The sequence below is a fragment of the Engystomops pustulosus genome, chromosome 2, assembly GCF_040894005.1.
Source record: "Engystomops pustulosus chromosome 2, aEngPut4.maternal, whole genome shotgun sequence".
Taxonomy (NCBI): Eukaryota; Metazoa; Chordata; class Amphibia; order Anura; family Leptodactylidae; genus Engystomops; species Engystomops pustulosus.
In genome coordinates, this window is record NC_092412.1 from 151,936,214 (window position 1) to 152,008,302 (window position 72,089).

Sequence of the window (72,089 nt, forward strand, 5' to 3'; positions counted from 1 at the left end):
CTTTACTTTTCTTAGAACAAAATAAGAAAATTTATTTGAAAACAGGAACTGAAAACTGCAATTTGAGTCAATAACAGGGTTCCAAGTAGCATGAGATATCTTGAAAAAATAATAATCATTAATTTTACAAGCATGTCTTTCCAATTAGTTAAGCTCTCGTTCATATTTCACTTTTGAGACTGTATTCGGAGCTCTGCTGCACATCGAAAGTATCACAGTGGCTTAGACTACTTAATAAATCTGATTTATGAAGTGTTAATGACCAGGGGTGGATCATAGGGGGGCGCCCTAGGCGCGCACCCAGGAGTCCCCACCACTTTGCCCTTAAAGGGCCCCCCACCATATGTGGGCGATTCGGTTGGTTGCATGACAGCCCGAATCGCCAACAGTGTATTTGGCTACGGGCTCCCCAGGCCGAATCCCGCCGATGTGCCTGACTTTAGTCTAGGAAGGAACAATAAGTTCCCTGCTATGCCATAGATGAGCGGATGAGAGTGTGATATGGCAGTGTGCGACATCACGGCAACGCCATGTTTGTTTACATCCGATATCCATCTTGACACCGCGAGGGAAGATGAGGGCGAAGCGGACAATTTCCGTATTTTATCAAGGAATGTATAATTATTATATGGGGATTGTACATATTTGTTATGGGGGTGTATATAGCAATAATAGGAGTCTGCATATAGTTATTTACTATAGGGAGGCTCTATATAGTTGTTATAGGGGGGGCTGTGTGAAGCTATTATAGGGGGCACTGTATACAGTTATTATAGGAGTTGCATATAGTTGCATATAGTATTATAATGGGGCTGTATATAGTTATTATGGGGTGGCTGTATATAGTTATTATACGGGCGCTGTATATAGTTATAGAGAGCCTGTATATAGTTATAGGGGAGCTGTATATAGTTATAGGGAGGCTGTGTATAGTTATTATAGGGAGGCTGTATATAGTTATTATAGGGGGCTGTATATAGTTATTATAGAGGGTTGAGTAGATAAACCACTAATTGCACCAGACTCTGCTTGTGCTCCAATGTCCTCCTCCTCCTCCAGTTCAGCCCCCACTGGACTCATGTGGCCATGAGATGTAGTTGCCACTTCTCCAGTGCCCTGACCAGCCAGATTTTGCAGCATCAGTACCAGTACATGAAGCAGTGGAATGACGTTATTCATACCGTAGTCCTGGCGACTGACTAATAACGTAACCTCTTCAAAGGGCCTAAGCAAACGACAGGTGTCATGAATGAATGTTAGTGGCTGACATCAGGGGAGTACTCCTGTCCACTTGCATCAACAAAAAATGATTAATGGCTTTTCTCTGTTCATACAGGCAGTCTAACATATGGAGGCTGGAATTCCAACAGGTGGAAACATTGCATATTAGCCTATGTTGGGGGAGACCGTTCTGCCGCTGCAACTCGAGGAGGGTGTGCTTGGCTTTGTAAGAATTGATGAAGTGCATGCACAGTTTCCTGACTATTTTAGAATGTCTTGCAGATGGGTGGAAGACTTCAGGAACCTTTGACAACCAGATTGCACACATGCGCCATGCAGGGCGCATGGGCCATCCCTCCTTGGTGCAGCGTGGACACCATGTTCCTCCCATCGTCTGTCACCATGGTTCCGATTTGCAGTTGTCGCAGAGAAAGCTACACATTGATTTCTTCTTGCATGACGTGGAGCAGTTGCTCCCCTATGTGACTTTGTTCACCCAGGCAAACCAGGTATAGAACTGCGTGACACCGCTGTGCCCTACACATGTGGTATGATGGAGCAGCACTTAGACTTGTGGAGGCTGAGGTAGTAGTGGAGTTTCACAATGTGGAGGAGAAAGCAGCGTCTCCTGTTCAAGTTGTTTCTGTGGCTGGGCGGGAAGCACATTCACCCAGTGGGCCGTAAAGTACATGTACTGGCCCGGACCGTAGTAACAGCTCCACACGTCCACGCTGCCGTGCACCTTGGAAGAGTCCGATAAGCTCAAGGACTGGCCCACCTTCTGTTCAACATATTTGTGAAGGGCTGGTACTGCCTTTTTGGAAAAGAAATTTTGTCTTGGAACTCTCTACCTCGGTTTGGCACAAGCCATTAGTTCTCTGAAGGGTGCAGAGTCCACGACTTGGAGTACCAACAACTTGGACAGGAGCATGGTCAGCTTCTGCACCTTAGGATGGCTGGACGCATACAGTTGTCTCTTTTAATCGCCTTGCATGGACCCTTATATTATAATGTCACCTGGGCTCTTAAATAATATATACCCCTCACAACACAACTGACTGGACTGCCTCAACATATAAAATATACCCTGTCTGGCCCTCAGATTGTATAATCATAACTACCTGCACAGTTATATTATATACAGCCCCCTGTACAATTATTAATTATACAGCTCATCTGCACGGTTAAATTGCATACAACCTACATTTTTTTTAAATAATGGGAAAAACCAAAAAAATATTTGTAGGGCTTTCAGACTTGTGGAAAGTTCCCAAATAGTCCGGCAATAGCTGGTGGGCGGGGTCGGGCGCCGGCACTAGCAGGTGGGAGTGAGGCCGGTCGAAAACTAAAAAACAATGTACTCACCTTTCTGACGCTCCCTCAAAGCTCCGCTGATGCAGTCCGGATGGCAATGACACCTCCATTCACCGCCGGCGTCGCACAGACTATGACCTGCGAAGCGGGGTTTGTACCTCGTGGCCGTTTGGCTCCTGTCCTTGCACTGCTGCCACCCTGCTGCCTCACAGCCACAGTAGCAACGTGCCGCCTGACGCACAAGCTGACACCCTCTTCTCCCAACGATGATGATGAAGCCCATCATCGATTTGTGCTTTGCTGTCACTTCTATTCTCCTCAACAGTCTCAGTATGCACAGCCTAAATACTTGCAAGTGCAACATAACCTCTCGTGCCACTCTCCACATCTCTTCTTTCCCACCTACTGCACGAAGTAGCGGATGTCTGCCCCCCCTCTTCACTGCCATGCAGCTGCTGACTGTCCTCAAAGAATTCATCCTCGCTGTATAGTGGCGCTGAGCCTAGACCACCTAGCAGATCTCTGACTGAGGGAAATGAACAGGACAGAGGCTGTTTGAGGACAGGTGAGGTCCGCTGACCTGCTCCTGGGCCATGCCAACTAAGGGTTGTATCTGATGAACCCGCAGACTCTTGGGTGGGGTTGTCAAATGTAATTTGGGTGGAAGTGGATGACCTAGTCAACCAATCGAGAAGCTTTGGGTTGTTAATGAACACACTGCCGCTAGATGACACCGGCAGTTATTGCCTCACAGAGTCACCTCTGCCACGACCTCCCCTTACTGGGTTAATCAACTATGTTGATTTGACACTGATTTCTTGATATCTACTTTATCAACAAAAAAGCAATTGAAATGGGGGGGGGGGGTATACAGAACCATAAGAACTGACACCCTGGATGTTGAGAAAAAAATCACTCCAAGCATTTGACACGGATTTCTTGATATCTACTTTATCAACAAAAAAGCACTTGAAATGGGGGGTATACAGAACCACAAGAACTGACACCCTGGACAAACGCTACACGCCTCATGTCCGGCCACGCCACAGTAGCCTCCACGCCACAGTAGCCTCTTTAGAAAATGTACATATTAGGGCAATAAAGATTTTAAAAAGATAGCGGGGACATGAGTATTAGCTTTAAAAATTGCTATCCTCACATCCAATACATGCACCTATCACCCGTTCTAACTTTATAGGTAGATTCATGGTGGTAGGTTCCCTTTAAAGTGGATTTTTCACACATTGAAGGATGTAGTTTCTAAAATGGCATAATTTATGGGGGTTTACTGCTATTAAGGCCTCTCCAAGTCACTTGATCCTGAGCAGGTGCCTCTAAATAAGGGCTTGGGCGATTTTTATTAAATGAGAAAAATTACACCCAAAATTCTGAACCTCCTAACAACCTAGAAAAGAAGAGACTCGAATCACTACAATTGTAACTCACAAGGAAATATAAGGGGCACTGTTATAAGTTCTGTTTTACTATGTATTCCTATACTGTATAATGTAATATGCATTACTAAATCTACAAATGTATAAGTGTGGTAATGCATATATGCTTGTTACTTTCACAATAAAAAGAAAGATAAAAAAAAATTTCCCTGGAAATTTTAAAGCGTTACAAAAGTATAATATAGGTATAAAAAATCAGGCCTGGTCCTAAATCTTTAAAATGTCTTAGATCAGAAGGGGTTAATGCCGTATGGCACACTCCATATACCGTATTGCACAAGTAAGCCGTTAATTGAAAATGTGCATCCTTTCATCCAAACCACGCTGAGGAAATGGCCGCAACACATGACGGGAAAGTCCAAAGCCTTCATCAGCAATGATAACAAATGGTACAGGAGGTCCAATAGTTCCAGGTAGACATCTAGGCTCTGGGAGGGTAAGCTGGTTGATGCGAAGCCGATTCTGGAAGACCTGAAGACTGCTGCATCCGCAGAACTTCCATAGGCCCCAATATCAGCCAACGCCAACAAGACCACAGAAAAATATTGTTTATAATTGAAGAATTGGGACCCTGAGTGAGCCAGCTTCTTCACACAAATGTGTTTCCCATAAATGCAATTTGGAACCTGTGCTGAGTACAGGAAACCATCATATATGCGAATCCAGTCTACAACAGTCGGCTCAGGCATCAGCATAGGTCTCACTCGCTCCCATATCACTTCGCAGGTCGCTCTCACAATTGACAAAATGGTGGAAACACCCAGCACAAACTCATAATGCAGTTATGCAAACAAATTCCCTGTGGCAAGAAACCTAGATCACAGGTCCGCCAAAAGTCAAAAGAACTAACAGACATCCGAACGTAGTTGTGAAACTTGTCCAGATGCCGCCACAAGTCCTCATACAAGTTCCTAAAGTGATCTTTCCTAGGCCGCTCGGTGACAATGACATGAACCCAAAGTCGCCTAGTCGTCTTCGGTTCTTCCTCCAGCATTGCAAAACACCTTTGGTGAAACAGCAGAATGACCCAGTCCAGGAGCAAATCATCTGTAGGATTATACCCTATCACAAGAGCCTATAAACACCAAAAAACACCAATGGAGCATAACTTTGCTCTCAGAAAAGACAAAATGGAGTCATGGCCGGTCAGGTGACCAAATTTGGGGATGTGTTAGGCTTCTATCATTATATACAAATATGGTGACATACGGTGCCATACGTGCACATACAGACATACAGGCTCCCACCGAAAATAGGATGCCTAATTGTTTTGACCCCGGCCACAGATCGCCCCGGGGTGTGTGGATTTGTATGGTGCAGTGTTTATATATGTGTCATGCATATGTAGTGTATGTGTGCTTATGTCTGTGCAAAGTATATATGGCATTTGTGTATTCAGAAGAATAAAAAGAAGAAATAAAATAAAATCAGCAATCTGTGTTAAAATACATTTACACCTTAAGATGTATTGAGAAAAATCCCACAGATAATGTCCTCCGTATTGTAAAATGATAGAGGAGTCACTTCCAACATATGCTATATGGTGAAAGTTACTATGCAATAAAAGTATTTATATGGGATGGAGTAATCATTAGAAAATACTTGTAAATACAACTTCTGGATGTGGGTAAACTATGCACAAACTTCCTTCTGCTATGGTGTCTTCACAGCATTGTTTGGTCTCGAGAGTGCATGTGCGTGATGTGCTTGCAATATGAAAGTGTTTAATTCTTTTTTAGATAACCACTTTAATGCGCACCTGATGGATGCAAAAAATATGGATATGGATATTACACAGCTTGAATAATCCTTGAATGTAAAAGTCCTATCCAAAGCAAAGCAGCATGTAAATGGCACTAAGGTAAATTAAATTTTCTGCCAGCAGGTGTTGGGACAAAGGTTTTACCTATGTGGTTCTTTATTTCTTCTAGTAATAAACTGGGTGTCGATCACCAGAGATCACCAGCGTTCGATATGACACAGAAAATTTGTATTTTTTATAAAGACCAATGAGTTCCTCTCTTGAAGTTTCATTCTTATTAGCTATAGGATATGATGTGGACAGGAAACTCTCTGACTATCTTGGGCTTGAGTCACCACACGTTTGTTGCTGCAGTCAGAAAACAATTCATGTTATTACCAAGACAATTTCATTGATTTCTACATATATCATGGAAAATCTGGAAAATGCTGTACCCCTGAACGACTATATTACATCAATACCTGTTTACTCGTTGCCAAGGATTTTAAAGATCTCATCCGGAGTCTATTTACAGAGTAAGTAAGACAAATCAGGTGTGAGAGACTAAGTGACTGACAGTTGGCTGATATCTCTTTAGGTTTTACTGTTTATGACTTCTATTGTGAAACTATGAACTGCCTTTAGAAGGTTGAATGTCATTTAAAGGGACATTTTCGGGCTTCAGAAACAAGCCCAATTGCATTGGGACATTATAAGTGGTTACAAAATTTTAATGTATCTGAGGTATTTTTAGCTTGTTTTCTTGTCACACATTGTACTTCAAATAAGTTAAAAAAATTTGGATGATATCTTTTGTTTTAAAATTTCAAACAATTCTCCATTTTCAAATTTGTAAACTCTGCTTTTAAGGCAGATAGACTTCACACCCAAATAACTTTATAACTAACATTTCCCAAATTTCTGCTTTATATTGGCATGGATTTTTACACATACTGTAATTTTTCTATGTTGTTAGGAGGTTTAGAATTTTGGGTGCAATTTTTCACACTTTTATTTAAAAAAAGCCAAAAAAACAATATTTATAGGGACCTTTAAGTGACTTTGAAAGGCGTAAATAATACCAAAACCCCATAAATTACCCCATTATAGAAACTATACCCCTCAACGTATGAAAAACCAACTTGAAGAAGTTTGTTAACCCTCCAGGTGTTTCACGGGGGCTAAAACAAAATGGAGGTACAATTAACAAACTGTAACTTTTTAGACATTTTTCTTTTACATTAGTTTTGTCCAAAAAAATTCACAAAGGATTAAAGGACAAATGACGAAAAGCTCCACAAAGTTTGATTGTTTGGCTTGTTACAGATGTGGTGATACCCAATGTGTAGTGTTTTTGTGTTGATTTTTACATAAGTTTTATTTAATTTTTTTAATACTTTAACTGTTTTATTTTGTCCCAATGTGGGACATGAACAAGTGATCATTTGATCACTGCATAGTTTGACAGGCACACTGTGTTGGATCGTGCTGAATACACAATACTGAATGCCTTTATCAGCATTCTGAATCATTTCAGTAGTTTATAAAAGTTTAATTCATATTACCTGCTTCCTGCCAGCATGGGTCAGTCTCCAGCCTGTGTGCATGGGTCCTCTCCCCCACACTCATCTAGCTCCAAATAATAGGTGTGAGCATAAAAACAAAAAAATAGACCAATTCCTTGAGTTTAAAGTGATTGTGTGGGTTCTCTCTCCGTCCAGGGCTGGTCCTGGTCATCCGGTACTTAAAGGACATCTACCACCAAGATCAATGATTGTACACCATGCACACTGAGGCACTGGTGTGTGCCCCCTCCGGTCTGGAGCCCCTTAGGCTCAGTTGCATCATTTTGAAATCCTTTTTCCGTAAAAACCAAGGGAATAAGAAACTAAAAGAAGTACAGATCCTGAGGTTGCACACACCTGTGTGCTTGGTTTACAATCCTTCATCCTGGTGATAGATATCCTTTAAGTCACCCTATATAAATATAGAGTCTCTATATTCCAAATATTGCTCTCGCCCTACAAGAGTGGTCCCACAACAATGTGCCCAAATTATATCCCTACGTGTTTTATCCTTGATAAGTAGGACTCCTCAGGGGATTGAGATAGCTGGCTACACGCTAAATGTGATGCACCACCACCCCTTGATCCCAAAAATCGTGGTGGGGGCTTAAGCTAACATCAGTGGTCAGAGTTACTAGAAATGCCAGGTATGCATTTACTCATGTAGGGTATGCCCAAGTGCATGGGCCATTAAATACTAACAGCTAGTGAGGTGCTGCTTTAGAACTTACTGCTAGCCAGAAGCATCATCATCAGGGAATGTGCATCTCAGATAGAAAACCACATTATGGGAGGTATGTACCTCATAACATCAGCTGTTAGTTAACATAAGCTTTTAAAAGGTAAGTGATACCACCACTGTGTGTCTCCATGGTATCCGAAGGCAGGGTTGGCTCCAGGTTTCAGTAGACCCTTTTGCCCATTTGCAGAAAACGCTCATGGCAGCATTAAAAATTCAGAAACTAAAACAGTCTCCTGTTCCCTAAAATATTCCCTAGTTTATTATATCAAACAGCCCTCTCATGGTTATAAAGTCCCCCTCACCGCCAACTGATTAATTAGATATAACCCCACTCACCCCCGTGGGTTCCATATGTACCGCCTTATGTGGGCCACCCAGCAGCTCTGGGCCCCGACACTTGCCTGGGTATGCCCAGTGCTGATAAAAGATTTGATAACATTTGAAATAAACCTTTAACCTGTTTTAGTGTACGAATAGGCTGTGCAGGTGCTGCATCTATAGGTTTTCAGCACCAAGCCATGTCCTGTCTTTTTGAGGAGCCACCACATACCTGGCTGCATCCGCACCATTATAATAGGTAATCTCACAAGGCCATCAATGACCCTTGGTTCACTCATCTCCAGCAAATCAATGTGGTCCTTACTCAAAGAATACTTATATGCATCCCTGAGTACTCTGTCCGGATACCCCTTTTGGTGGAAGTGTGTTTCAGGTAAGTTATAATTAGCAGCACGGAGCACGTGGACAAGGCGGCTAATTATGCATGCCCTTGCCACCTCCCTCTCCCATGTAACCCGGAGTGCCCCCACGCTCCGTCTTGCTAATTTTAGCTTTTTTTCTGGGTTATCCCGGCATGTCAAAAATAGTGACAGACACCACTGGGATCAAGATGAAAAGGAGCGGAGGTGAATATTTGTAGGTTTTTTATTGTTTTTACGTGGTTGATTTCCTTTGAGTCTGTGAAAGGACCATTATCAGTGATGTGAGGGGTTTCATATTGTAGCTCAAAAAATAGAAACATACACAAGACATTGAGCCATTAGGGATACGCCTAGTTCCCTATACATCTTTGTCTCTTGTTTTATAAACAGTTTTTTCCACTTCAATTTTCTAAAAAACAAGTGAATATCTTTCACAAATCCAGGTATCAAAGTCAGAGTTGGGAACAAAAGTAGGTCCCTTTTGTAAAAGACAGAGTTCTGTGGGGGAGAGTGGTCTAGGGGAATACTTATTACCTGGAAATAATTTGCATTTGTAGTTTCTCTCTTGCTTTGATGTGATATGACTGGTGTAAAACACATTGGGGCAAATTTACTTACCCGTCCCTGTGCGATCCCGACGCGAATGCACAGCTTCCGCGATATCCTTCATGTGTTGCTTCCCCAATCAGGTCCGCCAAAGTTCACCATCTTCTTCTTGGTGTTTGTAAGTGCATTATACTGCTTTTTAAGCCATCAACGGCAGTTTTTGTATCAAAGCGTGGTGGTACATCACTATTAGCTAGTAGCCAACTATTCCAATCCTCTGAGCAGTCCTATCTATCAACAATGAAACACATAAGGGCTCATTTACTAAGGGGTGCGCTGCTCACTTTCGTCGGACTGTTCACCTTTTTCGGGGAAGGCTTGCACAGGTAATTAAGTCTCTGTGCTGGGATTAACATAGTAGTACGTCACACCCCAAAATATATATGGTAAAACAAACTGTAATTTTGAAGAATTTTATAGGAGATAGATCATATTGAGATTGATGGGCAGCACAGTGGCTCAGTGGTTAGCACTACAGCCTTGCAGCGCTGGTCAACATCTGCAAAGACTTTGTATGTTCTCTCTGTGTCTGCGTGGGTTTCCTCTGGGTCCTCCAGGTTTTCTCCCACACTCCAAAAAATTACTGGTAGGTTGATTAGAATGTGAGGCCCAATGGGGACAGGGACCAATATTTTCTGAAAGCAGACACTTGCCCCATTTGCAAAATTGCATGAAAGAGTTTATAGACAGACGCGCCTTCATGCAATTTTGAATCAAACTGAAACATTTTATAAAAAATATTTAAAAATTGACTTTGATGGCAAGAAATTTGTTCCAAACAGAAAATATTTCCCTTCGCATCTCCTAAATGTAATAGATGGACATGTGTAGAGTTCACAAATGTCCCATATTGATATGTTCACATAAATAAATCCGCATAATATCACTAAAACTGTAATAACTAAATATCTGCTTTTCAGCTACAAATTTTAAGACAGTCACAACCTGCAAAATATAGCAATAAAACAGAATAAAAAGTAAAAGCGCCATAAAACCTATAGAATTATAAACCTATATAATTATATAAACCTATAAAGCAGACAACCAGACGATGCATTTGGCAATTAACATTCAAAATTTCCTCTCAAATATGTAAAATCCAGAATAGTTATATAAAGAAAATATAATTTCCTAAAACAGTAAGGCTACATTCACACTGCTGTTGCCCGCCCGTACCGTAGTGGGCAACGGCAGTGCATGGGGAGAGGAGGAGGAGGTGAGCGCAGCTCACCCCCGCCCCCCTCCATAGGAAGTTATGGCGCACGGCGCCGTACTACGGACAAAGATAGGACACATGCGGCATCGTACCACTCCCGTAGGGCGCCGTGCGCCCATTGCCGTCTATGGGGGACATATATCGTCCGTATATACGTCCCCCATACGTCAGTGTGAATGTAGCCTAAGACGTGAGGAAATCATATAGACCCCACATGTGTATATTCACCAAAATATGCAGCAAAGGGAACTGCAGAAAATTGCACTGAGCGTCACACAGATGTATCATTGTATGTTCCCCTACATAATGGTAACACAAATAAATAACTATATATCCATAAACCAAGCTAATGAGATAATAAAAGTCACTATTAGATGTGCGCCATTGTATTAGCTGCACAATAACAGGACCCTCCGTGATGCATAAGAATGAGAGCGAGAACGTCAAAACATAGGTGTAAGTAATGGAGGATGGAGTGAAATAAAAACTTTATTCCAGAACACGTGTGTTTTTGGTGTTACATATAGCTTTATTGACAAGTTCTGGCCGCGGTGTAGTCACATTAGGAGAAGAGGATCAAATGTTCATCGTTTCAGTCGATTTTCCCCAAAAAAAACTATCACAAAATAAAAGGCAATAAGAGAGAAAGTGTGTTCTTAGATAGTTCTGCATAGAGAAGGGTTAAAAACTTGAATATTAGTTGATATTATCCCTTCTCAAAATGTAGTAACATATAAAGTGAATATTTCCATTATCTGTGAGGTGCAGCAGCTCCTGTGTGCAGCAAATTCTCCCTATAGCCTGATGGCTAAGAATCTGGAGGGAGCTACATTTCAGGGGACTGTATCTCTGGCTCTGTGACACATAGAACCTCACTTCTTTATTGCTATGAAAGAAGAGAGTCTCCTCTTTTATATGAATCTAAATTTGTGTTTCTATGTGTCAGCAAAACGGAGATATTAACTGTTAAACTGCCGTTGGGAGTGATTTTTATATATAAAAATGGCACCTGATATTCTCACTTTAAACCTGAATATCTCTGGATCCAGGGCACCTAGAAACACAATTCAAGATTCATTTGAAAGAAGAGATTCTCCCCTTTCCCCTTTCAGGGGGCCCTGGGCAATTGCCCCCTTTGCCTACCCATAGCGCCGGCCCTGACGTCAGCTGCAGGTGTTCAGAGAGAGCTCATGGGCTGAGCCCTCTCCAAAGCCGGTGAGCATTTGTTGCATATTGCAGCAAACACCTATTGGTAACATCAATCGTGGGTGTTAACCCTGCAATTGCCGCTGGTAGTTAAAAATCCAGCGCCGCCATGGTGGATTTGATTGTCGCTCCCCGTGACATCATCAGGGAGCATTGATCTGTTACCATGAACTGCCATACTATAGTATGGCAATATATGGTAGAATAAATCAGACAACTCAGGGTTAAAGTACCCTAGTAAAAGAAAAAATTATTTTAAAAAAACTAAATTCATATCACCCTCCCTTTACCTAGAAATGATAAACTAAATAAACAGCAAAAAACATAAACATGTTAGGTATCGCTGCATCCCAAAATGTTCCGATTTAGTAATGGTTATTACTAGCGTTTAACCCTGTAACGGAAAATAGTGCCCAAATTCAAAAACTTACACTTTTTTGCCATTTTGTAAATTATAAAAAATGTATAAAAAAAGATCAAAAGATGTGCAGTGATCACAGTGATCAAAAGACGTGTCATTTTCAGTCCTCAAAATGGTAGCATTGAAAACGTCATCTCATAGTGCAAAAATTGGCACCACACACTACTCTACATACACTAAAGTATGAAAAAGTTATTAATATCAGAAAATGACAAAACAAAGATTTTTTTTTTGAACAGGAGTTTTTAATTCTTGTGAATGTACGAAAACATTATAAAACCTATATAAATTTAGTATCCCCATGATTGTACCAACCCAAAGAATAAAGGAGACCTGTCATTTGGGGTGCACAGTGAAAGCGCACAAGAAAATGGTGCAAATGGTGTGCAATGGTGTGTTTTTTCACCATTTCACTGAATTTGGATTTTTTTTCCCACTTCCCAGTACACTCCATGGAATATTAAATCCTATCACTATGGAGTGCAGTTTGTCTTCACACAGCTCAATTTATATATAAATATATATACATATATCCATACATTTTCACATTACGTTAGTACAGGCAGTCCCCGGGTTACGTACAGGATAGGTTTGTTCTTAATAAATCTAAATTACAGACACCTTTGATAACTGTTACAGCTGTTTATTGTACCCAAGACTAAAGTACAGTAAATTACCAAAATCTAGAGGTCCGTTTGTAACTAGGGGTCATCTGTAAGTTGGGTGTTCTTAAGTAGGGGACTGCCTGTAGAGTGGCATAAAAACAGCCAATACACAATGAATGAGGTAATGCTGCTACAACAGTGTTAGCCTGCTTTGCAAATGATTATAATACTGAGAACTAGAGATGAGCGAGCACTAAAATGCTCGGGTACTCGTTATTCGAGACGAACTTTTCCCGATGCTCGAGTGCTCGTCTCGAATAACGAGCCCCATTGAAGTCAATGGGAGACTCGAGCATTTTCGAAGGGGACCAAGGCTCTGCACAGGGAAGCTTGGCCAAACACCTGGGAACCTCAGAAAAGGATGGAAACACCACGGAAATGGACAGGAAACAGCGGGGGCAGCATGCATGGATGCCTCTGAGGCTGCTGAATCGCACCATTATGCCAAAATTATGGGCAACAGCATGGCCATGACAGAGTGACCGAATGAGGCTAGATAGCATCTAAAACATCCAATAATTGACCCTGACACTATAGGGGACGGCATGCAGAGGCAGCGGCAGCAGTGGCAGGTTAGAGAGTCTCATGGCGACATACCCTAAATGGACTCAGGATTCACCAAAGGAGGTGAAATGATTTCCTATGTGAACAAAAGGTTGACGGTATATTTAGTCGATAACACAGCATGGTGTCGACATAGTGACCAAGTTCCATAACGTATCTGGTGAAACACCCGAAAAATGAGCCTGACACAGCTCTTTTGATAAGGGGACGACATGTGGAGGCAGCCATGGAGACGACTTCCATGATTAAGAGCGACAGTATGGGGCATTCATATTGCGCTGCTATGATTGCAACTTCAGGTCTCCAGCATGGCGGCGACAGATGGGCCGAGTTCCACTATGTATCTGGTGAAACACCTGAAAATTCTGCCTGACGCAGCTCGTTTGATAAGGGGATGATGTGCTGCATATCCTCTCGTGCTCCAGCGTCTGGGGTATAGAGAGTTGAAATGAGACATTGGTGGACGCTGTGGAGGATCGTGGAGGCAAAATGGACAGGAAACAGCAGGGGCAGCATGCATGGATGCCTCTGAGGCTGCCTAATCTTGGGATGGAGCTGACAGTCCACTGCCAGGCGAGCTTTCGCCTGTCCAAGCCCCTGTCTCTCGGCTCCTCCCCACCCAAAATGGGCCTGGGGGCCAGAAGCGTTTACTTTGAAAAAATTATAATTTTCAAAGCAGGCCGGGTCGTTTGAATATTTCACCTAGGAATAATGGAATAGCATAGTGGTTCTATTTTTAATTGTTTTTACGGAAATGGTTCCATGATTAAGAGCGACAGTATGGGGCATCCATATTGCGCTGCTATGATTGCAACTTCAGGTCTCCAGCATGGCGGCGACAAATGGGCCGCGTTCCACTATGTATCTGGTGAAACACCTGAAAATTCTGCCTGACACAGCTCGTTTGATAAGGGGACGATGTATGGAGGCAGTGAACTAGTAGTAGATTAAAGGTGCTGCAGTTAAAACTATGTAAGTTGGATCTTGAGATGGAGCTGGCGCTCCGCTGCCAGGCGAGCTTTCGCCAATCCAAGCCCCTGTCTCTAGGCTACTCCCCAAACAGCACTTCTAAGAACCTTTTGTATAAGATCAAGTGTAGTAGCGTTCTTATAAGTTTAGGATATGGCGGGTGAGGGGAAGGTAAACAGATGCGCAAGAAGCGCTGAAATAATATTGGTAAATGATAAAAGTTTGCCAGTATATTTTGTGGATTACACAGCAGGGTGGCGACAAAGTTAACAAGTTTGATGTGGAAGCCATGAAAACAACCCAAAATTCTGCCCGACACAGCTCGTTTGATAAGGGGACGATGTATGGAGGCAGTGAACTAGTAGTAGATTAAAGGTGCTGCAGTTAAAACTATGTTAGTCGGATCTTGAGATGGAGCTGGCGCTCCGCAGCCAGGCGAGCTTTCGCCAATCCAAGCCCCTGTCTCTAGGCTACTCCCCAAACAGCACTTCTAAGAACCTTTTGTATAAGATCAAGTGTAGTAGCGTTCTTATAAGTTTAGGATATGGCGGGTGAGGGGAATGTAAACAGATGCGCAAGAAGCGCTGAAATAATATTGGTAAATGATAAAAGTTTGCCAGTATATTTTGTGGATTACACAGCAGGGTGGCGACAAAGTTAACAAGTTTGATGTGGAAGCCATGAAAACAACCCAAAATTCTGCCCGACACAGCTCGTTTGATAAGGGGACGATGTATGGAGGCAGTGAACTAGTAGTAGATTAAAGGTGCTGCAGTTAAAACTATGTTAGTCGGATCTTGAGATGGAGCTGGCGCTCCGCAGCCAGGCGAGCTTTCGCCAATCCAAGCCCCTGTCTCTAGGCTACTCCCCAAACAGCACTTCTAAGAAACTTTTGTATAAGATCAAGTGTAGTAGGGTTCTTATAAGTTTAGGATATGGCGGGTGAGGGGAATGTAAACAGATGCGCAAGAAGCGCTGAAATAATATTGGTAAATGATAAAAGTTTGCCAGTATATTTTGTGGATTACACAGCAGGGTGGCGACAAAGTTAACAAATTTGATGTGGAATCCATGAAAACAACCCAAAATTCTGCCTGACACAGTTCGTTTGATAAGGAGACCATGTATGGAGGCAGCTATATGGACGACTTTTGGAGGCAGCTATGGCGATGACGTGTGGAGGTAGCAATGGAGACAACGTGTGGAGCCAGCTAAAAAGACGACATGTGGAGGCTGCTATGGAGACAATTTAATTTGGATAGTGCCTGTATGTGGCAGTCCAAAAAAGTTTTCAAACCAGAGGAGCAGGTAGGTGGTCCTCCAGAAAAATTAAATAAATTGAGTGCCTGTATGTGGCAGTCCAAAAAAGTTTTCAAACCAGAGGAGCAGGTAGGTGGTCCTCCAGAAAAATTTAATAGATTGAGTGCCTGTATGTGGCACTCCCAAAAATTGCTTAAAACAGAGGACCGGGTAGGTGGCCCCCCAGAAAAATTAAATACATAGAGTACTATAGCTAGAGCCAGTTGGCCCTGGCAAAAAATAGCCAGTTTCCTATGCTTTAGTGTACAAAGAGGAGGAGAAGGAGGAAAATGAGGAGGAGGAGTGCATACATTATTCAGGTTGAGCTTCTTTCACCTGTTGGAGAATGAAAATCCGGAGAAATCCAGGCTTTATTCATCTTGATAAGCGTCAGCCTGTCAGCGCTGTCAGTCGACAGGCATGTACGCTTATCGGTGATGATGCCACCAGCTGCACTGAAAACCCGCTCGGACAACACGCTAGCGGCAGGGCAGGCAAGAACCTCCAAGGCGTATAGCGCCAGTTCGTGCCACATGTCCAGCTTTGAAACCCAGTAGTTGTAGGGAGCTGTTTGATCATTTAGGACGATGATATGGTCAGCTACGTACTCCCTCACCATCTTTCTGTAAAGATCAGCCCGTCTCTGCCGAGACTGGGGACAGGTGACAGTGTCTTGCTGGGGTGACATAAAACTGGCAAAGGCCTTGTAAAGCGTACCCCTGCCAGTGCTGGACAAGCTGCCTGCTCGCCTACTCTCCCTCGCTACTTGTCCCGCAGAAGTACGCCCTCTGCCGCTAGCGCTGTCAGAAGGGAAATACTGTTTCAGCTTGTGCACCAGGGCCTGTTGGTATTCATGCATTCTCACACTCCTTTCCTCTCCAGGGATGAGAGTGGAAAGATTTTGCTTGTACCGTGGGTCCAGGAGAGCGAATACCCAGTAATCGGTGCTGGAATAAATTCTTTGAACGCGAGGGTCACGGGATAGGCAGCCTAGCATGAAATCTGCCAGAGTCCCAACGCGCAAAAATTCACTCCCCTCACTGGCCTGACTGCCCATTTCCTCCTCCTCCAACTCCTCCAACTCCTCTTCTTCTGCCCATACACGCTGAACAGTGAAGGACTGAACAATGGTCCCCTCTTCTGTCTCGCCAACATTCTCCTCCTCTTCCTCCTCATCCTCCTCCACCTCCTCCGATATGCGCTGAGAAACAGACCTAAGGGTGCTTTGGCTATCAACAAGGGAATCTTCTTCCCCCGTCTCTTGTGACGAGCGCAAAGCTTCCGACTTCATGCTGACCAGAGAGTTTTTCAACAGGCCAAGCAGCGGGATGGTGAGGCTGATGATGGCGGCATCGCCACTGACCATCTGTGTTGACTCCTCAAAGTTACTCAGCACCTGACAGATATCAGACATCCACGTCCACTCCTCATTGTAGACTTGAGGAAGCTGACTGACTTGACTACCAGTTCTGGTGGAAGTTGACATCTGGCAGTCTACAATCGCTCTGCGCTGCTGGTAAACTCTGGATAACATGGTTAATGTTGAATTCCACCTCGTGGGCATGTCGCACAACAGTCGGTGAGCGGGCAGTTGGAGGCGGCGCTGCGCTGCCCTGAGAGTGGCAGCATCTGTGCTGGACTTCCTGAAATGCGCACAGATGCGGCGCACCTTTGTGAGCAAATCAGACAGATTGGGGTATGTCTTGAGGAAACACTGAACTATGAGATTTAACACATGGGCCAGGCATGGCACATGTGTCAGTCTGCCGAGTTGCAGAGCCGCCACCAGGTTACGGCCGTTGTCACACACAACCATGCCTGGCTTCAGGTTCAGCGGTGCCAGCCACAGATCAGTCTGCGCCGTGATGCCCTGTAATAGCTCTTGGGCGGTGTGCCTTTTATCGCCTAGGCTCAGCAGTTTGAGCACCGCCTGCTGTCGCTTAGCAATGGCACTGCTGCTGTGCCTAGAGCTACCGACTGATGGCGCCATGCCCACGGATGGTAATACGGAGGAGGAGGAGGTGGAGGAGGGTTGGGAGGAGGAGGAGGCATAGTAGGCCTTTGAGACCTGGACCGAGGCAGGCCCCGCAATCCTCGGCGTTGGCAGTATATGAGCAGCCCCAGGGTCAGACTCGGTCCCAGCCTCCACCAAGTTAACCCAATGTGCCGTCAGCGATATATAGTGGCCCTGCCCGGCAGCACTCGTCCACGTGTCCGTGGTCAGGTGGACCTTGTCAGAAACGGCGTTGGTCAGGGCACGGATGATGTTCTCTGACACGTGCTTGTGCAGGGCTGGGACGGCACATCGGGAAAAGTAGTGGCGGCTGGGGACCGAATACCGAGGGGCGTCCGCCGCCATGAGGTTTCGAAAGGCCTCGGTCTCTACCAGCCTATAGGGCAGCATCTCCAGGCTAAGCAACTTGGAGATGTGGGCTTGGGCGTGTGGGTGGGTTGCGCTATACTTCCTTTTGCGCTCCAGCGTCTGGGGTATGAAGAGCTGAACGCTGGTGGATGCTGTGGAGGATCGTGGAGGCGAAGATGGGGTTTTCGCACGGGAGGTGTTTGGGCCGTGGTCCTGGGCAGGGGGCTGACTAGCAGATGACACAGGGGAAGGAGCAGTGGTGTGCCCGGCCGGAGGTGAACGGGCTTGGTGCCATTGAGTGGGGTGTTTAGCATTCATATGCCTGCGCATACTGGTGGTAGTTAAGCTAGTAATGGTGGAACCCCTGCTGATCCTGGTTTGGCAAAGGTTGCACACCACAGTCCGTCGGTCATCCGGTGTTTCTTTAAAGAACCTCCAGACTTCTGAAAATCTAGCCCTCGCCACGGGAGCTTGACTACGGGCAACATTTGGCGCTGATGCACCAGCTCTGGCCCTGCCTCTCCGTCTGGCCCCACCACTGCCTCTTCCAACCTGTTCTGCTATAGGACTCGCCTCCGTCTGAGAAGCACTGTGTTCACCCGGCCTATCAACCCAGCTTGGGTCTGTCACCTCATCATCCTCCGATCCCTCAGTCTGCTCCCCCCTCGGACTTCCTGCCCTGACAACAACTTCACCACTGTCTGACAACCGTGTCTCCTCATCGTCTCTTTACACACTTCTTCCACTACGTCAATAATGTCATCATCACCCACAGACTGCGACTGGTGGAAAACCTGGGCATCGGAAAATTGCTCAGCAGCAACCGGACAAGTGGTTTGTGACTGTGGGAAGGGTCCAGAAAACAGTTCCTCAGAGTATGCCGCTTCAAATGCCAAATTTTGCTGGGAGGGGGCAGACTGGGGGGAAGGAGGCTGAGGTGGAGGAGCCGGAGGAGTGCTGATTTCGGTGACATGGGTGGACTGCGTGGAAGACTGACTGGTGGACAAATGGCTAGAAGCATTGTCCGCAATCCACAACATCACCTGTTCGCACTGTTCTGGCCTCAACAGTGCTCTACCACGAGTCCCAGTAACTTGAGACATGATGAACCTAGGGAGTGTAGCTCTGCGGCGTTCCCCTGCTCCCTCATCAGCAGGTGGTGTCTCACCCCGCCCAGGACCACGGCCTCTGACCCCTGCAGTAGTTGGACGCCCACGTCCACGCCCTCGTCCTCTACCCCTAGCCCTCGGGTTAAACATTTTCCAAATTAAAGTGTAAACTTTTAATTTTTTTTTTTTTTGTGTTTTTTTTTTTTTATTTTTATTTTTTTTTAACCAAAACGATGCTATCCTATTGCTATGGCTAGTTTCTAACCTACACTGACAGCACACAACTGGATTTTGTGCTTTGCAAGATGAGTTTGAGCTATAAAATGAAATAAAGGTAAAAAAAAAAAAAAAAAATCAGCAGACTCTGCCTAATTCTAATCAAACCCCTAATAAATTGTCCCACTTCGGTGTTTGAGGTGGATATGCGTGTCACTAAGAGCTAAACACAACGGTCGCAGGTCTCCCAGCAAATTCCTCACAATATGGTACTAGCTGCACTACTAATGCCAGCAAGCCCAGCCACAAGCAAACCAAAAAAAGGAAAATATAACGCTATTGTAGGCCTAAGTAAGCCGTTGGGGTTCTCCTATGGCTATTTTGTAGCCGACCCTGAAAGCACAGTGCTTTGCAAGAAGAGTTTGAGCTATAAAATGAAAGAAAGGTAAAAAAATCAGCAGACTCTGCCTAATTCTAATCAAACCCCTAATAAATTGTCCCACTTTGGTGTTTGAGGTGGATATGCGTGTCACTAAGAGCTAAACACAACGGTCGCAGGTCTCCCAGCAAATTCCTCACAATATGGTACTAGCTGCACTACTAATGCCAGCAAGCCCAGCCACAAGCAAACCAAAAAAAGGAAAATATAACGCTATTGTAGGCCTAAGTAAGCCGTTGGGGTTCTCCTATGGCTATTTTGTAGCCGACCCTGAAAGCACACTGCTTTGCAAGAAGAGTTTGAGCTATAAAATGAAAGAAAGGTAAAAAAAAAAAAAATTAATCAGCAGACTCTGCCTAATTCTAATCAAACCCCTAATAAATTGTCCCACTTTGGTGTTTGAGGTGGATATGTGTGTCACTAAGAGCTAAACACAACGGTAGCAGGTCCCCCTGCAAATTCCTCACAATATGGTACTAGCTGCACTACTAGTGCCAGCAAGCCCAGCCACAAGCAAATAAAAAAAAAATGTATAACGTTATTGTAGCCCTAAGAAGGGCTGTTGGGTTCTTGTAGAATCACTCCTGCCTAACACTATTCTAATAGAACAGCCTAACGCTTTCCCTGACCAGCAGCAGCTCTCTCCCTAGCGGCATCCAGACAGAGAATGATCCGAGCAGCGCGGGCAGGGGCTAGTCTATTCCAGGGTCACCTGATCTGGCCTGCCAACGACTGCTATCGACATGTAAGGGTACCACGTCATGCTGGGTGGAGTGCAGAGTCTCCTGGCTTGTGATTGGCTTTGTTTCTGGCCGCCAAAAAGCAAAACGGCGGGAGATGCCATTTTCTCGTGCGGGCGAAGTATTCGTCCGAGCAACGAGCAGTTTCGAGTACGCTAATGCTCGAACGAGCATCAAGCTCGGACGAGTATGTTCGCTCATCTCTACTGAGAACATGATGCAATCAACCAAAAACAAACAATGAAAGACAATGGCTACACCACAAAAAGGGAAGGTGGGGGAAGAAGATCCTTGTCTATATTTGCAGTAAGGGGATGCTTTTAAGAGGCTCCTAAACTACACCCTACAACTAGCCTTTTTCTTCCCATATTTCTGAAACCTTTATGGGTTAACATACATATAGTTACTAAGCGTTAGTCATTTTTTTCCATAATTTTTTCTTCATGATCAGAGTTTATACCTAATTTGTATTTTGAATATCTTCATAATCTTGTCTTCATTTGAAAACAACATTTGGTCAGAAAATCTTTTCATAATTCTTTCGTTGTCCCTTGCAGATGGAATAATGTGCACTAGTTTTCTCAAGAGCTAAGAAAATGATTATTTACTATAAAAACGTAAGGCAAAATATGTACGTACAATTCAAAGGTGTCAAGTTGTATTGAGACTTTATAAGTTATCAGTTATCATTATCAGTGTAGTATAATTAATATTAAAAGTAACGAGTATTACTGTACTTTGTTGCAGCAGACAACCCACCACAATCCCTATTGCAACTTATCCACAGGATATCCACTAATCACAAAAGAGAAGATTGTTTTAACTCCTTCTGGATAAATATTATGCCATCTCCATACACCCACCGTTACATGCCAATGGCAGATGTGCGCCATCATCTTCATTGTGATCGTCTCTCCACATGACATCATCAGAGAGCAACGATGACTTACAAAGACCTGAGGACTTGTCATTTAAGACTGTCGCACATTGTGACAGTGGCACATTGTAACAGATCCTGTGCAAGCTGCAGTATGGCAGAATATGGTAGGATCAATCAGACTACAAAGGGTTACCTAGGTAGCCTAGGGGGTCTGAAAAATTGTAAAAAAGAAATGGATAAATTAAAAAAAAAAAATAAATGTTCAAATAACTATTTTTCCTAGAACCAGTATAAAACCAAACAAACAGTAAAAATCATAAACATGTTAGGTATTCTAGTGTCCCATAAGTTCCGATCTATCAATATATAAACACAAAAATATGTTTTTTTGCCAATTTCACTATATTTGGATTTTTTTGCCCACTTCCAAGTACACTGAATATTAATTGTGTATCAGTTATTTCCGGCGGTTAACCTCATAACGGAAAATATTGCCAAAGCATCACATCCTGCAAAAAATTACACCTGGTACAGGTATGAAAAAGTTATTAGAGGCAGAACATGGCGGAATGAAGACATTTTTATTTGTATCTAATAAAACACAATAAAACCTATATAAATTTAGCAATTAAGCCCCTTTCACACTTGTGCTTTTTACGCGCATCTTCTACACATGTGCTTTTGATGCACAGAACTTGCATCGCTCTCTGATCCATTGTAATAAATGTTTTTTTTCAATTGTGCTTTTTTTTCACGCACACGCGCACATTATTCTTAACCTGCGTCTAAATCTCAGCCTTCTCAACTTTTTGCAAGTCACGCGTGTGAAAAATGCATCATACAAGGCAATGGAGATCATCAAAAGCGTTTTTCACTGATCAATTGCCATGGAAAAGATAGACTCAGTCCTAGGTCTTTTTGTCACGCACGTTATCTGCATGTGGAAAACGCATTGAAAACACCAAAAAAAGGTGCATCAAAAACTGAGACACTGAACAAACTCTGATGAAAACTGATGAGCCCACAAATATATGTTTATTTGCCAATTTCACTATATTTGGATTTTTTTGCCCACTTCCAAGTACACTGAATATTCATTGCTGTCAATTGAAAGTACAATTTATTACACAAAAAAACAGTTTTTTTTTTTTAAATTGTGGACTTTTGAAAATGGGGAGCAAAAATCAGAAACAAAAAGCCCAAAATGGGTCAAGTCATTAAATGTTTTAAAGGGCATCTACCAGCAGGATGAAGGACTGCATTCAAATGTTAATGGAGCCTGGAGACCACCAGGTTCATTTGCATACAAAATAGCAAGTGCCACAATGGCAGTCTTCAGCTCCAACCACGTGTATTTACCTTGTATGGGGAGAGCATGGATCCTCATTCCACTTTGAGGGCGTCACAATATACAAACAATGCTTTCAAGCTCAAATCCCACGGACCAAGGAAAAAAACTTTTTCTTTATTCAAGCTTCATTTAAAAGGCATATATAGACACATCGAAATTCCAACGCGTTTCAGACGCTGAGTGCGTCCTTAGTCATTTGCATACAGTCTTTCATCCTGGTGGTAGATGTTCTTTAAACAGTGCTCAGGTAGAAATAAATTCCAGCATTCCAGCAGGAGCACATCTTCAGACACACACTCATTTACAATGTCTATAAAAAGATGAAAGAATGGCACTCACCAAATCGAAGCTATGTGAAACAAGCAACGTCCATTTCACGTGTATAACACTTCTTACGGCTTGTTGATCATGTGACCGCTATGACTGTGGAGTAATAAACCTACAAAGCCCCGCCTAATCAAGCAATTCTTGACCTGCAGGTCAGAATATTTATGTTCATTAAGTTATGTTAATATCTATGTTGTATTTTGTCCATGCAAATATTTTTACATTGAAGAGACCATCTCAAGTGTTTACTAGATTTAGAGAACATATTAGGTCTATTAGAATGGGAGAAGGAGCAACTAGACTAATAGACCATGTCAGAGAGCATCATAATGCTGGTCCAAGGGTATTAAGATTTGAAGGTATTGAACATGTCCCACCATTAAAACAAGGGGGTGATTGACAGCGCTTATTACTCCAGAAGGAGGCACAATGAATTCTCAAATCAAATCCTACAAGTCCCCTAGGGTTAAATGAAAAAACAGATATGATTGTGTTTCTCTAAAACCATATATACTTCGTTTTGCTGGACATTATGAAAATGTAAATATGCCTATATCGTCCTAGTCCCTGATTAGAACATGTGGCTTAGTCCCTTATGTTTTATAAATATATAAATTGTTATCTATTTTCAACCTCACATATTTTGCACTTACCGCTGTGACGTGTTGAAGAATATTTATCCCTATTTAGTCCCTACCAAAATGATAAATTATACATTATTATTCTAATTAGCCTGTAGCCTGTAGAGACTGTAGTTAGCCTACATGAATTGCGCATTTACAAATTACTCACAGCCGCCATTTTGGGTAAACCCAGCAACCTCGCGTACACATCGCATTTAAGAGTATACAGTATTAAGTAAGTTATATGGCGTACGTGGTACATTATCAGTATTATAAAGAGTCATGATGCTCTTTTGTATACAAAATAAGTACAGTAATTGTGAGTCTAGTATTTTTGAACCAATGGGAATTTCCCTGAGGCGGGGCTTTATAGGTTTATTACTCTACCGCAGTGGTGGCGAACCTATGGCACGGTTGCAAGAGGTGGCACTCAGAGCCCTTTCTGTGGGCACCCGGGCCATCTCCCCAGCACACCAGCCCGGACTCAAAGAATCTTCCTACAGTTCCAAGCAACTTAAAAGATGCTGCTTTCAGACATATTCTAAAGCGATACTTGCTTCTCTACTTGGGACTGTAGGAAGAGGGAGAATGAGTAGACAGGGCCAAATTATCTTTGGAGGACCCTTCTGCTGTACAGAGGGACACTGGAAAGAAGATAAAATTATGCAAATTTTCCATCTTGTCCTCAGGAGGCCAATATGATCGAAAGTTTATACACATTGAAGTTGGAACTATTTTTATTTTGAATAGAGCACCACCATAGCAGACTGCACAAGCGGCTTGTTCCCTGTTTGACTCTTGGAAGACATCCCTCATATGGCAATATAGTGAGGAATGGTAGCATCAGTTTCCATCTTACTATCCTTTTGTTGTAGACATACTTATTTACAGCTTATGGAATGTCATGTTCATGGGAAAACCCATTTGAAGGGGTTATCAAGTGGAAAATACATGTTTGCAAATTATAGTTTACTGCCAAATAAACACTTTTCTTCTGTAATTCAAAATGTTGACTTCTTACATGTGTTTTTCAAGCATTTCAATCTTTTTGCATGAACAAGAGGAGGTTCAATAACTTTATTCGGAGTTTTAAAGAGTTTTGAATGCTCCAGAACAGAACAGTTTTTCTGAAAAATAAAGCAGCAAACACCAGGCCCTGTCACAAGAAGCGTTTTCACTATATGCTTTTTTTGTTTTTTGTTTTGTTTTTTTACGGTGAAGCAGCCAATCCAGCAGCTTGCAGCACTTTTAGCAACCACAGCCATGTTCTCTTTAGGCATGTCTGTGATTGGCCGGGCTGCACATCTGAAATCTGCTTCATTCTAGCAGGCTCACACCATTAGGGTTAGTGAGAGTGGCAGGGACTGCTCAAAAACTAGTAATTGCACTTCTGAAGGCACTCAGGAAGAGAAGGTGCCAATCTGAAATAATTGCCCTTTTTAACTACATTAAAATGTAACTGTAAAGTTACTTGATGAGAAATAGTTTTAGCGCAGCTCGAGAGCATTTGACAACAATTCTAATGATACTTACATCGCTGTGAAAATTAATTGGGACAAAGCATTTTTTAAGTAAAATCGTAAGTCGGTTACCAGTCAGTGATTCAAACCAGTTTTAACTGCTTTGAACAGGTGTGAGTGTACAACCTTGAGTAACAAAATGTGCTTTGATTGGTTTTAGTCAGAAAATAACAGCTAGCTGCCCCATCAGCTTCAGTTGAGAGCTTGTTTCTATGAGGAGGGGTTTAGTGTACTTTTTACTTTGATGGCAAAAAATGTGATCCAAACAGAAATATTACCTTTCAGTACCTTAATGTAATAAATGGACATGTGTAGGGTTGACAGATACCTTATAGTCATATGTTGACATGAATAAATCATCATAATGTCACTAAAACGTAAATAACTAAATATCTGCTTTTCAGCTAGAAATTTTAAGACAGTCCCCTGCAACATATAGCAATAAAACAGATTAAAGAGTAAAGGCATCCTTAACCCCTTATAGACATTTAACGTAATACTACTTTACATGCCAGGTGCATGGAGAGTGCCCGCGGCGTTTAGAGGGTTAATAGCCGCGATCGGTGCAAGCACCGACCGCGGTTATTAGTGGTGGGGGTTTTGTGCAAAATGCAAAAACCCCCACCTCTGTATAAAGAGGACTCAGCCTGTGAGCCCTCTTCATACATCCCTTATACCACTGCGCCGTAGAGCTACGGCGCAGAGCGTTAAGGGGTTAAACTTGCTCTTGAAGAATGGCGTTATCTTCTGGAGGGAGCTCACCATCCGGTCTGTGTGTATACAAAGAACCTCCTTTATCTCCAGACTGCTCAGCACCTCAATCCACGGCAAGCCCTCTGGTAACTCTTCTTTTCATGTTTTAACCTCTTGATTCACTTCTGTCCTGGTGAGAAGAATGTCAAGGCTGATGCCCTTTCTCGTGCCTCTGATGTTATTGGGGGAAAAACCGTCTCCTCGGCATATTATTTCTCCTGAGCAACTAGTAGTTTCTGCTCCATTGGATCTTCGGCAGCTTCCTCCTGGCAAGACCAATATTTGACCTGCACTTCGAAAGAGGATTTTGACTTGAGGACATTGCTCTTGTGTGGTTGGTCTCCCTGGAGTGCAACACTCTGTAGCCCTCAATTCCCATTTCTATTAGTGGCCTGATCTGGTCAAAGATGTACGGGATTTTGTGGGCTCCTGCACTTACTGTGCTCATAATAAGCCATCTCGTCTACTACTGTCGTTACCAATACCCAGCCACCCGTGGTCTCATGTGACTATGGACTCCATCACAGATCTTTCTTCTTCCTCTGGGAATACTGTCATCCGGGTGGTAATTGACTTTAATATATATATATTGTCATGAGTAAGAACACACTAAGGGGGTCATTTACTAAGGGCCCGATTCGCGTTTTCCCGGCGTGTTACCCGAATATTTCCGATTTGCGCCGCTTGTACATGAATTGCCCCGGGTTTTTGGCGCACGCGATCGGATTGTGGCGCATCGGGGCCGGCATGCGCGCGACAGAAATCGGGGGGCGTGGCCGAACGAAAACCCGACGTATTCGGAAAAACCGCCGCATTTAAAAACCGAAAAAGTGTCGCTTGGGGAGCGCTCACCTTCACCTTCTATGGGATGGTGCATTCCGGGGCGTTAAGATTATTTTCGGCGCTGCAGCGCCACCTGGTGGACGGCGGAGGAACTACCATCTTAAATCCCAGCCGGACCCGAATCCTGTGCAGAGAACGCGCCGCTGGATCGCGAATGGGCCGTGTAAGTAAATGTGCCCCTAAGTGTTTGAAACCCATTGACTTACTGTGAGGGCTGTGTGATAGTATTCAATATTAAATGCCATGTTTTGGGAAGCAAAAGAAAATTCAAATTGGTAAAAAAATGCATTTGCACCATTTGCTTATGGGATTGGATTTTACGGCTTTCATTGTGCACCCCAAATGACAATGAAATACTTTATTCTTTGGGTCGGTGCAATCACAGGGATACCAAATATGTACAGGTTTAAAAATGTTCTTATACATTTACAAAAATTCAAACCTCCTGTATAAAAAAAATTCTTAATTTTGCCATTTTCTGCCGCTAACAACTTTTTCATACTTCGATGTACAGAGCTGTGGGTGGGCTCATTTTTTGCAAATTTTAATGATGTTTTCATTGCTACCATTTTAAGGATTTCACAGCCTTTTTAGCACCTTTGATGTAATTTTTATATTTTTCAAAATGGCAAAAAAGCGGCATTTTTGACTTTGGGAGCTATATTCCATCAGGGAATTAAACACCTGGAAAAAAAGTTATTATATTTTGATAGATGGGATATTTTGGGACACAGCACTACCTAACACGTTTATGATTGTTTATATTTATATCAGTTCTAGGGAAAGGGGGTTGATTTCCATTTTTAGGTGTTAGTAATTGATGATGTAATTGAGGTAATTGAGGTAATTGAGGTGTTTTTTTTTTTACCATTTTTCAGACCCCATATGGTACTTTAACCTTAAGTTGTCTTATTGATCCTCCAATATACTGCCATACTGGAGTATAGCAGTATATGGGGATTTTACACATCATCTATTACAATATGCAAATCGCACATTGTAATACATGGGTTAACATCAGACAGCCTCGGGTCTTTGTGTGGCCTAAGGCTGTCAAAGTAACCAATGACTTCACAGGGGGCGGTGATCAAATCCAATATGGCAGTTTCCACACGCCACCGGGATAGAAACGCCACGGCAGCTTTTCTGGAGGCATTTACAGGGTTAACACCCACAATCGGTGCCAAAGCCGATCGCAGGTGTTACTGGTGGGTGTTTGCTACAATATGTAGGAAACGCCCACCTTGTATGGAGAGGGCTCAGACCCTGAGCGGGAGCCTATGTGTTTAATACAGATACTTCACGTTGGTAAAAAGGCCTTGTCAGTAAAAACTTTTCCACTTGGATCCTCTATGTAAATAAGTGGGTCTTAACACCCAGAGCGTCTTTAACTGCTGCAACATTTTTTTTACTATTTTTTTATGAACCTAACAACCCCCATTTTAGAGCCACTTTTGGATGTTAAAATTTGGGCCCCCCTTTTATTTTAATGGGGTTCATGTATGGGTTCCAGTTTTCATCAAAGTTGAAGCCCCAAACAGAATAGTCCCAGATATTTGGACAAACTAGTCGAATCCAAAACTCAACTAACCCACTCATCTCTACATACTACACTTTTCAGTTTTTTAATTTAAAAAATAGTAAAAGGATCCTTCATTATCTTTACACCTTTTCTCTTTCACATAGAATATCCATAAAATGAGAAAATGGGTAATTAAAAGGGTTAATTGAAGTTTTCACAGTGAAGAAAAGAAAATGAACATTACTAGACCACATATTTACTTGATTTTATGATTACTATTTTATTTACAGGTTCCATATATGATATTGCTGGCTCAGAGTGCTGTTTGTCAACAGGGGATTTGTTGAAAGTTGTTGGCAAAGAGTTGCTCTCCGTTTGTATTGTAGACATACAAACAGGAAAGAAACAGCATCTGCAAAAAGACTTTAAAGGTAAATTGTGAATATTTCTCTTCATTAACAGACTTTAACCCATTTAGGCATTTTTTTTATTGTTGCATTGTACATTCCTATTCTATTGGAAGATAGCCTAATATGCTTTTGGTTAGTAGTGCATCAACACCACAGGCCACTTATGTTTTACCACTTACAAAATAATACCCTCTTATGGTTAAAAAGAAAAGTTTACTTATATCCTTTAATTCTTTTCATTATCAGAGCAGTATAAGGGCCACTAATAGCTGGATGAGCTGTTTTAGGTTAGGTAACCACAAGTGAGTTTGCTCTATGGGGGAGAGGTATCAGAAGTGTCTAAGAGTAAAACTGTTTAATTTTCTCATGGCTTTCATTTTATAAACTACTGCAGAAAAATCAAAGCTGGGCTTGCCATGAGCAACTACAACAGTTTTTCAGACACTTGGGATGCACATCCCCCTGTGTGCTTCAGCATGTCAGTTCAGTGATACAAGGTTCAGTCCAGGAAATCCCACTAGCTCATGGAGTGTTTTTTGAGGCGTAAATCTAACATAACAAATCTAACAAAAAAATATGAATGTTCAGTTTAGACGCATAGGTTCAGAACTATAAACAAAAAACTTAAGGGGAGAACCAATGCAGAAAACGAAATAGCCGAATAAACTGTCTCCATTTTTAGCATAACCTTTATAAATGCCATGCCAACAAAAATAATTGACTTCCCTAACTTCGACTGCAACACCCCCATACATAGGTCTTGTCTAAGTGATACATTTACAGTCATAATAAGGCTTTTTCTCAACATTATGATACAATAACTACGTTATTTAGGTACAACATAAAAAAACTGTTTTCAACAAAAATGTACTGAATATTATTTGTTTAGTGAGTCTATGAATTTGTTTTTAGCAACAGTATCGCCCATATCCTCCTTCATAGATGACTTCAAGTCTGACATAATTATTTTAAGCTATAGAACAGCCTCTCTACACTGACTTTGTTTGGTGGTGATGCAGTAACCACACAGGGGAACATCTCTAACAATTTCCAGATATAGAAGAATTGAACCGTCAGTTTTGATGAATGCTTTAACTTCTATTATCAGGATTTTCCATGAAAACAGTTGAATATGCGCTTCATAACATAATACTGCACAGTTTTGCAGTGCTAGATAATATGAAGGCTTGGTCTCTATACCTCTAGTACTTTTCATGTGTGTGTTTCTGTATTTCTGAATTTAGATTGTTAGAAAACAGTTTTTCCCAGTATGTATAATGCATATAATCCATCAACGCAGCTAACCTCTACAAACTTGAACTGAGAGGAGAAGCAAACTATATACACAGTAGTATACAGAGAGAACATACACTATACCAGTGATGGTGAACCTTTTAGATACGAAGTGCCCAAACTACAATCAAGACCCACTTATTTATCACAAAGTGCCAACACAGAAATTTAATTTGTGATTTATACTCCCTTCACTGTCACAGCTTTCATTGATACCAGCACCCTGAAAATAGAAGAAATTTGGATGATCATTGTAGCTTCCTTCCAGGGTCCCATAAACAGGAAGAATGGTCAGGGCCGGAGCAGGAGCTACATAATGATAATCTAGATCTGTCCACACCTTCCCACTCCTCCAGTAGTCCCAGGTAGCACTGTCATTTTAAAATAGCACTGTGCATAGCAAATCCTGAGCTGTCTGGGACTGCAGGACGATGCCTGGAGCCACCTCTGGCACCAGAGCCATAGGTTAGCCACCACTGCACTATACAATCCTGCCTTAATTCAGTTATCACTCTTGAAGCTCTATGATAAGTGCAGACATTCCTTCCCCTCTAATCTGTAGGAGAGGAGCTTCACTACTAGGCATGAGCAAAAAGTGCATCCACATTCTAGACTAAAATCCTACATCCTTAGATCACAAATAGAACAGATATTTATAAGGCATTCCATAATTTCCTCAAATTCTGATAAAAAAAATATTCAGCACATACTGCAGTGAACTAATTGTAACAATTTATTATATATTTTTGGAGTCGGAGTCAGTCCATTTTATTCCAACTTTGACTCTGACACTTCTTCCTGGGCCATGTGACTGCTGAGACCAACCAGGGGCCACAACAGTCACAGAAACGAGAAAACCAATGTCATTGCACACATAACTGTTGACTGCTTGGCCTCATCAGTAATGGCCAGGAATATGAAAAAAAGCAGTGGAGGAGCATAAGAGGGGAGATTCAGCAAGGATAGTAGCATTTTTCTAAATGGATATCCCCTCTAACATAAAGCAATCAGATGCATATAAAAATTTCAACTGTTTTAATGCATTTATTCTGTTAGCCTTGAAAGTAAGTTCTGACTATATGACCATTGTATTTTAGGTGTGTTTCAGGTCAGTGTAGATAACTGTGTATATGACACTTTTGGTGACTTACATAAGAAGCTATGCTGTAAACATCATGGTCGTACATACTGGTTTACCTCGGAAACAGATTTTACAGTAGGAGAAAATATAATCAAGAAGTTACTTCCTATCCAGCTATATTCAACCGACAGAATCAATTGCTGTGGTGAATGCTATGTCTTTGAGGATCCTGACTCATATTACATCAAAATTCCCTTACCTACCAAGGGGAAATTTTATGAATGGGAAAATAAAGAATTGTATACCCTGGAACAGATCTTACAAGACCCAGGATTAAGTAAACAGAACTTCAGGTGCACAACTATGGGGACTGGAACATATAGACTTTGTCCTGAATATGAAATCAAAACAATTATGCAAAGTAAGTATACTATTGGTTAAGTGATAGGGGATATTAGCAAATAGAACTGTACCTACTTTTTATATTAAGACTTTTATGTCATTTTAAACCTTTTACTCTAATAGAATCTGTAAATAGCTATGGAATTTGATGGTACTTTATGAATAAAGATTAATATTAATGGGACAGTTCAATTTACTCCATTTGGGTCAGTCCATGACCACATCCCTCTCAGATTGAAATGAATGGGAAACTAATTAGTCTTTTTTCCACACATGGCATTGTCCACTCACAAAACAAAAAGAAGCAAAGTGCTCCATATTCTAAGTGGAGGCCACATAAAATTTAAGCCATGTAGGTCAAAATCTGCAACAAACACTGTCATGTGAACTTATACAGTTAAAACCAGAAGTTTACATATACTACATCAAAGACACTTATAGGATTACCAAAATTATTTCTATTTGCCTAATGCCAGACTTTTAGGCATTTTTATTACTTTCTGCAAAGTCAAACGTCTACATACATTAAGATTATTATCCCTTTAACCCCTTAACGCTCTGCGCCGTAGCTCTACGGCGCAGAGGTATAGGGGATGTATGAAGAGGGCTCACGGGCTGAGTCCTCTTCATACAAAGGTGGGGGTTGTTGCATATTGCAGCAAACCCCCACCGCTAATAACTGTGGATAACTGCTTGCACCGATTGCGGCTATTAACACTTTCATTTTTATTATGATCGCCGCGCCCCCGAACGTCATCAGGAGGCGGCGATCGGTTGCCATGGTAGCCTCGGGTCTTCGTTTGACCCAAGGCTATCTGGCTTCTGCAGATTCGTTACAATGAGCCAGTGGCTCATTGTAATGAATGAGCTGCAAAATTGCCATATATTGCAATACAGAAGTATTGCAATATATGGTAGGAACGATCTGACCATCTAGGGTTAATGTACCCTAGATGGTCTAAGAATTTGTGAAAAAAAAAAGAAAAAAAAAGTTTAAAAAATAAAAAAAATTAATAAAATATTAAAAACTCAAATCACCCCCCTTTCCCTAGAACTGATATAAAACATAATAAACAGTAAAAATCACAGACACATTAGGTATCGTCCCAAAATGCCTGATTTATCAAAATATAAAAACGGTTACGGCCGGCGGTGACCTCCGAGACGGGAGATGGCGCCCAAATGTCCGAAATGCGACTTTTACACCTTTTTACATCACATAAAAAAAGGAATAAAAAATGATCAAAATGTTACACAGACCTCAAAATGGTAGCAATGCAAACATCGGCTCATTGACACCTCACACAGCTCCGTGCGCCAAAGTATGAAAAAGTTATTAGCTTCAGAAGATGGCAAAAATTTTTTTTTCTTTTTTGTACACATTTGTTTAATTTTTGAAAATGTATTAAAACACAATAAAACCTATATAAATTTGGTATCACCGTGATCGCACCGAACCAAAGAATAAAGCTGAGGTGTTATTTGGAGCGCAAAGTCAAAATCGTAAAAACAGCCCACAAGAACGTGACTTTTTTTTTTCAATTTTTCCAATTTTGGAATTTTTTTTCAGCTTCGTAGTACAAGGCATGTTAAAATAAATAACATTACGGGAAAGTAAAATTTGTTATGCACAAAATAAGCCCTCACACAGGTCTGTAGACGTAAAAATAAAAAAGTTATGGATTTTTGAAGGTGGAGAGCAAGAAATGAGCGAAAAAAACCTGTGTCCTTAAGGGGTTAAGCAATTTGGAGCAGACCATATGATGATGCCATGTCTTTGGAAGCTTTAGGAAGGAGAAAGAATTCTGTGTCTCATTAGCATGCTTTGGTCTGAAATGTGCATATCAACCTAAGAACAATAGGAAAAGACTTTGTGAAAATGCTGGCTAAAGCTGATAAGGGTATGATCTACAGTAAAGCGAGTTCTGCCTCTCTGTTTAGAAGAAGCCTAAACTACAAAAGAACCTAGATTAAAGCCCTTAATGTCCTGTCAGGTGCCCTAATAAAACAAAAATTGAACTGTTTGGCCATAATGACCATTGTCAGGCTTGCAGGTGTGGATCCTCTGGACCACTGCAGACGATGACACAAGCCACTACCTGGGACCGGAGTCTAAGTGGTACCCGGTTTTCACCAGAGCTCGCCGCAAAGCGGGTTAGACAAGCTGCGGCGTGGTACCACCAGGTCGTTCCACAGGCGTGACTTGTCTGCAGTGGCGGCCAAGGTCAAGGTACAGGAACGGCAGACAATCTCGTGGTCAGGTACAGGCACAAGGTCAGGGCAGGCAGCAGAGATGTAACGTCAGAGTCCAATCCGGGGTCAGCAACAGGAGGTTCAAGCAGATGGGTACGAGAACACAGCACACAGGACAGCAGCACAGAGGAACACTAGTAGACAGGAACAGCAGCACGGAGGAACTCAGGAAAGCAGGAGACACATGAACGTAGGAGACACTGGAACGCAGGAGACACTGGAACCCAGGAAAATCGCAATAGAGCTTTCTCTCAGGCTGTGAGGCTCAAAGATCCGGCAGGGTATGATGGGAGAGGCAGGTTTAAATAGCCTCATGGGAAAATGGCCAGCGCCAATTAATGGTGCGCTGGCCCTTTAAATTTTCTGAAGCTGCCGCGCACACCCAAGGACACGGGGACACGCGCACGGAGCGGGGCCGGGACTCGGGAGCAGGGACGGGTATTTGACGCTGGCGCTGCGCCTGGGGCACGGGTGAGGGGAGGGAGCGAGGGGCACAGGTGAGCCACCCGTGACAACTATCTTTATTGGCAAAGCTGAAAAGGCAGGTTTCTACTTCAAATTCTGAGCAACCAGAACTGAACTGCAAGTGTGTATGGGACCTAAGTGAGTTCTATCTTAAAAGGGGAATTTCCACAAAGACAAGTTTTTTATATGTACTCAGGATAACAAAATAACTCATTCTCTAATTCCCTGTTATTAAAAAAATACTGTTGTTCACAGATATAAATCCAACCTGTTTCTATCTGTCCTGGTGTACACAATTTCAGCTGCCCCTAGACACTACCCTGTAACTTCAGACTTAGGATCAAGTGGCCGCCATCTTAGATTCCTGTGTGACAGGGTGGAGCTGAGATTTCTGTCTCTCTCTGCTCTGTGCCTGTAGCAGTACCAGCCCCCTGCAGTACAGCACATATGGTGAGTGCAGCTGCAAACTACAAACTACAAGGAGATAAGTATTCAGGGGAATGGGGAGGCACATATAGGTGAGAACAGAGGTGTAGCAGAACTCACAGTGTAAAAGTGTGTCAGCCTCTGTCTGTCATGTCTCTGTGTAATAGGCATCTCATGCATCCCATCTCTAATCTGTCTCAACTATCCTTCTATGTGTCAGTGTGTTAGTACAATGTCAGAAGCCAGATGCAGATACACCTTGGATCCTGATAATGTAACCATAGAGTCACCCCACAAAACTAGATGGATCATAATGTGTCTGCTTAGAAAGTCACCACCCACACCCTGGGATTTTGAACAGCCTAGGGAGTAATAGGAACTGAAACAGCAATAAAAATTGGTAACATTGTAAAGGAAGGGGTTAAATGATCTTTATTGTGTTAACATCACTAGGGTATTGAGATTTGAGAATGATCTTTTGTGGGAAAACCCCACGATTTACACCAGCATAGCACAAATTATTGCAGTATCTGATCTTTAATCTCTTAATTATTGGTGTGATCATATTTAATTGAATTTTATTTATATTTTTAACTCAGTGAGAAAAGGATTTGTGAAGATGCCATCAAGCCTAGAAGTCGATGTTATTGACATCACTGACTACTGTGGAAATATAACATTTATCCAGCCCTTGTCTTTGACAGAGATTTATGATCATCAACAGAAATTTCCTGTCATAGCAGAAATTTTGGATGCAACAGAAGTTCAGCATTTGGTAAAAAATGACACTTACTCTGCTCTACAAACAGGACAGAAAATTATTATTTACAAAAAAATGGTGTCAAAGAAAGTTCTGGCTACAGGTATTAAAAACAAGACATCCAAATTCTTTTATATCTATGATTCCTATCAAGGCAAATTTCGTCTAAAACCTAGAGAGTTTGACTCAGTTTTTGAGCTCTGGACCAAAACTTTAGAAGGAGCTCAACTTGATGTTGTGGTTACCCAGGATTTTGATAGTGGAGATGACAACTGCCCTTCTCTTTGTACTGGAGACCATTTACAGGTTTTACACCATACCAAAACCATCCTAACAACTTCACAGGGACCACAGGAAATTGAAGTCATAGTTTGTAGTAAAGGCACAGTAGAAGAAGATGATGAAGATGATGATGACAATAAACCAGAGGAAGTACTGCTTCCTATATATATGAAAGGCAGATTTGTTGAGGAAGTTAAAGATACTAAAAAATATAAACTTTTCAATGCAATACAGAAATTTAAGCTGCCTTGTGATGTTAAAGTTGTAGCAAAAGACACATGTTTATCAAACGATCCTTTGTCCGGATTTCTCACTATTAGACTAGAAGAGATTATGGAAGAGCCTGCACTGTGTGTTTCTTTATATGACAAAGCTTCAGAGTGCTTTGAGATGGCTATTAAATACTTTAACATTACAGTGGTTTTATTGGAAGATAAAGTCTCATCATCTTCTGTGGTAACTAATTCCACAAAAGTAGAAGAACTTACTGAGTGCTTTTATTACAACCTGCGAAAAGACCTACCCAGCCAACAACTTCCACCTCCCAGGCCACCCAAAAGAGCAGAAAAAGCAGATGAAAGAAAATTGAGCAAAAAACCTGTGGAGACCAAACAAATGATTCCTCTAAAACTAAAGGTACCTGAATGCCATTCTTATTGGTGATGCAGACTTTTTTTATATGATTTGTAAAATATGTTTAAAGTGTTTCATTACATAGGAGGATAGAACAGATATGGGAGGTACATAGGTACACGTAGTACATGACATACATCTGAGTAGACTTGTAGACACAACAGTAAATACGATGAAGAGAAATAATAAACAAAAGCGTAGAAAATATGAAACTTGCAATCCATTGATATTAAATTTGGTTATCCATCCTTTCAAAATAGCAGAGGGGCATTGGGGAGATGCCAGAAAAGCACAGATAGCATTGCTACGTCAACTATCAACACTCTGCTCTACAGCAAATCCTATACCGATTGTGTCTGTCTGGTTGGTGGCCAATGGCCAGGAAATCACATCAGTGGTCCCATATTTCACCATGTTTAGCATTTTCTACCTTTATAGACATCCCTAGACATAATAGTGTTCACCAAATCTTTTCACATAGAGCAGGTAGAGGATCTAGGATCCATCAAGTACTAGAGTTTCCGTAGACAGGAAATTAGTCTCCTAGAAGAACTATCCTAGAATAGTACGGCCTTCCACGCGTAAGATATCAAACAGGCAAACTTTTGGTGACAATGGATTCAGCTTGTTAGTGACTGCGGTTCAACTCAACCACCAGTAAAATCAACTTTGTATAACTTTGCAGTGTTTAAAGGGTATTCCAGGAAGAAGCTTAATTAATAATTCATTCAAATGGGTCATTAAAATATAAGCTAATATGTCATTAGTTGTTATTTAAAATTTTGTTCTCCTTAGCTGTGGACATAGACAAAATCTATTGACTGGTTAAAAGGGCATTAGCATTTTAATTCTTTATTGTAGTCTATGTGGAAGAGACAGAGACAGAAGATGGCCGCTGGTCACATGTCCCCATCACATGTCCTGCACCTGCCTGGAAAGGTCATGTGATCATCACTATGTTTGGCTGTAGTCAGTTGCCTGCAGTGCATTCAGAATGGCCAGTGTTATGGTGAGATCCATCTCAGTGAGATAATGGGGCACATTTACTAAGGGTCCGCACAACGCATTTCCGTCGGGCGTTTCCCGTCTATTTCCGATTTGCGCTGCATTTAACAGGGTTTTTGACGCACAGGATCGGATTTTGCCGCAATCGCGCCGACTTTCATGCGACACAAATAAGACAACCCTACAGATTCGGACTGGGTGCGGGATTTAAAATTCAAATTGTGTCGCAAGACATACACTCACATACACCGGGAAGAAGGTGAACCTCAGCGGGGAAGCGACACATGCAGGATATCGGGTACACAATCTTAGTGAATCACGCCGGACATCATCCTCGTCGGACAACACACCTCGGGTATCGCAACAGGACCGGGTAAGTAAATGTGCCCCAATGTGCGGTGATGGCAGTTACACACACATTGTTACTATGGTAATAGAAACTGAGTAAAATTGCAAAATAAGGGATTAAATTGATCTTTATTGTGTAAACATTACTAGGGGATTACAATTTGACTGTATTTCATAGGCAAACCCCTTTAAGGCCCAATTGCAGCAAACATAATTAGAGTTGTTTTCAAATTATATGACATCCCAGAATCAGTTTAGCTAGTTCAAGCCATCTGGCTTGTTATGTAGGTGACAAGGTTGTGGGTGTTTAGGGCCGTCAATGTAGCCTTGTCCATACGCAGTGATATAATCAAAGTATGAGAAATTTTTGGTGGAATATAATGTGTGTGTTTTTTTGTATCCAATTGCAGAGATTCCAAACTACCAATTCTGATGTTCTGACTGCTCACCACAAGTCTCCAAGCACTGTACAAAGGAACGTATATAGTACAACCCTGAAGACAAACACAAAATCTCATGAAGGTCAGTTAATGCTACATTAAAGTTGTATTCCCACAAAGACAAGATTCTTGAATATACTCAGGATAACAGGATTTTACAGATATAATTCCAACCTGTCTTTATCAGTCCTGATGTATACAATTTTGTTTGCCTGGGAACCGACCGTAAATCCCCTATGGTTGGGTAGGGGATATTCTTCTCATAATTTGCTTCTGTTGTTTACTCAATGCAGTGTTGTCTCTTCCCCCCCCCCCCCCCTCCATTACAAGACAAGCTCATACACAGACAATCACAGACACTTCCTGCCAGCAACCAGCAGCCTGCACAGACTTACTCTACAAACTACACGCAAGATAAGGTATAGCAGGGGAAGGCGTTATAGTAGACCTTACACTGTATACATACCTCCCAATTTTTCACATAGAGAAAGAAGGACAAAGTCCGAGCCCTTAAGCACGTCTCGAGCATCGCCCATTTTCTACTTATACATAAATTCACACTCAGGACCACATTTGTTAATAGTGGGGTAAACTGCACATAGTGGCCAGAGGCGTGACTTAGTGAGGGAAACCGTTCTACATGCACTTTAGCCCCTATCTTGCAGTGTGTGCCAGATTCATGAAGACAGGAGCTGGGTCTTTATTTATCTGGCACACCCTCTGGGCGCCCAAAATGCTTCAACTGAGTGCACCAGTTTTTTTTCTGGTGCATTCAGTTTAAGGGACTTGGACACATTTATGTCGGACTTTTTACATAAATGAGACAGCTGGTGTGAATATGCACTGGAAAACCACTGGCTGTATATTGGCTGTATACTGGGGGCTGGCTGTCTACTGTGGTTGACTGGCTGTATACTGGGGACTGGCTGTATACTGAGGGCTGACTGACTGTATACTGTGAGCTGGCAGCCTGTATACTGGGGGTTGGCTGGCTGTATACTGGGGGCTGGCTGGCTATATACAGGGGTCTGGCTGTATACTGGGGGCTGGCTGGCTATTTAGAGGGGTTGGCTGGCTATATACAGGGGTCTGGTTGGCTATTTAGAGGGGGCTGGCTGGCTATACACAGGTGTCTGGCTATATACAGGGGACTGGCTGGTGGTGTTATATGGCACAGTAGTAGTAATAGTAGTTATAATCTTGTACATAGGGAGCAGTATTATAGTAGTTCTATTCTTGGATATAGGGGGCGGTATAATAGTAGTTCTATTCTTGTACATAGGGGGAGGATTATAATAGTTACATTCTTGTACATAGGGGGCAGTATTATAGTAGTTACATTATTGTACAAAGGGGGAAGATTATAGTAGTTCTTTTCTTGTACATAGGATGCAGTATTATAATATATTAATTTTTAAGGCAGTATAATAGTAGTTACATTCTTGTTTATCTGAGAAAGTATTGTAGTAGTTTTTTTTATTTATACATAGAATATTTATATTATATAAGGCTGTATTAAGTTGTGTTCTGTTAAAAAAGAAGCTTTATTATTGTACAAGGGAGGCAGTATCAGTCCCTTTTTTCTGCACTGTACATGTTGATTAAGACCATCTATCAACAGTTGTGAGGAGTTATTCCACAGAATAGGAGCCATTTTAAGTGTTTTTTCCAGGGCCACTTTAAATTCCCAGTCAATTTAGAAAAATTAGTGATTTTCTGATTTCTAAATGTTATTCCCATCATACAGTTAGCCTTACCTTTCAAATTGGTTACTAACTAACATTATCCCCTTAGTGCTCCACGTCCGATATTTTGGAGGCGAGTACTTCCTGCTCTTCTAACACATCGTGGGAAGGGTCGGCATCGCTTGCTGACCACCCCCACCCCCAATAACATAGCAGGACCAATCTGATTGGTCCTGTGATGTTGATTGCCGCCATTGGTCAGTCAATAGAGACTGGAGATCTATGATGCTGAGGGGGCAGATCTTACTAGCCTCACGCTCTCCACCATCACCATTTTGTGTTTGGTGGTGTTGGAGAGAGTAGTGCTAGCGATCTGTCCCTTTACTCTTCCCTAAAACACACAATTCCCCCCCGGTTGTCCGTTTTCCCTTTCCCCCCACAACCGCACTTTTAAGTACGATCTGTTAGGAGGAGAAGTAGTTGTTGGAGGAGTAGTAGTCGTGTGGAGGAGTAGTAGTTCAGTGGAGGAGTAATTGTTTTGTGTAGTTTGGAGTGCAGAGACGGATTTTGGAGTGCAGAGGAGGTTGTGTACTATCCCCCCCATCATACGTTTTCCCTGCGTCAGGACAGGGAATCATGGCCCGGAAAATGTACATGGCCTTGGAAGCATATAGTTAAATTGCCTCCAATATGGAGTCTGCTAGTGGGGATGAGTGTCCATTTTATTTGTCCACCTCCCCACAGTGACTCCACTTTTTTTTTACGCACAACCCCATAGGTGGACCCCTGTCAGTGCAGCAGAGATGGAGAAATATTGGGGCATAGAACTTTTTAGGGGACTGGTTAAAATAACTCCACTATTAGGGACAATTGGAGCACAGACATACTGTACCACACACCTGATGTTCCACATGGCGATGCGTAGGATGCGCTTTGAATCCATCCATAAGTTTATGCATTTTGCTGACAATGCATAGTACCCACCCAGAGATGACCCCCAATATGATAGATTGTATAAGGCCCGGCCCATATTAGACAATATAAGTGACAAATTTATGGAAGTGTATACTCCCGAGAGGCACATATCAATAGATGAGTCCCTGATACATTTCAAAGGTAGACTTCAGGACTACAGTACCTGCCCAATAAGAGGGCAAGGTGTGCCGTGCATCAGTGTACACATATAAGTTCAGAGTGTATGAAGGGAAGGACTCTAGAATAGTGCCCCCTCCCCCTTTCCTGGGAATTTCTGGAAAGATAATCTGGGATTTGGTGCACCCATTATTGGACCAAGGCTACCACCTCTAACAGAACAATTTTTTTTACTAGAACTACCCTGTTCAAGAGCCTTGCTTACAGAAAAATTCCCAGTGCGGCACGCGAGCACTATCTAGCGACTCTGTATTGTGTGTTAATTACAAGGACAAGAGAGAGACATCCCTGTATTAACAACAATACATGGGCACACCAGCACCCCTGTACGAGGTACCAGTACAGAAACCCCCAAGCCTGACTGCATTTTGGATTAAAATAGGTCCCTGGGAGGGGTTGACTTGTTAGAGCAGGTGCTTTAGCCATATAACACCATGGGGAAGTCAATAGTGTGGTACAAGAAGCTGGCCATGCACATCATGCAGATAGCACTGTATAATGCTTACCTGCTACATCGATGTGCAGGCCAGAGGGGAACTTTCCTGGATTTTCAAGAGGTGGTAGTCAAGCATTTGATTTTTAGAGACCAGGAAGGGGGGAGTTCTAGTACGTCTGGAAGCGAGGCCACAGCATGTTCCCCAGGAGAAGTTCCCCAAACTGCCAGCAAGGATAGGACACAAAATAGTTGCCAGGTGTGCTCCAAAAGGGGCATAAAGAAACAAACCATATACCAGTGTGATAGTTGCCCCTAGAAACCAGGGTTATGTATGAAGGGGTGCTTTAGAATTTGTAACACCACCTTGGATGACCCGGCGCCAGCACCCGGCCAACCCGGGCAAGTGCCGGGGCCCCGGGGTACTGGAGGGGCCCACTCGGGCCCCCGGATCAATTGTACCAGTGTCGCTATAAGACACTGGTACAATTGATCACCATCTGGATCGATCACTTTTCTGCCTCTATGCTGCGCTGGTCTATGCTGCGCTGAAGCCGGCGCACATGATGACGTCATTGGATCACGTTTGCAGGGGGGGATCAGTGTGTCCCCAGGGGGGTAAGGAGAGTAGTCAGTGTGTCCGCAGGGGGAGGGGGCGCAGTGTGGCCACTGTAGGGCGGCCCACAGAATGGCCCACTAAGGCTCTGTCGCCCAGGGACCCACTAAAACCTGGAGCCGGCCCTGCCCTGAACGATTTACCCTGATGCACTCTCGCACAGCTTATACATCATGCCGCATGCCTTACCTTACCTGCTGCCGTGTACCCAGATAATTAAAGCACAAAGATCTCACACATGCATAAGAAATAGTCCACCCACAATTAGAACTTGAAAGAACGGCGCTAAAGGTCACCCGCATAAAATGTAAAAATAGGAAAGGATCCCCTTTTGATATCAACGTTCCTTGGAAGTGAATCAAATATAGCACAATACCTTACAATAAAACAATAAAAAATGGCTCAGGTGTGCTCGTCTGTGGCTTCCTACCCAAAGAAAAGACCTACGGAAAAAGGATACACTGGTTGGATGCTATCCACACTTGCAGCTTGAGCGTGTTCACCTCAAAATGCTTCCAATGGACCCAATTTAATTGCAAGTAGTATATTTATCGGCTTCTCTGTGCTGTAGGAAAAAAGAACTGCAATAGTGCAAATACCCACAGACTACAGGTACGAAAGATAAGACTTAGTTTATTATATTCACAAAAGGAGCAGTATAAAAAGCCTTATAAAAGTAATTTAAAAGGAGTTGCAAATCATCTGGAGCTCTGCCAAGTGCGCAGTCTGTAGATTATTGCCACATATGGCGTAAGATGTATGAGAACTCGCATCATGATTTTTGGGGTGTTTGTCTCCCGTGGCATAAGATGACATAATTGATATTTTGTATTATGCATTATGTATTATCCATTATACATAATTCTTGGTGTCCACCTGTGGGGTTAAAATGCTCACTACACCCCTAGATTTATTCATGGAGGGGTGTAGTTTCTAAAATACTGTCAGTTTTCAGGGGTTTCTACTGTACAGACCCTACAAATGTTTCATGATGCCAAAAAAATAAAATTTAAAATGTTTGTGCTCCAAATGCCAATCTCTTCGGAGCCCTGCCGTGTCTACAGCCTGTAGACTATGGACACACATGCCATACCCATAACAACCCGCAGAATGATTTTTGGGGTGTTTATCCACAGCGACATGAGTTGGGATGAATACCTTTCTCACTTCAATGGCACATACAGTAAAAGAAAACAATACCATTTTTACGCTGCCCCATTCGCTTTGTATTACATTTGGGACAGCATCTCGGGTTAAAATGCTCATACAACCCTAGAACAATTCTTTGAGGAGTGCCCGTTCCTAAAACGCGGGCACTTCTTGGGGTTTCTATTGTACTGGTACCTCAGTGGCACCCCAATACCAGTGTAGTGAAAAGGGAGTTACAAAAGTTAAATTTTGCCTCCTCAGCCCTGCCGTGTCTTCAGCCTGTAGACTATTTCCACAAATGGGGTATTGCCGTACCCATAATAACCCACAGAATGATTTTTGGGGTGTTTGTCTCCAGTGCCATGAGTTGGGCTGAATATATTTGTCACTACAATGGCACATTGAGAAAACAATGCAGTTTTTACGCTACCCAATTCACTAAATATTACAATTGGTGCAGCATCCCAGGGGTTAAAATGTTCATACAACCCTAGATAAGTTCTTTGAGGGGTGCCCTTTCCTAAGAGGTAGTCACTTCTTAAGGGTTTCTATTGTAATGGTACCTCAGGGGCACCCCAATACCAGTCTAGAGAAAAAGGGTGCTCAAAAAGCTATAATTTGCTTGTTCCCTACTGAGTCCTTCTGTGTGCCCATCCTGCAGATTATTGGCACATATTGGGTATTGCCATAACCAGGATAACCTGCATACTGATTTTTCAGGTGTTTATCCTAAGAGGCATGACTTTGGAAAAATACTTTGGCACTAATATGGCATATTTGAGTAAAATAATGTAATTATTAATCTGCACTATTCACTTTGTATTACATTTGAGCCATGATTTTAGGGGTTAAAATACTTACATCCCTAGATTAATTCTTTGAGGGGTGCCCTTTTCTAAAATGGGGTCAATTCTTTGGGGTTTCTATCGTACTGGTACCACAGAGGCTGGTCCAAGTGAAAAAAAATTTTTACATTCCTGCTCCTCTTTTGTGTCTCTAGGCTGCACTTGTCAGCGGCCCAGCCTAGAGACAGAATCCAAAACTCATCTTTCCTTGCTCCACCTACGCTGAGCTCCCGCCCTATGCGTCGGCTCTGAATCTGACACACGTGATGTGATGACAGAGGGTGCATGCTGAAGAAAGAAGGCAGCTGCTTCAGTGGAGCTAGGAAAGGTGAGCAAATGTTTTTTTTCCGGGGGAAAGGGGTGAATTTGGGTGAATGAGGACACTAAGGCCACCATGGGGGGGGCACTGTGGCTACCGGGGAGAGGGGGATTAGGACAGTGTGGCTACTGTCGGGGGAGGAGTGTGTCTTATGGGTGGCGGTGAGGACATTGTGACAGTGTGGCTACCTTGACAGTGTGGCTAATGGGGGGGGGGAAAGTAACAGTGTGGCTACTGGGGGAGAGGCTGCATGGATCGGAACTGAGTTTACAGAAAAGGGGCCCAGTAAGGCTCGGTCGCCCATGGCCCACTTATACCTGGAGCCGGCCCTGCAAAGGGGAACCCCAACACTAGTCTACTGAAAACGGAGCTACAAAAGCAAAATTTTGCTCTTACCCTGCCTTGCAGTGTGCCCACTCTGCCTATTATTGGCATATATGAGGTATTGCTGTACTCAGGGCAACCCGCAGAATGATTTTTAGGGGGGGCAGTTTAAAGGGACATGAGTTGGGCACAATATATTTGCCACTAAAATGGCATTTTTGAGAGAAAACCCCAATTTTTACTCTGCACCATTTATTTTGCATTAGATTTTGGCCAGCATGGTGGGGGTTGAAAATGCTCACCACAATCCCAGATAAATTCTTTGAGGGGTGTACTTTCCAAAATGGTGTCACTTCTCAGGGGGTTCTATTGCATTGGTACCTCACTGGCTCTTTGAACATGACATGACACTCTAAATCCAAACTTGTGAAACGGAGGTCCAAAAGCACTTCTCAGCCCTGCTGTGTGCCCAGTTTGTCTATTATTTTTTTATTTTGACAATAAAATGTATATTTAGTACTAAAATTTACAAGTTTATGCAGGATAAACAGAGAAAACACATCTCAAATTTAGTTGTGCAGTTTTTGTCAAATATGGCAATCCCCCACATGTGGATGTAAGCCACTTACTGGGCTCATAATAGAGCAGAGAAGAGAAAGAGCTTCATTTTGCATTTGGAGAGCAGATTTTGAGTAAATTTTTTTAGGTGACATTACACATTTGAAAAGTTCCTGTGGTACCAGAACTGTGGAAAACTGTCACAGATTACCCTATTTTAGAACAACATCACTCAAATAATTTACCAAGTGGTATATTGAGCACCAAAATGAACACCACAGTTATTTTATAGAAAGTATTAATATCGGCACATATAAGTTATATTTTTTTTTTTAAATCATTGCTTTGGCCCCCAAATATTTTAGTTTTAGAAGGGGTTAAAGAAGAAATTGTTTCCCATAGTACAGTGGTGGCGAACCTATGGCACGCATGCCAGAGAGGGCACACAGAGCCCTCTCTGCAGGCACGCATACCATCTCCCCAGTCTTATCAGAAGACAAGTGGAAACAGAACGAGGAGTGAGAGAGTCCACAGAACGAAGCCTACAGCATCAGAGAAGAGGATAAGAGGTCAGGAGCTGCTGTGTGTGGTTTTCACATCAGCAGTTCAGTGTTAGGCCCCTTCCACACTGGCGTTTTTCACGCGCGAGTTCTGCGCGTGCATTTGACGTGCAGAACTTGCATTGCACTCTGTCCCATTGTATTCAATGGGTCTTTCTTCATTAGCGTTGGTTTTCACGCGCGTGCTTGCGTTCGTTTTCACGCGCGTCAAAATCGCAGCATGCTCTACTTTTGCGCGTCACGCGCGTTTTTCCCGCCCCATTCAAGTCTATGGAGATGCATCAAGAACGCATTGCACTCGCAATCATTGCAAGTGCAATGCGAGTGCAATGCGTTTTAAACGTAAGGGTTGCTAGGTGACCAGAATAACAGTATTTCCCCTGCTCGAGAACGATCATTTAATTAAAAAAACACAATGAAGAACAGTGAAGAATAGAATAAAAACAGTGAACACAGTGAACACAGTGAACACAGGATCATTTAAGAGAAAAACACAGTGCAGAACACAGTGCAGAATAGATTACAGATGTTCGGCACATCTGCTTACTTGTCGGGAGATACGCGCGGAACGGTGCGCCCAGAATAGCATGTGAAGAACAATATATATGTGTGAAGAACACATTGCAGATGTATTTAAACATCTGCAATGTGTTCTTCACACACATATATATTGTTCTTCACATGCTACTTTGGGCGCACCGTTCCGCGCGTATCTCCCGACAAGTAAGCAGATGTGCCGAACATCTGTAATCTATTCTGCACTGTGTTCTGCACTGTGTTTTTCTCTTAAATGATCCTGTGTTCACTGTGTTCACTGTTTTTATTCTATTCTTCACTGTTCTTCACATCTGCTAACTTGTCGGGAGATAATATACACGGGGAACAGTGAAGAATAGATCGCAGATGTTTGCAACTTATCAGAAGACATTATTTTTCAATTAAATAACACATTTTAATCCCAAACCATGGTCCCTTTGAAAAATGCTCGAGTCTCCCATTGACTCGCGCGTGAAAAACGCGCCGAAAACGCAAAAAAAACGCTAACAACACGCGCGTGAAAAACGCAAAAAACGCTAATTACTCCAAGGAAAAATGGAACAAAAACGCAGCCAAAAACGTCAGTTTTTCACGCATTGCACCCTGACGTGAAATGCAACGCTAGTGTGGAAGGGGCCTTAGAGCTGTGAATGCCTAAAGAGGTTCTGTCAGGTGGCTTTGGGACACTATAACTGTCCCAAATCTCCCTGTATGACAGCAGTCTGTTGCCTGCTGCAGACAGAGGCAAGTATATATGTGGCCACAGACAGCTGTCATACGCGTGATCCCAAATCCACCTTTGCCCACACCTTCAACCCCACAACAACCACCACTTTGCACTACAGATCCCCTGCCAAATTACATTCCCCAAACCTTCACCATGCCCCTTCTTTGTATTTACCACATATGAGTTAGGCGTTTAACCCCATAACAGAAAAGAGCGCCAAAAGATCGAAATGACACTTTTCAGCCATTTTGCAACATGTAATAAAAAGTGATCAAAAGTCTGTACGGTCCTCAAAATGGTAGCATTGAACACATCAGGTCTTCTCGGAAAAAATTACACGACGCACAGCTCCGTACACTGAAGTATGAAAAAGTTAGCTCCAAAAAAAAATTAGCGCCAGAAATGGCAAAATTTTAATTTTTTGTACATACATTCCAGGGATGAAATCTCTAAAGGTGGCATTGCAAATGTACTACGAGTATCTTCCTAGGCAAGATGTGCTCATTTATGGAAAGTGCTAACGCTGAACATGAAAGACTGGGCCCAGCGATTCTAATAGAAACTCACAAGACATTCAGAGTTTGTAGAGTTATAAGGATGTTAGAGAAGTTGTGGGCATGATGGTCTTTTTATTTAAAAAATGTTGCTTTTTGTTCATAAAAACTAGGATTGGTAAATGTACCATAGATTGTTGTACATGGAACTAGAGTCACAAGACTTTCTTGATGGAATTCAGATGGTTATACTGACGTATGTACTTGCATAATCTGTATATTGTGTGGGGGGTATAGGGAGGCATTCACCTTGCTTATCTAGACAGTATAGTCACAGGTGCTGCCTAATTAATAGTGGGGTGTGGCTATCTAATTAGCAGCCTTTATATACTTCTGTGGTCAGTTTGTTTGGTGGTTTGCAGCCAGATCTTGTGCAGTGAGCTCTGCAGATTTTTGTGGCAGATAACCTTTAAAAGAAGCATCACAAAAGTGAGTGTGTGAGCTTGGCGGCGAGTGTGCATTGATCCCAAGTGTGTGCAGTGTCTTAAGTGTGACTTAGGTTTAAGGAACTTAAGTTTGAGGGGCTTTAGCAGGTAACTGCTGTGTTTTGTGTTACTTTGACTGTAAATTCTTCTTTCCGTGCATATTTCTATTGTAATCCCCATTAGAACAATGGACTCCATAAGTGGCATTGCTACACGGTGTACATCCTGTGCCATGTATGCTTTCCTTGAACAGCCGTTCGAGGGGGAATACTGCTGTGTGGGGTGTGTGAAAATTGCTCATCTGGAAGCCCAGATTCTGGATCTAAATGAGCAAGTTTCAAGGCTGCGGGCAATTGATAATATGGAACGAAGTTTGCTGCTCCTGGAGCACAAACTCTCTGGGGAAGATGGGTGTGGGGAGGGAAGTATGGAGGTGCACAGTGAGGGGGCAGCTAGTTTGGTAACATGTAGAAGGCGGGGTAGAGGGAAGAGTTGTAGGGAGTCTAGTCCTGATCTGGAGCACCACAATAAGTTTGCCAGGCTGGCGGATGAGGGGGATATCAGCTCTGGGGTAGCAATGCTGCAGAAAGACGTGGCCGCTAGCAACCAGGGGACTGTCTGCTCCGGTAAGAAGGGTAATGGGAGCACAGGCAAGGTCAGACAGGTGCTGGTAGTGGGAGATTCGATTATTTGGGGAACACACAGGGCAATCTGTCACAAAGACCGTGCATACCGAACAGTGTGTTGTTTGCCGGGTGCTCGGGTTCGGCATGTTGCGGATCGGGTTGACGGATTACTGGGAGGGGCTGGTGAGGAACCAGCGGTCATGGTCCCCATTGGCACTAATGACAAAGTAACAGGTAGGTGGAAGGTCCTTAAAAATGATTTCAGAGATTTAGGAAATAAGCTCAGGGCAAGGACCTCAAAGGTAATTTTCTCCGAAATACTGCCTGTACCACGTGCCACACCAGAAAGGCAGCGGGAGATCAAGGAGGTAAATAAGTGGCTCAAAAGTTGGTGTAGGAAGGAGGGTTTTGGGTTCATGGAGAACTGGGATGACTTTTCTGTCGGCTACAGGCTCTACAGTAGGGATGGGCTGCACCTCAATGGGGAGGGGGCCGCTGTTTTAGGGGAAAAAATGGCTAGAAGGTTGGAGGAGTGTTTAAACTAGACACCTGGGGGGAGGGCAACTACACTTGTGCAGGGCAAATAGACAGTGTACATAGAGAGCTGGGAAGAGTCATAGTCCATGGGGGAGGAAGAAGGGCTGGAATGAGATTGGGGAATAAGGACAAAAGGAATACGGACAGGGAAAACCATATAAAGTGTATGTACACAAATGCTAGAAGCCTCACAAACAAAATGGAGGAACTGGAACTCTTGATGTTGGAGCGGAAATATGATATAGTGGGTATCAGCGAGACATGGCTGGACAGTAGCTATGACTGGGCTGTTACTATAGATCAGTGGTGGCGAACCTATGGCACTGGTGCCAGAGGCGGCACTCCGAGCTCTTTCTGTGGGCACCTGGGCCATCGCTCCAGCACACCAGACAGGACTCAAAGAATCTTCTACAGTTCCAAGCAACTTAAAAGATGCGGCTTTCAGTCATATTTTGATACTTGCTTCATTACTAGGGACTATAGGAAGAGGGAGAATGAGTAGACAGGGCCGAATTATCTTTGGAGGACCTCCTGCTGGCCCCACGATTCTCTGTGTACAGAGGGTACTTGGAAAGCAGCTACAATGATGCAAATGTTCCATCTTTCTACTGTGTTGCTGTCCTTAGGAGGCCAATATGATTGAAAGTTGTTGAACAGGGAGCAATAAGTTACTGCTTTAATTTTTGGTTGGCACCTCGCGATAAATGAGAGGGGTTTGGGGTTGCAGTTTGGGCACTCGGCCGCTAAAAGGTTCGCCATCACTGCTATAGATGGTTATAGTCTTTTTAGAAAGGATCGTATAAATAAAAAAGGGGGAGGGGTTTGTTTATATGTGAATTCTCGCCTCAAGCCCGTCCTGCGAGATGACATCAGTAACGCAAATGTGGAGTCCCTATGGGTTGAGATAAGAGGGAAAAAGAATAATAAAATATTACTAGGGGTTTGTTATAAGGCTCCAAATATAATGGAGGCAGCAGAGGAAATGCTGATAAGTGAAATGGATGCGGCTTCAAAGCAAGGTGAAGTACTTATCATGGGGGACTTCAATTACCCAGATATTGACTGGGGGGCAGAAACCTGCAGGTCCTTCAAAGGAAGCAGGTTCTTGTCAACAACAAAAGACAATTACCTGTCGCAACTAGTCCTGGAGCCAACAAGAGGGGGGGCACTGCTGGACCTTATCCTTACCAACAGACCTGATAGGGTATCAAAACTACAGGTTGGGGGGAACCTGGGGAATAGTGATCATAATATTATTGATTTTGTATTATGCTTTACTAAGAGGGTTAGTGAAGGGGCAACCAACACTCTAAACTTCAGGAGGGCAAATTTTCAGCAACTAAGGGAAGACCTTAAAGGCATAGACTGGGATAATGTTCTCAAAGACAAAAGTACCCCCCAAAAATGGGACTTTTTCTTATATATTCTGAAAAAGTCCTGTGAGAAACGCATACCTTATGGGAAAAAGCATAAAAGGAACAAGAAAAACCCTATGTGGCTAACTAGTCTTGTAAGGAAAGCAATAAGCGAGAAAGATAAAGCGTTTAAGGTGCTAAAACGTGAAGGTAGCGATGAGGCATTACAGGATTATAGAGAGAAAAATAAATCCTGTAAAAAGCAGATAAAGGCCGCAAAATTAGAGACTGAGAGAAATATTGCCAGGGAGAGCAAAAATAATCCCAAATTATTTTTCAAGTATATAAATGATAAGAAACTAAAAACAGAGAGTGTGGGTCCCCTTAGAAATAACATGGGGGTCATGGTGGAAGGAGATGAGGAAAGGGCCAATCTACTGAATGTCGCCTTCTCAACTGTCTTTACCCAGGAAAATCCCCTGGTGGAAGACACAATGAGGAATAATGTTAATTCTTTTTATAATGTCAACAGTTTAACCCAGGAAGAGGTACGGCGCCGCCTCGCAACCACTAAGATAGATAAATCATCTGGGCCAGATGGCATACACCCCCGGGTTCTGCATGAATTATGTACGGTGATAGACAAACCGTTATTTTTAATATTTGAAGATTCACTGAGGACTGGTTATGTTCCACAGGAATGGCGCATAGCAAATGTGGTACCAATATACAAAAAAGGATCAAATAGCGATCCTGGAAACTACAGACCCATGAGTCTAACTGCTGTGGTGGGGAAACTATTTGAGGGGTTTATTAGAGATGCTATCCTGGAGTATCTCACTGTGCACAACCTTATAACCCAGCGTCAGCATGGGTTTATGAGAGATCGGTCCTGTCAGACTAATCTGATTGGTTTCTACAAGGAGGTAAGTTCAAGACTGGATCTGGGGGACGCTGTGGATGTTGTATATCTGGACTTTTCAAAGGCATTTGACACCGTGCCACATAAAAGGTTGGTATATAAAATGAGACTGCTGGGAATAGGAGAAAATCTGTGTATTTGGGTAAGTAATTGGCTTAGTGATAGAAAACAGAGGGTCGTCATTAATGGCACATTCTCAGATTGGGTTGATGTTACCAGTGGAGTGCCACAGGGGTCAGTATTGGGGCCACTTCTTTTTAATATTTTTATTAATGACCTTGTAGTGGGTTTACACAGTCAAGTTTCAATATTTGCAGATGATACTAAGCTGTGTAAAGTAATAAATACTGAGGTCGATAGTTTAGCATTACAGAGGGATTTGTGGAAGCTTGAGGGATGGGCAGAGAAATGGTTGATGAGGTTTAATGTAGATAAATGTAAAGTTATGCACTTGGGCCATGGAAACAAAAAGTATAATTATGTTCTAAACGGTCAATTACTTAGTAAAACTGAAGCTGAAAAGGACTTGGGGGTATTGGTGGATGGTAAACTTAATTTTAGTGACCAGAGCCAGGCGGCTGCTGCTAAAGCAAATAAAATAATGGGATGTATCAAGAGAGGAATAGATTCTCATGATAAAGACATAGTTTTGCCCTTATACAAATCCCTGGTCAGACCACACATGGAATATTGTGTACAGTTTTGGGCACCAGTGTATAAAAAGGATATAGTAGAGCTGGAACGGGTGCAGAGGAGAGCAACCAGGATTATTAGGGGAATGGGGGAACTAGAATACACTGATAGATTAAAAAATTTGGGATTATTCAGTTTAGAAAAAAGACGACTGAGGGGAGACCTCATTACAATGTACAAATACCTGAACGGACAGTACATAGTTTCATAGTTTCATAGTTTTTACGGTTGAAAAAAGACACTTGTCCATCAAGTTCAACCAAGGAAGGGTAGGGATTGGATGAGGAAGGGATTTAGGGAAAACAATTCTATATAGCATAACAATCAATGTTATTTAGCTGTAAAAAGGCATCTAGACCCTTCTTGAAGCTATCCGCTGTCCCTGCTGTGACCAGCGCCTGAGGCAGGCTATTCCACAGATTGACCGTTCTCATAGTAAAAAAGCCCTGTCGCCTCCGGTGATTAAACCTTGGTTTCTCCAAACGGAGGCAGTGCCCCCTCGTCTTTTGATTTGATTTAATCTGGAACAACTTACCACCGTATTTTTTGTATGGACCATTCATATATTTATATAAATTAATCATGTCCCCTCGTAGTCGTCTCTTTTCCAGACTAAATAAATTTAGTTGTTTTAATCTTTCCTCATAACTAAGACCCTCCATACCCCTTATCAGTTTTGTGGCTCTACGTTGAACCCTCTCCAGCTCCAGGGCATCCTTTTTATGGACCGGTGCCCAGAACTGCACAGCATATTCCAGGTGTGGCCAAACCAGTGCCTTGTATAGTGGTAATATTACATCCCTATCACGAGAGTCCATTCCACTTTTGATACATGACATGATCCTACTAGCTTTAGAGGCAGCTGATTGACATTGCATGCTGTTATTCAATTTATGATCTACTAGTACCCCCAGGTCCTTCTCAACAAGGGACTCTCCCAGATTTACTCCCCCAAGGACATATTTTGCCTTTGTATTATTGGCCCCCAGGTGCATAACATTACATTTATCCACATTAAACCTCATTTGCCAAGTGGATGACCAAACATTCAGTTTGTCCAAGTCACCCTGCAGCCTATGAACATCCTCCATAGACTGTATTACACTACACACTTTGGTGTCATCTGCAAAAATAGACACAGTGCTATTAATTCCTACCTCTATATCATTAATAAATATATTAAATAGTAGTGGGCCAAGCACAGAACCCTGACGGCCAAGTACAAGGATCTCACCAAAGATCTTTTTATACCTCGGCCTGTGACCAGGACAAGGGGGCATCCTCTACGCCTAGAGGAGAGGCGATTTTACCATCAACATAGACAAAGGTTCTTTACTGTAAGAGCAGTGAGACTGTGGAACTCTCTGCCGCAGGAGGTTGTTATGGCGGACTCTATGTACATGTTCAAGAGAGGCCTGGATGCCTTTCTGGAGATAAAAAATATCACGGGTTATGGGGATAAAACATTTATTTAATTCTTAAAGGTTGGACTTGATGGACTTGCGTCTCCTTCCAGCCTTATATACTATGATACTATGATACTATGACATGACTACAGTATATTAAGAGATTTTTTTGTTCAACAATAAATGTGAATTCTTGTTCTCAGAAAAAAATAAGTGCCCTCTAGTGACAAGGAATAAGCATAGTATGCTGTACAATACTTTCTATGAAAGGTAACCTGTCCCACCAAAGCCCACAAGCAGTACCTTGTTATATATATTATGCATGTCCCCCGGAATTCTTGTTCTCAGAAAGACATCCCATGAAAATAAGACCTGGTGCATCTTTAGAAGCAAAAATTAATAGAAGACATATTTTCTGAGAAACACGAGAGAACGGTTTATATGTCTCATAAGACAATTCTTCTGGTAATCTAAGGGATAGGATAGTAGTCCAGGTTGGAATAGTAATGCCTTTGATGCTAAATTCGCACTCTGGGTACAACAACTTCATCATTAGTTTACGAATTAGAAGTTCTCAGAAACCGAGATAATAAAAGTATTTTTGAGGTGGTAGGTGTTTTGTGAAGAGGGTTATGTGATAACTCTCCCTATTTAAGTTTATATTTTGCAGTGGTCCTTTGTTGTATTACTGGCATTATTGCTGCCTTTTGTCTGTTGGTGGTTTACATTTTGGTAACCAATACATCTTAATTATGTGATCTTCTTTACTTTTTGCACAGGTACTTACTCAGATCATGACTACGAGCAATTAGATGAACAAATTCAGCGCTTAAACATATCACCTGAAGTGAATTAACCAACATTACTTTTCAATGGATTTGAGTTCACTGGGTCCACCAGAAGAAAATGTTTGGATTGCCTAACATCTATATATGCAAAAAATTGGTTCAAAATCTAAATTTCAAGGACATATTATAGATGAAGTCAAATGAATTATCTGTAAATAAATTTTTAACCAAAATGTTCTAGTTTCAAATAATTGGTACCAAATTGAGCTCCAAGTTACCTATGGGGATTATTATTGAGAAGACTTTGGTACACTGATTAACAAATCCATCTCTAGTGGCACTTACTTTTTTCTTTTATAAAATCCTGCATGATGGAAGTGTTTTAGATGTAAAACAATGCATCTTTAATGGGATAAACCACATACTATCTTGTTTATCTAGGTCAACATTTCTCAACATTTTCTAGATAAGTGTCTCTAGTAACAAGGGCAGAGGAATAATCATATTATGCAGTACAATACTTTTTATAAAAGGGAACCGGTTATCCCCTTATCCCGCCTAAGCCCACAAACAATACCTTGTAATGTGTGATGCATGTCCCCTGGAGGTCCTTGTTACATTTTTACATGCCATCTAAAAAATGATAGGATTAGGCATTTGTGGCTGGCTAACGCTGGAACATAATGATTTGTGTCATTATGTGTGGCTGGCAGGCATACACTATTATGGGGCATAGGGGCAAGTAGGGGCATGTGCCAGCATGGGTATTTGGAAGCGGGTTGGCAATTTGGGAACGCAAAATGTAATGTATGACCTACACATGGCTGGCATAGAACCAGTCACCTCGGTGTAGTTGTTCTAGGTTCACTTATCTGCTCCCTCTGAATACAGTGGTTAAAGGCTGCAGTACAGTACCAGACTCAAGCAGAGAGTGACATGTACTTATGATCATGCAATCTTAAGTCTGCAACCATTGTGGAAGTCGGGCTTGTATTGGCAAGTTTATATATATTTTTTATGTTAAGCTGTGCCCATTCAGCTTACTTAGTTGAGGACCACAGATAATTACTTTCCATGCATTTTAGAAAATATAAGCATTCACACTGTGCAATTTTTGACCTCATGTTCCAAACTGAGTGAAGTTGGCCCCCCCACCTTGTTCAAATCAAACAAAATTGAAATTGGTGTCATACGTTTGTGCTACGTTTGTGCTGGTTTGTACAGCAGAAATTTTTGTTTGTGCCACTATCGTTTTTAAGATATTAATGAAAGTTTCCAGAGGTCATCAGAGGTCAACCAGCCCCCCCCCCCCCACACACACACACACATTGCCCAAAACAAAACAAACTGGTGCTGAACAATTCTGCTACTTTTGTGCTGGTTTGTGCCACTCAAATTTTTGTTTGTGCTGCTTTTGTTTTGAATAAATGAACAAAAAATTAAAGATCAAAAGTTCAACCAGCCCCCCCACATTAACCGAATCAAACAAAACTGGTGTCAAACGTTAGTGCTATGTTTGTGCAGAAAAAATGTTCGTTTGTGCTGCTATAATTTTTATTTCAGGTGTTTACATAGGTTAAAGGTGTTTAGGATGAACTGGTAAAAAACAAACCTAGTGAAACTTCCCTGGTTTGATCCCCAGGGGGAGCTAGCAAACACATTGTACTTTGGAAGAAATGTAATCTGATGACCTCAGGAAAAAAGTATGAATGTATTAAAAATGATAGCGGCACCTACAAAAATTTTTGCTGCACAAACGTAGCACTAATGTTTGACACCAGTTTTGTTCGATTCGGTTAATGTGTAGAGGCTGCTTGAACTTTTGACCTTTCATTTTTTGTTCATATATTCAAAACAAAAGCAGCACAAACAAAAATTTGAGCAGCACAAACGTAGCAGAATTGTTCGGCACCAGTTTTGTTTGGTTTGGGCAATATGGGGGGGCTGGTTGACCTCTGATGACCTGTGGAAGCTTTCATTAATATCTTAAAAACGATAGCGGCACAAAAGAAAATTTTTGATGCACAAACGTAGCACAAACTTTTGACACCAATTTTGTTTGATTTGAACAAGGTGGGGGTGGGGGGCAACTTCACTCAGGTCATGTCCCAGTATTTACTCGCCCTATATGAGATGTTGATTTCTGGCATAAAATCTTTGCCAAAATCTGCTGTGAATGGCCTCTTTACTTATATACACCTCATTATGAACGTTTACATAGTTTTCCTGAATCAAGATGTACAGTCAGAATTGTAATATGTGGGTGGCTTTGGGAGCTGTGCAAAGACCAAAATCAATGTTAAATACTTTCCATCAAAGCTGATAAACCAGGGGATCTTACTCATAGATCAAAGCATTGTGACTATGGCAATCTTCTTATGTGTTATCCATTGTATATTTCTGTTACAAAATAAATTGCTAAATAAATGCAGACAATACATCAAACTCAATATTAATCTTGTTCATTGCATGCTGGGAAGAAACATCATGAACAAATCAAAATGCAATATGTGTGGTCATCTCAGTCCAAAAAATGAAGTCACACATTCCAAAAACTGAATAGTGAATTATTAAATATTTCAATAATTGGTCAATATACACCCCCCTGTAGAAAAAGTTAATAAAATTAAGTCAATAAGGTAAAGGAACCTCAGATCCACACTATTTAAAGGTCTGATTTGATTTCAATATGATACTTTTAATTAATGAAAACCTTCTCTACAAGAAAAAATATTAATTTTGCCATCCTCTGGAACTAATAACTTTTTCAAATTTTGGTGTATGGAATTGTGTGTAATATCATTTTTCCCCAGATGACGTTTTCATTACTACCATTTTGAGGACTACGCCTTTTGATCAATTTTTTTATCACAACATTACCATTACATTTAGCCAAATGAGGGTAACTTCAAAGCTGTTAAATGACCCGAGACACCGCCATGGCAAGTGTACCCCTCACGATAGCCACAGTGCCTTCCAGTGCAGCCACAGAGCCCCCCAGTCAGCCATGGGGCCCCTCAGTGCAAGTCTTCTTATACGCTGGAAAATATGGTACTAAGTGTCCTGAGTGCCAAAAGTGTTTTGCATACTATAGGCATCCAGCTCTGACTTCAGATACATGACAGACAAAATAAATTTAAAAACCTACAATTTGAAATAATATGTGTGGTCAAAATTAGCATGCCTGAATTTTTGCAGTATTTGCAACATTTTTGGCTTACACCATAGATGTCCGTAAATTAAATAAAGGGTGCGTTCAGATGTTGCATTGTGTTAACATCACGTATACATTAATGCAATGCAGTTAGGCATATTTTCTTAAAACCCTTAAAGCCTTTTTATTGTTTCAAAATGCAATTTAAATGTTTCAAAAAGCCATGGAAAGTGAGGAAACCAGCTGAAATCTACCAGTTGAAAGCAATCCTGAGAATGAGGGTGTGGTCACACATGACATTTAGTGCATGCATTTCTAAACACATTGGGGGACATTTACTTACAGTGTCGGTGTCTGCATTGGCTTTGTTACCGACCTGCTCTCGGTAAGAAGACACACATTTAATATTGTGGAGCTGTGCAGAGACATTTCTGTCCCCGAGCCCATTTTCTGTCCCTGGGACAAAATCTGTCCGAGCACCAGAAATGTGTCCAACAGTCCCTGCTAGACCAGTTTTCTTTTGGTCTACTTTCCGTCAGTTTACACCGCCAAAAAAGGGCTGCGACACATAGTAATTGTGTCTGAGTTTCCACTCCGCCAAAGCCACGCCCCTTTTCGGAGAACAGTCGGAGCAGACGGAAAAAGTCATTTTTTCTGTCCCCGACAGCTAATAAATAGGTCTGAGAGCAGAACATGTGGTGAGAGCGCCACAAAACTGGCGGAAACGCCATAGTAAATGTCCCCCATTGCAATAGCTGAAGAGAGATTTGCTGTTAACATTTGCATTAACTTTTGTAAATACAAATGTTTACAGTTATTTAAAGAACACCTGTCATCAGGTCTCTGTAACTAATTCTGTTGGAGCAGCTCACAAGGATTCCATCCCAGCCTTTATCTAGATAATTCATACACTAAACATTCTAAAATCATATTTTCTTTATTATGAAAATGAGCCTGGGTATATGGAGAGAGATGTCACCTCTGTTACCCCTTCGCTCTACTCCCCTGCTCATGTCTGTGTGTAATGTATAGTAAAGCATTGCTAATGTGTGTGCACCAGAAGTGTCACATCATTATACAGGCTGTCAGTCATGTGTAAACGAGTATCTCATATGCACACAGGCTGCAGGGGGCGCCAGAACCAGGAAGCACATAGAGGCAGCCAGCACCAGAAGAGTCATTATTATACAGGCTATTATTGAAGCACTGGGGTTGTGGTTGTACAGCTGAATATGAAACATGGCTCATTGGACCCATCTCTGGTCATTTGCATACAGCTTTAGGTTCTGATTGTTTAAGTGTACAGAAATGTAGAGGGGCAATGTTTTCTAATGGCAGTTTATGAAAATATATTTTTTGGGGGTGGTTATTTTGCCCAGCAAGTTCTCTTTAATTAGGCAAATCTCTCTTCAGCTGCTGCAATGCGGTTTGAAACTCATGAGTTAAATGTGTGACTGCAACCTTAGTGAAAAATAATATCAGCTGGTTCAACTGAGGACATCTAAAAAAGTGTCTCATTACCAAGGTGCTGCAGTCCCAGCAGATTGCCGTGCAGGGCCAGCAACTCGGACAGGTCACCGTCACGTTGCAGCAATTGTTGGCCACTCAGCAGCAGCGTTAAGTTCCTACGGCACCTCCTGCTACACCGGTTAATCTACCTTCTGCAGAACCCAGGCTGAGACTCTCAATACCTTCCAAGTATGAACCAACGCCTACACCGTTCGTCACAGAATGGTCTAAAGTGGCTTTCATGATTAGCCTTCTCTCTGGGAAAGCCCTGGCATGGGCTACTCCCCTCTGGGACAGGAATTTCTCACATTCCTTGCTGAATTCCGGTCTGGCTTTGAGGAACCAGCCCGAACTTCATTGGCTAAGAAAGCCCTGCTGAACTTGAGCCGAGGGGACTTGTCTGTCAATGACTATGCAGTTCAGTTCCAAACCCCAGCTACTGAGCTAGCCTGGAATGAAGCAGCCTTGATTGCTACTTTTAAAAAAAGGACTTTCTGAACATATTAAAGACGCCCTTTTTAGGATCAGTGGTAGTGGATCCTCTGTACCACCACGGACAATGACGTAAGCCAACACCTGGGACCGAAGTGGTACCCGGTTTTCACCACAGCCCACCGCAAAGCTTGTTGGACTTGTTGCAGCGTGGTACCACCAGGTCGTTCCACAGGCGCGACTTTATCCGCGGTTGTGGCCAAGGCGAAGTATAAAATTGTAAGGCAAACTGGGGGTCGGAGACAGGCAGGAAATCAAGACAGGCAGCACAGGATCAGAGTCGGGAATGTAGCAAAAGGTCGGGACGGGCATCACAGGCACAAAGTCAGGAACGGAATTGAGGGCACAACAGGATAATCGCACAGGGCATCAGACAAGCTTTCTCTAAGGCTATGAGGCACAAAGATCCGTCAGGCAACACAGGAAGGGGCCGGGAATTTATAAGGGAAGGCGGCTGGCCAACGCCAATTATCGGCACAATGGCCCTTAAAATTTCTACCCTTAGGAGGCGGGGACACGCATGATGAGCCACGGGAGATGCAGCTGAAACCCGGCAAGGTGAGTGGAGCAGCGGGCCACATGGAGGTACACGGGTGCGCCTACAATTAGAGACATAAATCGCAAGGGCACCCATGACAGTACTCCATCTCTTCTTGGCCTGAAGAAACCTCTGAAGAACACTACAATCCAGAATGCTGTCTTCTGGCTCCCAAGACCTTCACCCGAACCCCTTCCAGTCAACAAGAAAGAACCGCTTCTTACCTCATAACCATCGGTGGAGTCCACCTCAGGAGCTGGAGGTGGTACTTGCTGGGAGAAGTGGTTCAGGATGACGGTTTCAGAAGGGAGACGTGGAAGGAATTTGGGATGTGCACGGTGGGAGGAAGGCGAAGCTTAATGGCCACAGGATTGATGCGCTTCAGCAACTCAAATGGACCCAGATAAAGGGGACCAAGCTTGTAGCTGGGAATCTTCATCCGGATGTATCTAGAAGACAACCACACTTTAACAACTGGAGAGAAGACTGGAGGAGACCTGCATCTTTTGTCGGCCTGGGTTTTGGTGCAGGTGGATGCCCGAAGTAGGGACTGCCCTGTTTGCTCCCAGATGGACTTGAGATCTTGAACCAAATCCGCCACGGCAGGAACATCAGAAGGCTCAGACAGAGGAAGAGGTGGGCGTGGATGTCGTCCAAAGACAACAATGAAGGGAGCGGCCCTGGCAGATTTGCAGTCCAGAGAATTATATGAGAACTTTGCCCAAGGTAGGAGAGAAGACCAATGGTCCTGACGGGCAGAGACAAAGTGCAGTAGATAGCAGTCCAGAGTCTGGTTGACCCTCTCCACTTGACCATTAGTCTGCAGATTATATGAGAGAAGAGAAGTCCTGTTTAAATTGCAGTTGACTGCACAGGCACTGCCGGAAATGGGAAACAAACTGGACCTCATGGTCAGAGACAATGTGCAGGGGAGGTCCATGTAACTGGAAGATGTGCAGGAAGAACAGGCTGGCAAGGCGTGAGCTGACGGTGGACCTGGCAAAGATCCGTAACAAAGTCCATGGGTATGTGAGTCCACGGGCAACTGGGTATCGGCAATGGCAAGAGCAGACCTGCTGGCTTGAGACGTGACGAATTGTTACGGCCACAGGAAGTGCAGGAACCCACAAAATCTCGAACGTCCTTGACCAGATCTGGCCACCAGTAGTAACGAGATATGAGAGTGATAGATCTCTGCACCCCAGGGTGCCCAGCCACGCGAGCACAATGTCCCCAAGTTAGTATCCTCTTACGAAGAGTTGGTCGGACATAGGTCATGCCAGGAGGAAGCTGCCGCAGGTCCACAGGTCCACAGCTTTGACTTTCTTCTTGGCTGGACGGAAGTGAATCAAGAAGTTGAATCAAGAGAAGAAGCAGGACCAGCGAGCCTAATGAGGATTGTGATGCTGAGCAGTCTGGTGATACAGGAGATTCTTGTGGTCAGTGTAGACATAGACCGGATGATGCGCTCCTTCCAACAGATAGTGCCATTCCTTCAAAGCTAGCTTTATGGCCAGAAGTTCCCAATTGCCAATGGAAAAATTTCTCTCTGCGGCTGAAAAGGTCTTAGAGAAGAAGCTGCAGGTGAGGGTTTGACCTTTGGGCCCTTCCTGGATGAGAACGGCTCCAGCACCAACAGATGAGACGTCAACCTCCATCTGGAATGGCTGCTCCATATCAAGCCGTGTGAGAACTGGGATGGAGGCAAAGAAAGACCTCAGCTTACTGAAAGCTTCTTCAGCCGCCGGAGGCCAGGGTCCAGGATTGGCGTTCTTCTTGGTCAGCGCCACAATAGGAGAAACAAGAGAGGAGAAAAGTGGAATGAATTGCCGGTAATAATTGGTGAAGCCCAGTCTCTGTATGGCATGTAGTCCCACTGGGAGAGGCCACTGATGTACGGCAGACAGCTTGGCAGTATCCATCTGTAGTCCTTTGTCAGAAATAATGTACCCCAGGAACGGAAGACTAGTCTGGTGAAATTGGCATTTCTCGAACTGGGCATATAAGCGATTGGCCCCTAGGCACCTGAGAACCTGCCGGACATGGATCTGATGAGACAGTAGGTCAGGAGAATACACCGGAATATCGCCCAAGTAGACAACGACACAAGTGTAGAGCAAGTTTCTGAAGATATTGTTGACAAATTCCTGGAACACCGATGGAGCATTGCAGAGTCCAAAGGGCAATACCAGATACTCAAAAAGCCAGTCACGAGTATTGAAGGCTGTCTTCCATTCATCACATTCACGAATGCTGATTAGGTTATATGCCCCCCCCCCCAGATCAAGCTTGGTGAAAACCTTGGCACCTTGTAAGCGGTTTTTCACAGTGACTTTATTGAGGCTGCAGTAATCGATGCACGGACGGAGGGAACCATCCTTCTTGGCCCCAAAGAAGAATCCAGTACCGCCAGAAGAAGACGACTTGCGGATAAATCCCTTCTGCAAATTCTCCTTGATGTAGACTGACATAGCCGTGGTTTTGGGCACAGATAATGGGTATACCCAACTTCGAGGAAGAGATGTAACCGGCAGCAGGTCAATGGGACAGTCATAGGGACAGTGCGGTGGCGGAATCTCTGCTTGCTTCTCAGAGAAAACATCTGCATAGTGCTTATAAGAAGCTGGAAGACCTGCCAGCTGCTTGGAGAAGTCCCCAGAAGACATGGCGGACACCAGATGGAGAGCCATGAGACAGCAAGAATGGCACTCTGGTCCCCAAAGAAGGATTTTCCCAGTCTGCCAGTCAAGCACTGGAGAGTGTTGCTGAAACCACAGGAGGCCCAGAAGCACTGAGGACGTAGTCCGGGAGATCACATAAAATGAAAGTCTTTCCTTGTGCAACGCCCCAATTAGCAGAGACAGAGGTTCAGTACGATACTGGACTGGGTCATGGAGAATCTGTCCACTGATAGAAGAAATAACCAGTGGCTTCTCTAGGCGAACCACAGGAAAGTGATGCTGTGGCTGGACTGGACAAGACGTATGGTAGTGCTCCGGGCTGGCACAATAGAGGCAGAGGTTCTCCGGTCCTGTAGCCGTGACCGGATCATGCCAAGGCTCTGAGACGAACTATGAAGGCATCAGTTCGATATGTAGTGAGCACTGACTAATGAAGCCCCTGCATAACTTGGCCTCACCGTCATATTTGGAGGGCATGGAAAGACGCAGCCTGGGTTCAGCAGCTGGGAATACTACTGGATGCTGGTGCTGGGTAGCCAACAATTGCTGCAGGGTGGCAGTTAGTTGTCCAAGTTGCTGTCCTTGTGCGGCAATCTGTTGAGACTGCTGGACCACGATGGTGGTACGATCAGCCAATTCAGGAAGCGGAAACTTGGTGAGATCCCTGACCAGATCTTACTGAAAGGGTCAGTGGTAGTGAATCCTCTGTACCACCGCGGACAATGATGTAAGTCGAGACCAGAGCCCGCCGCAAAGCAGGTTGGGCTTGTTGCGGCGTGGTACCACCAGGTCGTTTCACAGGCGTAACTTTGTCCGCGGTAGCGGCCAAGGCGAAGTACAGAATCATAAAGCAAACCTGTGGTCGGGGACAGGCAGGAGGCTGAGACAGGCAACAGAGGATTAGAGTCAGGGATGCAGCAAAAGGTCAGGACAGGCAGCACAGGAGCAAAGTCAGTCAAGGTCACAACAGGAAATGAGGATAATTGTACAGGGCATCAGACAAGCTTTCTCTAAGGCTATGAGGCACAAAGATTAGGCAGGGAACACAGGAAGTGGCTGGGAATTTATCAGGAAAGGCGGCTGGCCAGCACCAATTATCGTGCATCCATGTACCTCCACGTGAGCCGCTACGCCACTCACCTCGCCGGTTTACAGTGGAGAGCCGTGTTTGTCTCTGCTGGAAACCGGCGAGGTGAGTGGCATAGCGGGCCACATGGAGGTACATGGATGCATCTGCGACCCAAGATATAGGTCGCAGGGGCACCCGTGACAGCCCTGTCTGCACGAGACCTAACGTCTTCTCTCAGTGGTCTCCCTGGCCACTCGGATTGACATCCTTTAAGGCCGATGCCCTCTCTCGTGCCACAGATGTCACAGATGTTTGGGAAGAACCTGTCCCTTGTTCCGCCTGAAAGCCTAGTTCTCAATGCTCCTTCTTTCTGTGCCTATAAGTCATCACGCCTCAAACACGCAGGTCTGCTTCTGCCATTGCTGATACCCAGATGCCCATGAACTCACATTGCCATGGACTTTGTTATGGAACTTCTGCCATCTTCTGGTTATACCGTTATCTGGTTGGTCACAGACCGATTTTCTAAGATGTCCCACTTGATTCTTCTGCCTGATCTACTGTCTTCTCCTTATCTTGGCAGCTTGTTCTTCCTCCACATCTCCTGGCTTCCAGTCTCCATCTGATATTGTGTCAGACCAGGGGGTCCAGTTTGTATCTCGGTTATGGTCATCTCTCTGCAACCAACTCCAAGTAAAGCTGAATATTTCCTCTACGTACCATACGCAATCTAATAGGAGGAAAAAGTGTAGAGAGTTAATCAGACTCTGGGATGCTATTTACTCCATTTTATTTCCGCCCGACAGGACGACTGGTCCATCCTGTTACCATAAGCAGAATTTTCCTACAATTCCTTGGACGCCTTGAATCTGCCGGCTCCGCACCATTTTTTATTGTTTATGGACAACATCCACGTCCACCTCTCCCTCTTGCTGACGGTTCTGATGTTCCTGCTGTTGAGAAATTGGTCCTAGATCTCAAATCCATTCTCTACTCCGGGCATCCGCCCGCACCAAGACCCAGGCTTATAAGAAATGCAGGCCTCCTCTAGTCTTCTTTCCAGGTGATAAAGTGTATCTGTCTTCTAGATATGTCTGTCTGAAGATTCCCAGCTACAAACTTGGTCCTTGATTCTTGGGTCCATTTGAAGTGCTGAAGCGCATCAACACCATGGCCTATAAGCTTCCTCCCACCATGCGCATTCCGAACTCCATGTTTCTCTTCTTAAGCCAGTCATCCTGAACCACTTCTCCCGGCAAGTCCACCCTCCTGCTCCTGAGGCTGATTCCACCAATGTCTTTAAGGTAAAAGAGGTGCTGGATATGAAGTCGGATAGAGGGAATCAGTTCTTTCTCATCGACTTGAAGGGGTTCGGTCCGGGGAAGAGGTCTTGGGAGCCGGAGGACAACATCCTGGACCGTGCTCTTCTGCAGAAGAGGGGGAGGCCAAAGGGCGTGGTACTGTCACAAGTGCTCCTGCGACCCAGGTTCTGTTTTGCACCTCTCTCTCCCAGCACGGCCGCGGCAGGTCTCCTAACCTGTCTGCATTCCCTTGATGCCTCCGGCTGCTGATTGGCGCCGGACGTCCCATATATTTCATAAATAGCCGGCTCCTTCCTGCATACCCCGCAGGATCTTTGTGCCTAGTACCCTAGAGAAAGCTTGTTTCTATGTACTGCGCTTGTTTTGTGATTTCCCATTGTGACTTCGGTTCCATTCCTGACTATGCTCCTCTGCTGCCAGCCCTAACCTTCTGCTCTGCCATTGACTATGATCCTGTGCTGCCTATCTTGACCCCGAGCAAAGTCGTGCCTGTGGAGCGACCTGTTGGTTTCCAGCCGCAGCAAGTTCAACCTGCTTTGCAGTGGGCTCTGGTGAAAATGGAGTGCCACTTAGCTGTTTGTTGGATGAGTTGTACTTAAATTGGTATCACGTCGGGATAAAGGTATTTTGTAAGGTTGTAAGTGCAAATGTAATTTTTACTGTGTTTTATAAATTTTTTTTGGCGTTCACCATATGGGTTAGGTAATGGTTTCATTTTATTGTACAGTTGTTATGGACAAGGCGATACCGAATATGCTGTGTTTTTGTAGTGATTTTCACTTTACTATGTTACTATGGGTTTTTATAGTGGATTTTTATATGTACATGTTTAAAAATACTTTCATTTAGTCCTAGTGGGGACGAGGTAGTTTCCATGGCAAGCGGAAGTCTAAACAAAACCTTCATGTGCGGAGGCCTATTAGGGCCAGTCCAAGACACGTAGAGTACGTAGAGCAATAGAAACTGCACACACTGTAGTGGTGGTGCTCAATATAGGATTCTCAATGCAATAGTCTCCGTTTCAGAAAACATGGCACACACAGAGATTATTCTTTCTATTTTATTTCAGTAAATATTTCACATACCATATATACTTGAGTATAAGCCACCTGACAGAATCTCTTAAGGCATTTGCAGCTCTAACACTGAACTGCTGATGTGAAAAGCACACACAGCAGCCCCAGCCGCTCCTGGCCTCTTATCTTCTTCTCTGATGCCCTAGGCTTCAGAGCGATCAGCTTCAGGCTGCAATGTACAGATCCTGACCGGAGCTCCGACTCTGATGAGAATGAGGAGATGGAACGCGTGCATGCAGAGAGGGCACGCGTGCCATAGGTCCGCCACCACTGGACTAGGCCATATAGATGATGGCACTTTGCTACCATTGTGGGACATTGAGAGCATCTAACCCCTGATATGACCCTATCCTGGTTTGAATATCAACTATTGGGTTAATTTGTAACAGACAATCCTAGCGTTTTAAAATTTGGTTCTAGCCTCAAAGAATTAAAAGGATTCTTTAGACTTACCTCACTGCCTGCTCATGCTCTTTCCCGACTTTATAGTATCCTGCTAAAGCAGAGGCGTAATGATTGAAGTTGCAGGGCATTTAACATTGACTGGGCCCAGGGCTGGAAAGGAAGCAGTGGAATTGCTCCTGGACAGTATATTATAAGGGAAGGGTGGGATGGCCTCCTGGACAGTATATAATTAGGAGGGGAGAATAGGTTCCTGGACAGTACATTATTATGGGGGTCACTCCTGGATGGTACATTGTAAGGGGGGTATATTACAAGGGGGTGACTCCTGGACAGTATATTACAAGGGTGACTGCAGGACAATTGAAGGCTGCAAGACAGAATATATGTATTTATTAAGCAAATAAGGACTGCTATGCTACATGTTAATTAATGTGAGTAATGCTGACTAAATTTGGATTGCTGAGGTTGAGTGGGTGCTGTATATTGATTAGGATATAGTTTTATCCATGTGAAATTATACTGTAAGTATGGGAATTTTGCCGTATACTTCATGAGATGATAAAGATGTTCCGAAAAGGGGTCCCAAACCATTCATAGAATATAAATATTAATTCCAAAAACTTCAAAAACAGTACATGTGTAGATGCATTTGCCACAAGGAGAAGACCGCCCTTCTCTTTTGGCTGCTAGTGCTGTGGGCTTATGTTGTAGAGGAGGCGAAGGCGGGCACTGTACATGCAAGAAAGGAAGCTGCATGGAGTATTACATTGTGTGCAGCACACGTGTGGGCACATTGGATGCTGAAGGCGACCTACCACGCATGCGTGGCCAGCTCTGGGGACTGTGAAGTTGTTGTTTCTCTGGAGATGGGTGACTATAAACACCTAGTGACCTTAGAACTTTATATTACATTATCTCTTAAACTCCCTAGAATTGCTAATAACATTGAATCAGTGAAGAGAGTGACTTATGATTATCTAAAAGGTGCAGGGCAATGTCTCCGACTATACAACCCCTTTAATGAACAAACACTTCACTCTTGATGTATCAAGCGGACAGCGCGCCTGCCGGGCAAAACTATACCAAGTTCAACCTGGTGTAGTTTTGCATAAAAACCAGTCAACGAGTTTGTTGGTTTTTCAAAAGAATCCCTGTTACGGGGCAGGAACGCCTTGCCTTCACCGAGCACCACGCCCTTCTACGACCCCTCCTTGTCCACATGACGTAGAGGTTGCATATATTTATTATTTAAATCGCAAATCCTTAAAGTGAGCAAGAATTTCGATTATTTCACTGCCAGAAAGCATAAAAGCTGTGATAAATCTGTGCATATGGAACATCCCCCACCAAGGCCTAGCCTTTTCTTGGGGCCTGGAGGCAGCCGGGGCCCAGAATACCGGAGTGGCTGGCGGTTGCGGCCTAGGCACGCTAGTGTCACAGTGCTTGGTATGGGGACCGAAGGGCTGTCCCACAGCCTGGCAGTCTCCAGTGGGTGGTGTGTGCAAGAAATTAGATGAGGGAGAGGCTGTGGTACTGGTTCTCCCTGGGGCAACCCTTAGAGTCTGTAGTATGTGTCCCTGGATGGTGGACACATACGGAGGCAATGTTGTGCATGAAAGTAACTTACAGTTCTTTATTCGAACCAACAGCAGCAACAGGCCAAATGATTCTGTACAAGTGCAGGTTACTGGAGTGATCTTGGAGAGGGAACCTCAGGAGTTGGGTCACCAGCCTGGATGCAGGTGCAGGCTGGGATGTAGCTGTGTCCAGTGCTGGAAGCTGCAGCTTTAATCCTGGGTATGGTTCAGTATCAGCCCTGATGGTGGACTGACAAAGTATCTCTCACTATGTGCTCCGTAGATGATCTTCTCAGGTTTGTGCTTGGAGCAGACCTGGCCTCTTCCTGTCAGGAGTTTCTGGAACTCTCTTCTCTCCTCCCTCCCTGTCTTAACTCTTTCCCTTACTAAGGGCCTAGTTAATCCCTGGTCAGGTGATCCCACTCTCCAGTTACAATAGTGGAACATCATTGGATGATAAACTTTAAATAATATTAACCTCCTATCCAGGCAGTATCTACCGCTGCATAATTACCTGAGCATAGTGTCCTGCAGAGGAGCTGATCAGACTCACTACTAGAGGAACACACATATTAGGGGCTTATTTGCAACAATTCCTTTTCCTTGCATTGGCAGGAGTGTTGCACATACGTCTGTGGAGTGTATATATGGTATACGTGTATTCTGAAGTGCGGGATAAGGGTGGCAGCGAGGGTTTAGGTATATGGGGTCCCCAATTCTAAGTGCACACTATGGCCCACTGGGGTCTTCTTATGCCACTGTAGATAAGGTTGGAAAAAGACTCAGGTCCATAAACGTTCAAGGTTTTGAACCTGACGAAGGCGCTAGTACAGCGCCGAAACGCGTAGTTCCTTTTACCAATAATAACAATAAAGAGCCTTCCAAGTGATGACGCGCCGTTGATGTGGATTCTTCAGCCTTGCCACTCACCTGTTTCAGCCGCGGGATAGAACATCGGACGCCTAATCCTTGTGGACCCACAGGCAGAGCATCACATCAATATACTACATGCTAGGCTACAAGGTAGCCGCAAGGTGAGCACCACATAACAGTCTTTTATACCACTGTTATTCTAATACTACACCTGAGTCGCGCACTTTGGTTCTCTCCCTCTTTTCTCTGATTCAGTGAATCGGTCCACCCTCTGTCATATTTTCTCTATGTTGACAGACCAGAAAAAATGGCACTTGGCCTAATATCTCAACAACAAGTTGCCTCAACCACTGACCATGCAAAAATTCTGAACCTGACTTTTGTGATTTTGTCATGGTTGTAGTACTAAGGGCTGTGTGCCAGTTTTCAGGCAGACTTTGCACATTCTTTTAGGTGAATACTGTTTGCAACGGTATTAAGTGCCACATTTGTGTCACATGCAATTGTTTTGTGGCACAGCTGCACTATTCTTTATGCAACACAAATTTCTGCACTGAAATAGGCATTACAGTGCTCAGTCGGACCATGCACCACATTTATCATGAAATGTGATGCATGTCCTAAAAAAAGTGGTACACTCTGCACTATACACAGGCAAACTGCGCATATTGGGGGTCATTTACTAAGGGCCTGATTCCCGTTTTTCCGACGGGTTACCCGAATATTTCCGATTTGCGTCAATTTTCCCTGAATTGCCCCGGGATTGTGGCGCATCGGTGCCGGCATGCACGCGACGGAAATCGGGGCCGTGGCCATAAAAAAACCTGACGGATTCGGAAAAACCGACGCATTTTTTTTTAAAAAGTGTCGCTTGACACGCGCTTACCTGCACCCAGCGGAGGGCGGTTGTCACGGCGATCCGAGACATGGATCGCGGGGGCACCCATGTCCCGCTGTGCTGCCGCGGTCCCCACTCCCCGAGGTCCATACTCACCTCACCTGGCTCAGGACTCCACGACGATCCCGTCCGGGTCCCACGCCGACTTCCTCTGAGGCCGCTTTCCTGCTTCCTGCAGAGGCCACGCGCTCCCGATGCTAGGGCGCGTGCGCCCGGCTCTTCGGGAATTTAAAGGGCCAGTGTCCTCATTATTGGTGCTGGCATCAAGGCTCTGCTATATAGCCTGGCGATTCCCAGCATTCCCTGCCGGATCTTCATGTCCTGTTACTGAAGAGAAAGCCCGCCGTTTTCCCAATTTTTTCCAGACACCTCCATGGATTCTGTGATTCCCATGTACCGTGCTGTTCCTGTGTTCCTGTGGCAGTCCTAGTATCCTGTGGCGGTCCTGTTATCATGTGTCGGTCCTGGTATCCGAGGTCCCGCCTGCCATCCGTGGTCCTGCCTGCCATCTGTGGTCCTGCCTGCCATCTGTGGTCCTGCCTTAGCGTGGTCCCTGTGTCCCTACCTTGACTGCCGCCGCGGACCTAGTCGCACCCGTGGAGCGACCTGGTGACTCACCGCCGCAGCAAGACCATCCCGCTTTGCGGCGGGCTCTGGCGAAGACCAGGAGTTCACTTAGACTCCCCTCCCGGGTTGCGGCTGGTGGTCCAGGGAGTCCACTCACTATTCCCCTGAGATTGTGACAACGGTGAACTTCAGTGCAATCCGACGAACTAAAGCGCAGCAGCGACACCTAGTGGACATCGGGGGAATCCTCCGCAGAGAACGCGGCGCTGGATCGCGAATGGACCGGGTAAGTAAATCTGCCCCATTGTTTTTAGTAAATGTGGGCCCATGTTCTGTGTAAACCGACGGTCCTGTTCCAATTTTTGTTTTGCCAACTCTGCAAATTTAGTGTGTCAACCTGGGTCATCCTTGTTGAGATGATGCAGCAGCTGGATTTTGTAAAGGTGCCATTTGTGAGTAGCTCATATCATGCTACTCCCCATTGACATGTGGCGAGTGCTACGCTGTGGACTTTTGCTGAATGAAGTTAGGACAGCCACTGATGTTTCTTCATTTGTGACAGTTTCTTGTGTCCACATTTTGGCAAATCTAACACTAAACTTGTTTCGTGAAATTTGGCAAGCAGTTTCCTAACTGTAGTATTGGGTGTTACTGGGCAATGACCCAGGTATTGTGTTCACCAGCCATTTACACAATTTCTATCTGCCATTCAGGTCTTAACCTTTGCAACATGTCAATGGCTGTAAACAAGGAGAAACTTGTAAATAACTCATGAAAGAATAATGTTTTGTTAAAACCAAGCACATCATTGTTTTTCTTGTGAAATTCTTGATATGTTTGAGAATGAATAAAAATTGCCTTTGGAAAAAAATAAAGTTGGATACAAAATGGCTGACTTCAAAATGACCTCCACAGTCAACAGCCATCTTGTAACGTTTTCCCTCTCCCATATACTAATGTTCCACAAATAGGAAGTTGATATCACCAACCATTCCCATTTTATCTAGATGTATCCATATAGATGGCCAACATTGTATAATATTAGAAACACCCTGTAAATCAAAGCATTGTTAGGTCCCTTCCACACTAGTGTTTTTAACATGCAGAATTAGTATTGCACTCTGACCCATTGGGGCAGATTTACTTACCCGGCCCATTTGCGATCCAGCGGCGCGTTCTCTGCGCTGGATTCGGGGCGGCTGGGATTTATTAAGGTAGTTCCTCCGCCGTCCACCAGGTGGCGCTGCTGAGCTGAAGAGCATCGGAACGCACTGGAATACACCGAGCCGGGCTGAGTGAAGGTAAGTGCAATTTTCGTGACACTTTTTTTTTTTAAATGCGGCGGTTTTTTCGAATCCGTCGGGTTTTCGTTTGGCCACGCCCCCGATATCCGTCGCGTGCATGCCGGCGCCGATGCGCCACAATCCGATTGCGTGCGACAAAATCCTGGGGCAATTCAGGGAAAATCGGCACAAATCGGAAATATTCGGGTAACACGTCGGGAAAACACGAATCGGGCCCTTAGTAAATGACCCCCATTGTATTCAATT

The 72,089-nt window shown here is 43.5% G+C and overlaps 1 protein-coding gene across 1 annotated transcript; it reads left to right on the forward strand.

Annotated features, from left to right (window-relative positions):
* Positions 1-6,051: 6,051 nt before the first annotated feature.
* THEMIS2 (thymocyte selection associated family member 2) lies at positions 6,052-55,682 on the forward strand. The gene is made up of 6 exons (XM_072136919.1): positions 6,052-6,266; positions 28,660-28,800; positions 31,170-31,574; positions 35,299-36,377; positions 38,138-38,249; positions 54,370-55,682. The coding sequence occupies exons 1-6, from the start codon at positions 6,161-6,163 to the stop codon at positions 54,444-54,446; spliced, it is 1,920 nt and encodes a 639-aa protein (XP_071993020.1). The 5' UTR covers positions 6,052-6,160; the 3' UTR covers positions 54,447-55,682.
* Positions 55,683-72,089: the final 16,407 nt, after the last annotated feature.

Bases quoted from the DNA above. Each gene is read 5' to 3' on its own strand.
- THEMIS2 (XM_072136919.1), top strand. From the start codon at position 6,161: ATGGAAAATCTGGAAAATGCTGTACCCCTGAACGACTATATTACATCA. The intron at 36,378-38,137 runs GTACCTGAATGC...ATCCAATTGCAG, and splicing joins TGATTCCTCTAAAACTAAAG to AGATTCCAAACTACCAATTC. The intron at 38,250-54,369 runs GTCAGTTAATGC...CTTTTTGCACAG, and splicing joins AAACACAAAATCTCATGAAG to GTACTTACTCAGATCATGAC.